Source organism: Ahaetulla prasina, chromosome 2, assembly GCF_028640845.1.
Source record: "Ahaetulla prasina isolate Xishuangbanna chromosome 2, ASM2864084v1, whole genome shotgun sequence".
Taxonomy (NCBI): domain Eukaryota; kingdom Metazoa; phylum Chordata; class Lepidosauria; order Squamata; family Colubridae; genus Ahaetulla; species Ahaetulla prasina.
The window spans coordinates 5229534-5294742 of record NC_080540.1 but is presented as its reverse complement, the minus strand read 5'-3'; the positions used below and the strand labels follow the sequence as shown (position 1 = coordinate 5294742).

The 65209-nt window shown below is 45.4% G+C and overlaps 3 protein-coding genes across 8 annotated transcripts in view; 2 read left to right on the top strand and 1 right to left on the bottom strand.

The window, feature by feature from the left end:
* Positions 1-8968: 8968 nt before the first annotated feature.
* On the top strand, positions 8969-27807 carry LOC131189516 (zinc finger protein 397-like). The gene is made up of 3 exons (XM_058165634.1): positions 8969-9580; positions 13918-13996; positions 26349-27807. Exons 1-3 carry the CDS (start codon positions 8969-8971, stop codon positions 27086-27088), a joined length of 1431 nt encoding a protein of 476 aa, XP_058021617.1. The 3' UTR covers positions 27089-27807.
* Positions 27808-33775: 5968 nt separating this feature from the next.
* LOC131192648 (zinc finger protein 594-like) lies at positions 33776-53364 on the bottom strand. 5 transcript variants are annotated; one of them, XM_058171991.1, is made up of 5 exons: positions 53230-53364; positions 48839-48920; positions 41659-42347; positions 39025-39145; positions 33776-37403 (listed from the first exon to the last, which is right to left on the bottom strand). In XM_058171991.1, exons 3-5 carry the CDS (start codon positions 42340-42342, stop codon positions 34405-34407), a joined length of 3804 nt encoding a protein of 1267 aa, XP_058027974.1. In that variant the 5' UTR covers positions 42343-42347; positions 48839-48920; positions 53230-53364; the 3' UTR covers positions 33776-34404. The 5 variants fall into 5 exon arrangements, with proteins under 5 accessions (XP_058027974.1, XP_058027975.1, XP_058027971.1 ...); XM_058171992.1 differs by having other exon boundaries at positions 48839-48915; XM_058171988.1 differs by lacking the exon at positions 53230-53364 and adding an exon at positions 52945-53223.
* Positions 53365-59517: 6153 nt separating this feature from the next.
* The window catches only part of LOC131192723 (zinc finger and SCAN domain-containing protein 22-like), an 11778-nt gene continuing 6086 nt past the window's right edge, over positions 59518-65209 (top strand). The window contains exons 1-3 of one of the 2 annotated variants that reach the window (XM_058172154.1): positions 59518-59698; positions 62215-63058; positions 65170-65209. The exon at positions 65170-65209 is cut by the window's right edge and continues 81 nt beyond it. In XM_058172154.1, the coding sequence (XP_058028137.1) occupies positions 62369-63058; positions 65170-65209 (730 nt within the window). In that variant the 5' untranslated portion in view covers positions 59518-59698; positions 62215-62368. Of the gene's footprint in view, positions 59699-62214; positions 63086-65169 lie in introns of both variants that reach the window. The other variant, XM_058172153.1, reaches the window with a different exon arrangement.

The window sequence follows — 65209 nt, the reverse complement described above, 5'->3', positions numbered from 1 at the left end:
CCCTGCTCAGGCAGGCGGATCTTATACAAACAATTTAGGGGATATATCTTTATCAGGTCATCTGTACATTTATACTACTTTGCTGGAACCTGGCTCTAAATCTTTCAAATCCATTGCAAAAGCGTGGTCCCCCCCACCACCAACAATTTAAGAGCAGAAGTCATATTAAACACAGAAATTACCTGCCAGAAAAGATCATGGCATAATAATTTAATAATTATTTATTTATTAAATAATAATACTTAATACGAACTTAAAACCTATTTATTTCGTATGGCTGGACTAGCCTGATTTTTTATCTTTAAATTTTAATTGATTTTTGATGGGTTTTTAAAATTTAAATTTTTGTAATTTTATGGGGGTATATGTTATTTTAATATTTGGGCAAATTTAAATCAGTTTTTTAAGGGTTGTTTTTACTATTATGTATGTTTGTATTTTATCTGCCTGTTCACCGCCCTGAGTCCTTCGGGAGAAGGGCGGTATACAAATTAAAATATTCTATTCTATTCTATTATAAATGTATAATTATTTATAATAATTATTATAATTATTTATTTTAATAAATAACCATCCATTAGTTGGATTTTATAGCATGCCCAAGTCACAGGTTTCCAACGATTAAGCTTACACCTCGACAATAAACTTCAGATGATCTAATCATGGTTTAAACTAATTGGTGGTAACACTGAGCCACTAATCATCACCTTTGCCGGTTCTCTTTTAGCCCACCACTTCTTCCAAACCCAGCCAGCCTGGCTGACCCGACTTTCCAGCCTAGGAAATAAGAGTTAACGAAGTATAAGGCACGTGTAAACGCAGCCAGGCCCAAATCGCACAATTGGTGGGCGCCGCCAGTCGGCATTAAACGGGCAGCGGCGGCCTACGGAACTCTTTGCCACGTGATCCTGCGAATGAGACACGGGAGGGGGGGAAAAAGTGGGGAGGAAATAGGGGAGAGATCTTTATTTTATTGATTGATTGATTTAATTAGATTTAATTAGATTTTTCCTCCTTAATCGGAGGAGGTTGGATACGAAGGGCCATAATCCAATGCATTTTAATGCATTTTACTACTATTTCTTCCTTGGAATTTCACAGAAGCATTATTTCAGTCTTGGTTGATTTATTAAATTTATATGCCGCCCGATGTTGTTCTTCTTCACCACCCGGCTCCGAATCCAATTCCACCTCAACCCAGTTTTCCACGCGTGAAAATCCCAGATCGTGGCACCGGGAGGGGGGGGTGGAGGAAGGCGGACAATCCGGAGGGGGGGACACCTTCAACGCCAAGCTCGCGGGGGGAAAAAAGGGGGAAAAGTCCTTTTTTTAAAAAAAAGATAGACTGGCCCTGTACCTACGGAAGGGATTTTATATTGCCGCGCTTCTTCTTTGCCGGGATATGGGTGTTGGGTCCATCAATGGAAAGGAACTGCAAAAGCAAGCAGGGAATAAAAAACGCATCCAAAGAAAAGGGTAGAGGTGAGTTCCGCAAGCTTTTAAACTACCCGCGCCCTCCCGAGCCCAGAGAAATTGATGCTGATGCTGATGATGAGTTAGCTGCAAACCACGTTGCTCCCCAAACTCACCTCGGATCCCGCTTGAGTGGGAAGGAAAACTGCGCCGCCGTCCTCTTTTTTCTTTTTTGCACGATGCCAGAGCTGGGTGCGAATTTAGCCCTGCCCCTCTTAAACTTTTGCAAGACCCCTCCTTATCTGGCCCCGCCCCCTTTGGGTAGGTGGGTGAAATGTAGGTCTGGTTCAAGGTGAGAGACCGATAGGAGCTTTTCGAAAGGTGAGAAAACCTAAACTTAATAAAATCCTTAAAAGGGGTTGGCCATTCACATGTTAATAGGGGAAAAGGAGGGAGAAAAGATTTGGGGAAATAGGTTTGGGAGATTGGCCTCTGCGAGGCAGGTCCTGATTGATTGATTTGGGCTCAGTTTTTTCTCTGCCAGCTCTAGACACTAGATAGGTTTGGTAGAAAGAAGGTAGCTGGGTCAAAATCCACCCAACAACTAGCTTCATGCTAGTTGTCTCAGGGTCAAGAACCCATCATCCCCAGGAATAGATGCATGTCAGGCTAAGGCTGATACCCATTCCAGAGTTTTATTTTATTTATTTATTTATTTTGTCACAACAGTATATATAAGCATAAGCATGAAAGTAACCATATAATATATAAGCATATATATATATAAGCATAAGTATGTAATAACTATATTAATTGGATATAATGAAAGAAAACAATAGGACAGGAACGGTAGGCACTTTTGTGCACTTATGCACGCCCCTTATAGTCCTCTTAGGAATGGGGTGAGGTCAATAGTAGGGAGTTTTTGATTAAAGCTTTGGGGATTTTGAGAAGAGACCACAGTCAGGTAGTGTGTTCCAAGCATTAACAACTCTGTTACAGAAGTCATATTTTCTGCAATCAAGACTGAAGCGGTTAACATTAAGTTTAAATCTGTTGCTTGCTCTTGTATTGTTGTGATTGAAGCTGAAGTAGTCTTTAACAGGAAGGACATTGTAATAGATGATTCTATGAGTTAAACACAGGTCCTGTCGAAGGCGGCGGAGTTCTAAGTTTTCTATGCCTAGGATTTCAAGTCTGGTGGCATAAGGTATTTTATTGTATTCAGAGGAGTGGAGAACTCTCCTTGTAAAATATTTCTGGACACGTTCAATTGTATTGATGTCTGAAATGTGGTATGGGTTTCACCTGCATTATAAGCAGTTAATGTCCGCTTAACCAGGATCACATTGGGGTGGCTTGCTAAAACATTACAACCTAAACCATGGTTTACGAACCAGTGACCATACCCCTTGGTGCATGGAGCAGTGTTTCTCAAGGTCAGCTGGCTAGGGAATTCTGGGAAATGAAGTCCACTCAGCTTAAATTTCTTGACCCTGAGAAATACTAGCATGGAAGTAACACAAGCCAGGTCTTTGGGTGGATTTTGAGCCAGCCACCCTCTTTGTACCAAACGTATCTAGCCATCTATTTAGAGATGGCAAAGGAAAACCGAAGCCCCAATCAATCAAATGGCTGGCTGGCTAGGGAATTCTGGGAAATGAAGTCCACTCAGCTTAAATTTCTTGACCTCGAGAAACATTGCTCCATGCATCAATGAGTATGATCACTGGCTTGTAAATCATGGTTTAGGATGTAATATATTTTAGCAAGCCACCTCAATGTTAAGCGGTCATTAACTGCTTAATAACTGCTTAATTGCATGCACAACTTCTGGAGGCAAGTCATTCCACACGGCTTAATTGCTCTCACTGTCAAGGAATTCCTCCTTCATTCTAGGTTGCTTCTCTCCTTGATTAGTTTCCATCCATTGTTTCTTGTCTTGCCTTCTGGGGCTTGGGGGAAAATAGTTTGATCTCCTCATCTTTGTGGCAGCACCTCAAATATTGGAATACCACAAGAGAAGATGACCAGCAGTGAAGGGGATGGACTCGATTATACTGATGATGGGGGCACCAATTATCATTAAAAATTATAAATTATAAAATCTGCCAACCTTCAAGATGCCTCAAACTTTTCTTTTTAGCAAGACACTTGTCTTGCAAACTGGCTGACTAACTAGGCACCACCATGTTGGTGTTGATTCTTAGCAACCACACAGGCGGCTTTCCTCCATGATCTTCTTCAACAACCTGGTCCTTCAATTCTTCCAATGGTGCCCTCATCACCACTGTAACAGAATCCCTTGTAGCTGACCCTCCTCTTCTCTTGCCTTCCACACTTCCCAGCCTTGCCTTATGGACCCCTGAACAGAGTAGGATCATCTGAGCCTTCGTCCTTTGTGCCTCAAAGGAGAAAGGAGAGAGAAGGGTATGTGTTTTTTACTCCAAAGTGGAAACAGATGATTCCTTTTACTTACAACTAGCTGGATACCTGTGCTCTGCTACGAAACTATGCGATCGGGCTTGATAAATTGATGCTTATAGCTTGAAAATTAATGAGTAGTTACGATCCGGCCTCTCCTCTCTCTCAGGCTTGCCCCACAGAAGCCTCTTCTCTCCTATCCCCTTTCTTTCCCTCAGGCTGGCACCAAAGATCCTCTCCTATCCCCTTCTCTTCCTCAGGCTTGCCCCACAGAGGCCTCTCCTATCTTATCCCCTTCTCTCCCTTTCAGGTGGGGAGTAGAATGTCTAAACTCCCAGCCCGCAGGCCAGATGAGGCTTGTGCTGGCCACGCCCAAGCGGCAGTTGGAACAGAGTTCTTTTCAGGTGGGGAGGGGGATTAGAACATCTAACTCCTTAGCATCAGATCATGTTAATAATAATATCAGAAATATTAACAATCTGATGGTCATTTTGAAAAATCCTTTCTTAACAAGCACCTAGAAGCCAAGAGGAACATACATGCCAAATTTCAAATTTGTAGGCTTTATGGTTCTGGAGATTTTGTGATCGTGCGTGAATGGTATTTCTCTTTTATATATATGTATTAATCTATGGAATGGCTTGCCTCCAAAAGTTGTGGGTGCTCCATCACTAGAAGTTTTTAAAAAGAGACTGGACAGCCATTTGCCTGAAATGGTATAGGATTTCTTGCTTGAGCAGGGGGTTGGACTAGAGGACCTCTAAGGTCCCTTCACACTCTATTATTCTGTTATACTCTGAGGTAATTCAGCAGAAGCTCCTAATCCATTTTTTTTTTATAATAGTAAAAAGATGGAAGTGCGGGGGAAGCATTTCTCTAAGCACAAATGCCTGTTTTCCTTGGTTCAGGATGCCTTACAGAAACTGGCTGAAATTCTCCTTCAAATGTTTTGTTTAATAGATTTGTGTATTAAATGTGTGCACCATTTTACTCTCAGCCACTCTGCATGATTCTCAAAGTCAAAAAACAGAAAAATAACCATAAAGCAAGGAACACAACAATAGGCAAGGAACCAACGGTGGGGAAAACTTGGCAACAATACACTATATATCCACACTACCCAGAAGGAGCTTCCACGATACTAATAAGAAAATTTTTATTTTCAGTTGCTGCAAACTCTTATTTTTGACTAGATCTTTGTAGTATGATAATGTCAAGGCTCCGACTAACAACTTCGGTTCTTTGGTTCTAAGTTGACAGATAATTGGCATTCGTATTGCTTATAGCGAAACCAACCTTCTGTATCCTGATCTCAGCCGTCGTTTTTTCCCAACCAGAAGGCAGGGCAAGGCTCCTTTCTAAAAATGGGCAGTCACATTCTCTGCACTGATATTTTTATACCCTCCCTGCTATTTCTGTATTCCCAAAGTAACTGCTATTTCCTACTCATGTTTATAAAAACAAAATCACCATTGATTTGTTTGTTTTGGATGCTTATTTTAAATGATGTGTTAAGATCCTAGAGAATAGAATACATAGAATAGAATTTTTTATTGGCCAAGTGTGATTGGACACACAAGGAATTTGTCTTGGTGCAGATGCTCTCAGTGTACATAAAAGAAAAGATACCTTCGTCAAGAATCATAAGGTACAACACTTAATGATTTTGGTGTCCTCTTTAGAATAGAATAGAATAGAATAGAATTTTTATTGGCCAAGTGTGATTGGACACACAAGGAATTTGTCTTGGTGCATATGTTCTCAGTGTACATAAAAGAAAAGATACGTTCATCAGGGTACAACATTTACAACACAATTGATGGTCAATATATCAATATCAATCATAAGGATTGCCAGCAACAAAGTTACAGTCATACAGTCATAAGTGGAAAGAGATTGGTGGTGGGAACGATGAGAAGATTAATAGTAGTGCAGATTCAGTAAATAGTTTGACAGTGTTGATGGAGTTATTTGTTTAGCAGAGTGATGGCATATGTATGCAATGCAACAGCCAAAATAGCAATTATTCTTTCTGCACGCAAAAGACTTCAATCAGGTTCATTCTGGTTCAGCAGAAACTCTTGTGTTTTTTCCCATAAAATGTGAAAAAGCATCAGTTCAAGAAAAGGTTGGCTCAGAGAGAAAGAAAGAGGGGAGAGAGAGAGAGAGAGGCCTTGCTTTCATCTTTTCAGAGCTCCAGGCAAACTCCGTAATTTCTTCTTCTTCTTCATCATCATCATCATCATAGAGGTGGAAGGGACTTTGGAAATGTTCTAGTCCAGCTCCCTGCTCAAGCAGGAGATCCTATATACCATTTCAGACAGTCTCGTTTTAAAAACCTCCAGTGATGAAACACCCAGAACTTCTGAAGGCAAGCTGTTTCAGTGGTCCATTGTCCTCACTGTTAGGAAGTTTCTCCTTAATTCCAAGTTGCTTCTCTCCTTGATTAGTTTCCATTCGTTGTTTCTTCTCCTGCCTTCAGGTGCTTTGGAGAATAAGTTGACCGCCTCTTCTTTTTGGTAGCCCCTCAAATACTGGAATACTGCTATCATGTCCTCCCTCGGCCTTCTTTTCTCTAGACTAGCCAAACCCAATCCTTGAAACCGTTCTTTGCTCTTCGTATGTTTTAGTCTCCAGGCCTTTAAATCATCTCCACCCATTGCTTCTTGTCCTGCCCTGAGGTGCTTTGGAGAGTAGCTTAACTACTTCTTCTTCTTATGTGGCAGCCCCTGAGATATTGGAAGACTGCTATGATGTCACACCTAGTCCTTCTGGTTCGGTTCTGCAACCCAACAAGAAAAACACAGACTTCAGAGGATAATTAGAACTGCAGAAAAAATAATTGCTACCAACCTGCCTTCCATTGAGGACCTGTATACTGCACGAATCAAGAAGAGGGCCGTGAAAATATTTGCAGATCCTTCGCATCCTGGACACAAACTGTTTCAACTCCTACCCTCAAAACGACGCTATAGAGCACTGCACACCAGAACAACTAGACACAAGAACAGTTTCCCCCCCCCCAGGCCATCACTCTGCTAAACAATTAATTCCCTCAACACTGTCAAACTATTTACTGAATCTGCACTACTATTAATCGTTTCATAGTTCCCACCACCAATCTCTTTCCACTTATGACTGTATGACTATAACTTGTTGCTGGCAATCTTATGATTTATATTGATATATTGATCATCATTTGTGTTGTAAATGTTGTACCTTGATGAACGTATCTTTTCTTTTATGTACACTGAGAGCATATGCACCAAGACAAATTCCTTGTGTGTCCAATCACACTTGGCCAATAAAAAATTCTATTCTATTCTATTCTATACAACCAAAGATTCCATTAGCCTTTTTTTTTTTTTGGCTACTGCCGCCTCATGTTTAGGGGCCTCTGGTGGCTCAGACTGCTAAGACAGTCTGTTATTAACACAGCTGCTTGCAATTACTGCAGGTTCAAGTCCCACCAGGCCCAAGGTTGACTCAGCCTTCCATCCTTTATAAGGTAGGTAAAATGAGGACCCAGATTGTTGGGGGCAATGTTGACTTTGTATATGATATACAAATGGATGAAGACTATTGCTTAACATAGTGTAAGCCGCCCTGAGTCTTCAGAGAAGGTCGGGATATAAATGCAAATAATAATAATAAAAAAGTGATCCTCAGCTAGGACTTCAAGGCCCCTCTCCCAGTTACTATTTTTGAGGCTAAACAATTTGTCCCTAAACAACAACCCTATAAGGTAGGTTGAGCTGAAAGAGAGTTACACACGCCTATGGATGATTCTCAAGTCATCCAGGTCTGCCCCTTGGGTCTCCCCTCCTTTTCCTTCAGCCCCTTCCCCACGACCCTTCCCTAGGCGTTGCAACTCCCAACCCCTCCAGGTTGCACCAGCCCCTGGAGGGCTTTGCAGCGCTGCGGGGACCCACCCGAAGGGTTAATCCGATAGAGTGGCCGTCTGCTAGAGCGGCCATCCCTGCTCTTGGTGGCTGTGTATGTGTGTGTGTGTAGGGGGGGGGTCCCTGGCAAGGAGCAGCCCCCCTCCCTCCCTTTTCCGCCTTCACCCTCCATTCCCGCAGCTCCTTTGCAGAGAGCGCTGCTTCTTGCAATTGCGCGGGGGGCGAAGGGAGCCCGGCGGAGGCATTGAGGGCTGCAAGACGACCCGCTGCCCAAGTGAGTGAACCCCCGAGACCCCCCCAAAAACGCAGAAACGGGGATGCAAGATTGCTGCGCGGGGCTGAGAACGCGTCGATCAAAAGCCCTTTTTTTTTTGTTGGGGGGGAGACCTTGCTGCAAAGCGTTTCCCCCCACCCCCCCACCCCATAGCAGGTGGGCCAAGCTCAGCCCCCCCGCCCCCCCGCCGGAGAAAGGCTTGCAAAAGGGCTGGCCTGGTTCCAACCGGTCATCGGGAAAGGGTTGGATCCCCGATCCCGTGGTGCTCAGCCGGCTGGGGAGGATGGGGGGGCTGGAATCCCATCCCGCTGGTGAAGCCCCCTGCTCTGGGGGAGGGTGGTGCTAAAGAGGGGAGAGTGGTGTTTTCAGCCAAATATTTTGGAGTTGCTCGGACCCGAGCAAAATTGGGGATGTTAGCAGAAGATGCTGATCTGATATAGATGGGTAACAGGAACAAGAGCTGGTAGGGACCTTGGAGGTCATCTAGCCCAACCCCCTGCTCACGCAGGAGACCTATACTAGGGATTCGAACAGCTGATCTTTCTGACAAGCTCAGTGTGTTAGCCGCTGAGCCACCTAGACAGATAGTTAACAGAACTATAGTTTGTTGACTATTGTTTCTCAACCTTGGTCACTTGAAGTCCACAGGGTCTTCAAGTGGCCAAGGTTGAGAAACAATGATTTAAACTATCATTGATTTATTCTCTTATTTTCTTCGACATCTAGAGAGAAGGCTGTACCCCACTGGCAGCATCTGTGCGAGTCTTGGGAAAGTTGGCCCTCCACCATCCCAGAAGGACTCCCTGGTGGACATCAAGGAAGAGGAACCCCAGTTTGGGCCTGAGATGGGATAAGAACCCCTCCCATGGCCTCCAGAAAAGCGATCCGGAAAGAAAAGGGGGCTCCCTCGTCCCTGCACCTCCCAGCCCAGGTTGCTCAAGGAAAGAGAGTCAAAATGGAGGAGAAGGAAAAGGCTTGTGCCAAGCTGGCCGAGCGAGTCCAGAAGGAATCCTGCGTCGTCCAGGCCGGTGGCCCCACGGAAATACCGAGACGGGGGTCCCCGCTGCAGATCAAGCAGGAACCGGATGAGGGCCTGGCCCAGCGCTGGGAAGCCCAGTGGCAGAATTTCTTGAAGATGGTGCAGGCCCCGCATCCCGGTTGGGGCTCGCCTCCGTTGCCAGAGCTGGTGGCTTTCAGCGACTCCAAACGGCTCCAACCCACTGGCGGGACGACTCCGCAAGTCTTTGGCTGGAAAGTGAAGGAGGAAGTCTGCGAGGAAGAGTTGGGGACCGCGGAGGCCCAGAGGCAGATGTTCCGGCATTTTTGCTACCAGGATGCTGAAGGACCCCGTGAAGTCTGCAGCCGTCTCCGGGAACTCTGCCACCGGTGGCTGAAGCCGGAGAGGCACACCAAGGAGCAGATCCTGGAGACCCTGGTGCTGGAGCAGTTCCTGGTCATTCTGCCTCCGGAGATCCAAGGCTGCGTCAGGGACCGGGGACCAGAGAGTTGTGCCCAGGCGGTGGCCCTTGCTGAGGGCTTTCTCCTAAGGCAGAAGGAGGCCCAATTGGTGAGCGTTGGCCCTGTCTTCTATTTCCCATCATGTCTTGGTGGATTGGCCTATAGCAGGGGTCTCCAACCTTGGCAACTTTAAGGCTTGTGGACTTCAACTCCCAGAGTTGGCTGAGGAATTCTGGGAGTTGAAGTCCACAAGTTTTAAAGTTACCAAGGTTCGAGACCCCTGGCCTATAGAGCTTATGTCGATTTCCTGTAGTTATAATGGATTGTTTAAGGAACATTGAACTGTGCCCTGAGCCAGGGGCATTGTGAGTGCCCCCCCCCCCGCAAAAGCTGAGGATAGCCCCCAGAAGCCCATCAAAAATGCTTAGCAATTTGATATATTTTTGATGTCTTTTAGTCAATCTTCACTCCTGGCGACCTCACAGACAATTCCCTGTAGTTTTCTTGGCTAGATTTTTGGAAGTGACTTTTCCTTGCCTGTTTTCTGGGCTAAGAGTGACTCCCCCCCTCCCCCGGATGTGCAGCTGGCTTCATACCCAAGACAGGATTAGAACTCAGGATCTCTTCATTTATAGCTCAGGGTACTACACCAAACTGACAGTCTAGCTGGTTGTTCTCAGCTTTGGCCAGGTGGACTTCAATGTCAGGGTTCCAAGTAACATACCCACAGCAAGCAAAACTCTGAGGCAGGTAGATTCCTCAAAGAATAACTTTATTGGATATGCCATATTGGCACCGGCTGGTAAAAACGGACTCTAAACGTTCCTGAGGTTTTCACCTAATTGAAAGTAGACGTTTTTCACTTTCTCAAAATGATTGCTCACATGATCCAATCAGGATACAGTCCAGTTGCTAGGTGACCTCAGTCCCCTTCTTCCAAGCATCTGCTGGAACGTCCTTGGTTCCCAAGGGAAAGTGTTTTGTTTTGACTACAAACCCCCAACTATCTCTACTTCCCCGTCCCTATCCCTTAGTCCCAGTTGTGGCAACCCTGAAGCCTCAAAATGGCCTCAGGTCAGCTTCAGGGTTGACAGGTGGCCCCTCCTTAACTGAAAAGGACCTCCTACAGAACGAAGAAACCACAGAGAGGTTAGTCACAATTCAACCTAATCCCCCCCCTTCTCCCCCAGGCAGCCCCTTGGGCTTCTGGGGATAGATGTCATGAAACTGTTGTGACCCAGGCCCAAGTAGGTAGTAGGAAACTAAGTCCGTGAAAAAACAAACTTTATTCGAACAGCTGAGAATTACTTCAATTCCCAGTGTCATTCAACTCAAATTAAAACAAATTCCTCCCAACACAGTCCTATCGCAAATCTTGGTCCAATTAGGCAAACTGCCAAAGGCCGGCCTTGGCAAACGTTCAGAAGACACCAATACAAAATAAATGAAAGAAGCTGAAGCTATCAACGTTGTTTTCCAACAAAGCCCAAACACCGTTGCTGGTCTGTTTTAAGCCTTATGGGAGGGGCCAATCATCTCTTGGCCCTACTCCCGAGTCGTCCTCTTTGCTTGAGCTGCTCTTGCCTTCTGGCAGCTCTTCTCATGCATGCATTAGGAACAGGCTCCTCCTGTTCCTCTGCCTCACTACTGTCAGCCTCTGGAGGCTCTGGAGTCTGCACATCAATCCCCGATGGCCCTGGCCTCACCTCAGCCTCATCGCTGCCCGACTCCGCAGGCTGCTGGCGGACCACAACAGAAACCGCTTAAGTAACCTATCGGCCTTCACATCCCAACTCTTGACCCAAGTGGCCTCAGAAAGCGGGTACCCCTTCTAGTGCACAAAGTACTGTAATCGACCCCTATGCAGTCTAGAGTCTAAATCTTTTTTTCACTTCAACTCCCAGAATTCCCCAGCCAGCCATAAGGAATTCTGGGAGTTGAAATCCACACATCTTAGAATTGCCCAGGCGGAGAAATACTGGTCTAGCAAATCGTAGGTGGGAATCTGTAAATAAATAAATACAAGATGGTGCATGTATTTAATTGAATTCGAATTGTATGCGAAATGATGTCAGATTTAGGTTTCATCCTGGCTACTCCCATTTTTCAGAGATATTAATAGAACAAATGGAGCCCTTAGCTTGGAAAAGGTGGGCAGAAAAGTTTGATCTTTTTTTAAATCTTTACGATTTTGCTTCCCGAGGAACTGTTGTGAACGGGTGCTTTTTGGATAGCTCGGACTACAACTCCCATCAATGCCCCGCTTAGCTGGGGATGGCCACTGTTGGCTGTAGCTGATGAGAATTGTAGTGCAATACATCTCAAGCAGTGGTGGTATTCAGCTAGTTCTATCTGGTTTGCACGAACTGGCGACAGTTGCGGGATGCTGCACCCACCCGCTTGGGCGTAATCACATCCTGTTTTTGACGCTCTGCGCATGTGCGCGCTGACATTTGTAAACCAGTAGCGAAGGTAAGTGAATACTACCCCTGATCTCAACGGCATTATGGTTAATAAGGAAGAGCTGATTTCATAATCTGTAATTCCCAGAAAAAGTTTTAACTTTTTGACCCAAACGCTCTCGTTATAACAGCCAATAAGAACATATTTGAACTAGGCTTTGCATGAATAGCAATACTTTAATATGAATTTCATCCATCACGCTGTTAGATTGGATTGGATTCAGGGCAGCTTTGCACATTTGAAGGTCGTGTTTTTAAATGGCTTGGGAACAGGTTATCTGAGGGACCGTCTCTTGCCGGTCACATCTACCTGACCCAACAGAATGGGGAGGCAGGGAATGTTGCAGGTCCCGTCCCCGAGAGAGATACACCTGGTGGGACCCTGAAGAAGTGCCTTCTCTGTGGTGGCTCCCTCTCTCTGGAACATCATTCCCTCAGAGATTAGAAGGGCCCCTGCTCTAGTACTCTTCCGGAAGGCACTTGTTGTGTCTGCGCCCCCCCCCCCAAGCCGGGCCCCCTGCCAGAAAGTGACTTGGAAAGGTGAGGGGGAAGGGTCATCAGGACTTACCTCTGGAGCACCGGCTTCCCTAGCTCAGCTCCAGGAGCCAGAGGCAGGCCAGGTGGAGGAGATAATGAGACCTCCGTCCCCTGAGTCTTTCTCCCCCCAGGCCACGCCTCCAGACCCGTCTGATGGCAATCAGGCCTGGCTGGACCCTAGGTTTCGTAGGCAGGAGAGGCGGGAACAACAGAAGCAGGGGTGGGGCAGGCCTAGGAAGTGCTGAGTCATGGAGCCACACCACACAGGATATAAAAGCAGCAAGGGCTGCTATACCACTTCATGGCAAGCAAATCAACTGCTTAACTAGAGCTGAAGTACTGTTTGTTCCTGGTTGACTCATTGGCATCAAGAGAGATAACAGAGACACTTGGCAGACGCGCTCTAGTTTGCTGCCAGAGCTGATAGTTGTCGGTTAATTAAGTCATCGCTCGGACTGAGGCGAGGGGGACAGAACAGCACTGAAGACCTGGTTCTGCCACCAGGCTTGGGGAACCCAGAGTGGGATGGAGCCCATTAAATGGCTCGTGTGATCTGCTGTCACCGGGGCGGGGTGGGTGGGAGATGGGGGGTGATTTTGTTATATTGTACTATATTAATTTATTTGATTCTTTTTGTTTTTATTGTTTTAAATGTGGTCCTTAATTCTGTAAGCCACCTTGAGTCACCATGGCCGAATAGGCGGCAATATGAATTCAGTAAATGAATAATTCTGAATCCCGGTGGCTTCGAGGGCATTTTTGACAACAATACATGTAGTCTTCGACTTACAACCACACTCGAATTTAGCATTTCTATTGCTGAGCAAGGCAGTGGCTTAAGTGAGTGTTGCCCCATTTTGCGACCTTTCCTGCCAGTGTCGTTAAGCGAATCACTGCTGCTGTTAAAATTAGCAAAACGGTTGTAAAAGAGATCTGGCTTCCCCACTGACTGCTTCTCAGAAGGTCGCAAAAGGGGGGGGGTCCCGTGACCCCAGGACCCTGCAACCATCATAAGTACATGCCAGTTGCCAAGTGTTTTGAGTGTTGATCACATGACCACGGGGATTGTTGCAAAAGTTGTAAGTGTGAAAAACGATCGTAAGTCACGGCAATTTCAGTGCCGTTGTAACTTCAAATGGTCACTAAACGAATGATTGTAAGTCAAGGACTACCTGTATTATAATTTATTTATTGGCCATCATTTTCTGGATGATTTTTGTTTCAAATTTCCTATCTAGAGATTTCCTTGTGGTCTCCCATTTAAACCCTAACTTGGCCTGAGTCTCCTAGTTCAGTTTAACTTGGCTAGGTGGCATCTGCCTGCTTCAATTTACTTTCCCAGTGTTAATAAAAACAGGATTGTAACGTTTTCAAATTGTCCATATTTTTGTTTCTATATCATGGGTTCCTTCGAACTGATGGGCTGATCCTTTGTTTGCTCTTTCAGGGTCAGGATTGCTTTGAGGAAATGACGGTGAATCTTCCAAGGATCCATCAAGTCTGCCTGGGGGCCTCTCGAAAGCTAGGTACTGTAAAGGATGGGTCCCCCCCCCGTCCCCCCCGGTGTCCTAATCTATTGGTAGAACTGATCCACCTTACAGGGTGATGGTTTTACCAGAAATAGGAAGTAGGAGTAAAAATAAAGGTGAGATAAAAATCAAATCAACCAACCAACCAAAGTGGGTGTTCCATCACTGGAGGTTTTTAAGAAGAGATTGGGCAGCCATTGGTCCTATTGGCCAGGGGATGTGCAGCAAATGGAACAGAAGACGAGGAGTGGAAAGGAGGCTGGTCGGATCTATTGTTTGGTTTTTGTGCCACGAAGTCACTGTGGATTCTTAGCCACCACGGAGATAAATTTTCTAAGCTTACAAATATTTATTTATTTATTTATTTAAATTTTTATACCGCCCTTCTCCCGAAGGACTCAGGGCGGTGTACAGCCAAAGTTAAAACAATTAAATATACAAAATTAAAATATCAATTAAAATACATATTCAATAATGGCCAAATTAAAACCGTCAATTGACCCAACCTAAAATACCCCATATAAAATTACAAAAAATTAAAATTTGAAAATTTAAAAATCAAGCCAGTCCCGCTTGGATAAATAAATAAGTTTTTAATTCCCGGCGAAAGGTCCGAAGGTCAGATAGTTGGCGCAAACCGGGGGGAAGTTCGTTCCAGAGGGTAGGTGCTCCAACAGAAAAGGCCCTTCCCCTGGGGGCCGCCAGCCGGCATTGCTTGGCGGACGGCACCCTGAGAAGACCCTCTCTGTGAGAGCGTACGGGTCGGTGGGAGGCATAAGGTAACAGCAGGCGGTCCCGTAAGTACCCGGGCCCTAAGCCATGGAGCGCTTTAAAGGTGGTAACCAGAACCTTGAAGCGCACCCGAAAGACCACAGGTAGCCAGTGCAGACTGCGCAGGAATGGTGTTACCCGGGAGCAACATGGAGCTCCCTCAATCACCCGCGCAGCTGCATTCTGGACTAACTGGAGTCTCCGAGTGCACTTCAGGGGTAGCCCCATGTAGAGAGCATTGCAATAATCCAGACGAGAAGTGACGAGAGCATGAGTGACCGTGCATAAGGCATCCCGTCCAGAAAGGGGCGCAACTGGCGAACCAGGCGAACCTGGTAAAAGGGTCTCCTGGAGACGGCCGCCAGATGATCTTCAAATGACAGCCGTCCATCCAGGAGAACGCCCAAGTTGCGTACCCTCTCTGTTGGGGCCAGTGACTCGCCCCCAACAGACAGCCGCGGTTGCAGCTGACTGTACCGGGGTGCTGGCATCCACAGCCACTCCGTCTTGGATGGATTGAGTCTGAGTCTGTTTCTCCCCATCCAGACCCGTACGGCCTCCAGACAACGGGACAACACTTCGACATTTGGCCAAGTTAGCCAAATAAACTAGAACAGTGATGGCTAACCTTTTTGCCATCGCGGGCCAGGAGGTGGGGGGTGGTGGTGGTCGCATGCGCACGTGCCCACACCCATAATTCTACGTGCATCGCTCCGTGTACGCGCACCTGACACACACACACACACCCCGCTCCTGGCACGTGATGGTCTGGTAGGCCCGTTTTTCTCTCTCACCTGGCTCCAGAGCCTCTCTATGAGTCTGGGGAGGGCGAAAATGGCTTTCCCCACACCCCAGAGGCCCTCCAGAGGCCGGAAACAGCCTGTTTGCCAACTTCCAGCTGGAGACAAAGTATGTTTTTTGCTGTCTCCAGCCTTGAAAGATTCCTAAAGAGATGAGAGAGAAAAACGGGCCTTCCCCACCCCTCAGGCCCTCTGGAGGCAGAAAACAGTCTGTTTCCCTACTTCCGGTGGGCCCAGAAGGCCCAAAGCTCAGCTGGCGCGAGCTCAGCTCACATGCCCGCTGATATGGCTACGTGTGCTGCATGTAGTACATGTGCCATAGGTTTGCCATCACGGAACTAGAACATCTTGCATCGTTTCTTTTTTTTTTTTAATTGAAAAAGTTTTAAAAACAAAAACATTTTCCCCTTTTTCCCCTCCCACTTCACAAACCCCCCTCCCCCCCGACTTCTCGGAACAAACACAAGGTATAGTTAAAAATAAAACAAACGTATGCTAAAAAAATTTCCTCCTAACTCAATTATACTCCTACAATTCTTTTTTTTTTTTTTTATTGAAAGAGTTTTAAAAAACAAAAACATTTTTCCCCCTTTTTCCCCTCCTCCCAAAACCCTCCCCGGCTTCCCGGGTCAATCACAAGGTATTGTTATACATAAACCAAACATAGAATAAAATTTTCCCTTCCAGTCCAAATAACCACATCCAAAGCTTTTCATCTCCCAACCCCTCCCATTACATAAAATAACTTTCTAATTATTCAAAGGCAATCTGATATTTCTTAATCTGATATCTGTTTTGTAGATAATCAATCCATTTTTCCATTCAATTAAAATATCTTTCCTGCGTATTGTCTTTTAAAACGCTGAGATTTTAGCCATCTCAGCCAAATTAATAACTTTCAATATCCATTCTTCTATTGTAGGTATCTCTTCTTTCTTCCAGTATTGTCCAATCAACAGTCTTGCTGCTGTTATTAAATTCAGAATCAATTTAGTCTCAATCCCTGTACAATCCGTTATAATTCCCAAAAGGAAAAATTGTGGCAGGAACTTTATCTTCTTCTTCAGTACATTTTGAATAATCCACCAAATTCTTATCCAAAAGACCTTAATTTTCTTGCAAGTCCACCAAATATGAAAATATGTAGCATCATCACAATCACACCTCCAACATTTCGCTTGGATATTAGGATACATACATGATAATTTTTTGGGATCTAAGTGCCATCTATAAAACATCTTATAAAAATTTTCCCTTAAATTCTGTGCTTGTGTAAACTTAACATTTCTAACCCAAATTTTCTCCCATGTTTCCAACATTATTGGTTCCTGAATATTCTGTGCCCATGGTGACGTGTGCCGCATGTAGTACACGTGCCATAGGTTTGCCATCACGGAACTAGAACATCTTGCATCGTTTCTTTTTTTTTTTAATTGAAAAAGTTTTACAAAGCTTTCCCCCCCCTTTCCCCCCTCCCCACTTCACAAACCCCCCTCCCCCCCGACTTCTCGGAACAAACACAAGGTATAGTTAAAAATAAAACAAACGTATGCTAAAAAATTTTCCTCCTAACTCAATTATACTCCTACAATTCTCATCAATTCCTAACCTCCCCCAAAACAATCGGAAATAATACATCCTAATCATTCAAAGGCAGTCTGATAACTCTTAGTCTGATATCTGCTTTGAATATGGTCAATCCATTTTTTCCATTCGTTTTAAGTATCTTTCTTGTGTATTGTCTTTCAAAAAGGCTGAGATTTTTGCCATCTCATCTTGCGTCGTTTCTTTATTGATTTATGTGGTTGCTAAGAGTCAACACCAAGTTGATGGCCCACATAAATCAATACATCCGTCAGATTATGGATGATGAAAAAATTTATGGTGTTTATGGTGTTGGGGTTTGTATAACTGGGAAAAGAATCCGGAAATTCAGTTTTGGAATAATGTCAAGGTTCCAGAAAAACCTCTTCTGCATAAAAAAAGCCATTGTTTTTCAGAGTTCTTTACTAGCATGAGGAGACTGGCACACGATGAGTGAATTCCAAAACTGAATTTCCGGATTCTTTTCCCAGTTATACAAACCCCAAGAGTCCCACCCCCCTGACCCCTTTGATGGTCACATGGTCCCACGTTCTCCCAGTTCATTCGAATATCTTCTCGCCACTCTTCCTGCAGATGTGAACACCATCCGACCTTGACCGCTTGAAGAATGTTACCATACCCCTCAGCCCCCCTTCTTCCCCTCAGAGGAAAAATGTGGCAGCGTCTGGAACCCTAAAGTCTAGTATGGTTTCCAGGCCTGACATTTATTAGCTTAGAGGCGGTACAGGTAATCGACTTATAACAGTTCATTTAGTGACCGTTCAAAGTTATAATGGCACTGAAAAAAATGACTTAGGACTGTATTGCACACTTACGATTGTTGCAGAATCCCCATGGTCACGTGATCAAAATTCAAACGCAACTTGTCTCGTATTTATGATGGCTACAATGTTCAGGGGTCATGTGATAATCTTTTGTGACCTGTTGACCAACACTGACCAAAGTCAATGGGGAAGGCAGATTCACTTCACAACCGTGTCACGTCACTAACTTACAACTGCACTTAAGCAACTCAGACAAGATAGATCATAAAACGGGGCAAAATTCACTTAACAAATGTCTCACTTAGCAATGACAATTTTGGGCTCCACTTGTTTCAACTCCTACCCTCAAAACGACGCTATAGAGCACTGCACACAGAACAACTTGACACAAGAACAGTTTTTTCCCGAAGGCCATCACTCTGCTAAACAAATAATTCCCTCAACACTGTCAGACTATTTACTGAATCTGCACTACTATTAATCGTTTCATAGTTCCCATCACCAATCTCTTTCCACTTATGACTGTATGACTATAACTTGTTGCTGGCAATCCTTATGATTTATATTGATATATTGACCATCAATTGTGTTGTAAATGTTGTACCTTGATGAAGGTATCTTTTCTTTTATGTACACTGAGAGCATATGCACCAAGACAAATTCCTTGTGTGTCCAATCACACTTGGCCAATAAAATTCTATTCTATTCTATTCTATTGAGGGCTACCTGGATCAAGGAATTGTCTTGGGCAGAAATCAAGCATCTTAGATGGCTGCCATTATGCGATTTTATACAATATTGCGGTGGGAGAGGAAAAACTTCGTTTTTAACTACCGTATATACTCGAATATAAGCCGATCCGAGTATAAGCCGAGGTCCCCAATTTTACCCCAAAAACTGGGGTAAACTGGGGACTCGAGTATAAGCCGAGGGTGGGAAATGAGGCACCTACCGGTTGGGGAAACCCTCCCTCCCCCAGCTGAGAAGGCTGGCGGCCCCCCCGCCCCGCCCTCTCACTGCACCGGCAGGGCTTCCGTCCGGTAAAATGTGAAAAAAAGAAAAAAAAAAACTCGAGTATAAGCCGTATAGACCCGAGTATAAGCCGAGGGGCTTAAAAAAAAACAAAACTCGAGTATAAGCCGTATAGACCCGAGTATAAGCCGAGGGGACATTTTTCAGCACAAAAAACGTGCTGAAAAACTCGGCTTATACTCGAGTATATACGGTACTTATGACCATAACTGAGCCTGCCATTTCTGTCATGACAGCCGTTAAGCAACGCACCATGTGACTCCCTCCGATTTTACAACCTTTTTTTTTTGAGGCAGTTATTATTATTATTATTATTATTATTATTATTATTATTATTATTATTATTATTATTATTATTATTTATTCAATTTTTATACCGCCCTTCTCCCGAAGGACTCAGGTGTGCAATAAGATAAAAACAAACAGTACAAAATATACAATTTAAAATACTAATTAAAAAACTTATTATAAATGGCCACATATAACTAAAACCCCATTAAAATTAATAATAAATTTAAAACCCATAAAAATAAAATTTAGATAAAATTTAGGCCAGCCCCGCGCGAATAAATAGATGAGTTTTCAATTCGCGGCGGAAGGTCCGAAGGTCAGGTATTTGACGTAAACCCGGGGGAAGTTCGTTCCAGAGGGTGGGAGCCCCCACAGAGAAAGATCTTCCCCTGGGGGCCGCCAGCCGACATTGCTTGGCGGACGGCACCCTGAGAAGGCCCTCTCTGTGAGAGCGCACGGGTCGGTGGGAGGCATAAAGTAACAGCAGGCGGTCCCGTAAGTACCCAGGCCCTAAGCCATGGAGCGCTTTAAAGGTTGTTAAGTGAATCCTGCGGTCATTAAACAAATCCATCGTTTGCTATGGGATGATTTGTGCTGGAAGCCACATGTGTTGTAAATCGCAGCCACGTGAACCCAGGGCTCCGTAAATGGCCATAAATGCAGACCGGTTGTCAAGCACCCAATATGGGGTCATGTGACCATGAGGGAGGGACATGAGAACTTTCAATCCATTATCCATGTCAACCTTTTTTTGGAAGGTTGTCGCAACTTCGGTCATTAAGTGAGCGGTCAGACGTTGAGGACTGCTAGTTACTTGAGAAGAATATACATTTTATTAGTTTAATTGTAGAATATAAATTCTCTATTCATACAATTAAATAAATTTCAATGAATTGTAAGTTGTATACTATAAATAATAAGAATGATTGCAAACGAAAGGGATACGGCTAAAGCAAGCCTGGCATTTCACTCAGAAGCACACAAGATCTTGGGGAATTTGTCTGTTTCCCCTGAATGAATTCAAAATTGTTTTCAGGCCTTTGAGGGTTAGATCAGGGGTCTCCAACCTTGGCAACTTTATGACTTACGGACTTCAACCCACCCAGAATTGTTCAGCCAGCGCATGGTGGCTGAGGAATTCTGGGAGTTGAAGTCCACAAGTCATAAAGTTGCCAAGGTTGGAGACCCCTGGGTTAGATGGTGTGCAAATGCCATGACAGGTTATAGGGTTTTGTTGCCAAACTGACTGATGAAGAATTTCATAGAACGGGGTTCGGTGCAGGGAAAAAAGACGATAATATAAGGTAACTTTTATTGTCATTTTTTTTACTGTGAGCGCACTGTCCCACATTATTTATTTTATTTATTTATTTATTTATTTTATTCAATTTTTATACCGCCCTTCTCCCGAAGGACTCAGGGCGGTGTACAGCCATGTAAAAGTCACAATATAAACATTAAAAGAAATTAAAACAAGCATATTATAAGGTGGCCGAATTTAAAACATTTAAAACATTAAAATATAAATAAACCCACTAAAATTTTAAGCCAGTCCCGCTTGAATAAATAGGTGCGTTTTCAGCTCACGGTGAAAGGTCCGAAGATCAGGCACTTGACGTAACCCAGGGGGAAGCTCGTTCCAGAGCGTAGGAGCTCCCACAGAGAAGGCCCTACCTCTGGGGGCCGCCAGCCGACATTGTTTGGCAGACGGCACCCTGAGAAGACCCTCTCTGTGTGAGCGTACGGGTCGGTGGGAGGCAAAAGGTAACAGCAGGCGGTCCCGTAAGTACCCGGGTCCTAAGCCATGGAGCGCTTTAAAGGTGGTGACCAGAATCTTAAAGCGCACCCGGAAAACCACAGGAAGCCAGTGCAGACTGCGCAGGATTGGTGTTACATGGGAGCAACGAGTTGTTCCCACTATTACCCGCGCAGCTGCATTCTGGATTTATTTATTTATTTATTGTTCACACTTTTATACCGCCCTATCTCCCTAGGGACTCAGGGCGGTTTACAGCCATATAAAAACATATATATATATACAGAGTAAAACATTAATTTAAAAAACTTATTACATAAGGCCGAATATTTAAAATAGAGATATAAATAAAACCCCATTAAAACCAGATTTAAAATTTAAACATTTAAAAATTTAAAAATTCTAGTCCAGTCCTGCGCAGATAAATAGATGTGTCTTAAGCTCGCGGCGGAAGGTTCGAAGGTCAGGAAGTTGGCAAAGTCCTGGGGGAAGCTCATTCCAGAGGGTGGGAGCCCCCACAGAAAAGGCCCTTCCCCTGGATGTCGCCAGTCGGCACTGCCTGGCCGATGGCACCCTGAGGAGTCCCTCTCTGTGAGAGCGCACGGGTCGGTGAGAGGCATTCGGTGGCAGCAGACAGTCCCGTAAGTAGCCCGGCCCTATGCCATGGAGCGCTTTGAAGATCATTACCAAAACCTTGAAGCGCACCCAGAAGGCCACAGGCAGCCAGTGCAGTCTGCGCAGGAGAGGTGTTACGTGGGAGCCACGAGGGGCTCCCTCTATCACCCGCGCAGCCGCATTCTGAACTACCTGGAGTCTCCGGGTGCTCCTCAAGGGGAGCCCCATGTAGAGAGCATTGCAGTAATCCAGACGAGATGTCACGAGAGCATGAGTGACCATGCATAGGGCATCCCGATCTAGAAAGGGGCGCAACTGGCGAACCAGGCGAACCTGGTAAAAAGCTCTCCTGGAGACGGCCGTCAAATGGTCTTCGAAAGACAGCCGTCCATCCAGGAGGACGCCCAAGTTGCGCACCCTCTCCATTGGGGCCAATGACTCGCCCCCAACAGTCAGCCGCGGCTGCAGCTGACTGTACCGGGATGCCGGCATCCACAGCCACTCCGTCTTGGAGGGATTGAGCTTGAGCCTGTTTCTCCCCATCCAGACCCGTACGGCTTCCAGACACCGGGACAACACTTCGATAGCTTCGTTGGGGTGGTCCGGTGTGGAAAAGTACAGCTGAGTGTCATCAGCGTACAGCTGGTACCTCACACTGAAACCACTGATGATCTCACCCAGCGGCTTCATGTAGATGTTGAACAAGAGGGGCGAGAGAATCGACCCCTGAGGCACCCCACAAGTGAGGCGTCTCGGGGCCGACCTCTGCCCCCCCGTCAACACCGTCTGCGACCGATCAGAGAGATAGGAGAACCACCGATGAACGGTGCCTCCCACTCCCAATCCCTCCAACATTAAAAATGAAATTCTGTTGCCTGCTCTCAAGAAAGCGTATATCTACCCCAACACGTAAATAACACATATACACATGTTGTATACATGCATAAATATTTACCTATACCATACATTTTTTTTTTGCCTTTTAATGAATCCCTTCCATTGAAATGAATCCCTTCCATTGGGGTGGATTCAGGGCAACTGAATGGAGCTGAGTGTTTACTGGCCGGATGCTCTTCCTGTCGCCAGTGTGGAGTTTGTAGCAGATATATTCTCATTGTGCCCCAGAGACAGAAATATCTACCTCTACTTAGGATCGAACTCACAGCCTCCTGATTGTGAGGCAAGAGCTCCACCTCTAGGCCACCGCACCACCACCTGTACCATACATATAAATACATACAAATGTTAATCACTGTCCACTTTGAACATGTAGCGGAAAGAGGAAACTTGAGAGTTCACGAGATTAATGCTATATGGAACAAAATTGTGATTGAATCTAGACGTTCTGCTTCGGATACCATAAAGCCTTTTCCCCAGAAGGTAACAAGGAAAACAGGTCTTGAAGAGGATTTGTAGCGACCCAGATAGTCCTGCGAACCCTGGCCAAGAATTGCTTCAGTGCCATGTCCTGGATAGAAGGAAGTGAACTGCCAATGATCTTTTCTGTCCTCCTCACCACTCTCTGCATTGCCTTCCAAAGCAGTAATGCTTCCAAAGCAGCCAGCAGTGCAATATGACGGGATGGTCTCAATTGTTCCACTGTTGAAAGTGATGAGGACAGCGGGAGGAAGATATACTTTTCTCGGGCGACATCGAAAATGCAGGCCGCTGTTGTGCCCGCTTCACCAGGGTCTCGCTGTTGAGCGACCAAGCCAACCTACTTGTTAGCTTCAAGAACTCAGAACTCCCAGAATTCCCCAGCCAGCTTTGCTTTGGGATGGGCACCCTTTGAATGGTGCGGGAATACGAACAGATTTCCAGAGGAAAAACTGCAGACTACAGTAACAGTAACAGAGTTGGAAGGGACCTTGGAGGTCATCTAGTCCAACCCCCTGCTCACGCAGGAGACCTGTACTAGGGATTCGAACCGTCCGAACTGCCGATCATTCTGATCGACACGCTCAGTGTCTTAGCCACTGAGCCACCTAGTCAGGCTCATCTACCTCCAAGTGCTTCAACGACCCTCTAAAACAGGGGTCTCCAACCTTGGCAGCTTTAAGCCTGGCGGACTTCAACTCCCAGAATTCTGGAAGTTGAAGTCCGCTAGGCTTAAAGCTGCCAAGGTTGGAGACCCCTGGTGTAGATGACATCTTTTCTTCTGGGGTTGTTGGATCTTTTGATCTGCTTAGGATGTTTTGAAGGGTCTTAATTGGGCTTGTGCTGATTCCATGTGGTTGTAGCAACCCGTTGGTGGTTTCTGAGATATTGATACAATCATATCAAATAATTCATCCAATGTACAATTATATACAATTAGTCGGGCTTGCCCAGTCACCACCCCCCTTTTTAACTCTCTTCCCTCTTCTACCTTCTTCTGCTTTCTTTCCAAACCTTCCTCTCCTTCTCTTATCTACATCCTCTCCTCCCTCCACCCTCCACTCCTTCTCCCTCTTCTACCCCTCTTCCTTCCTCTTCTCCTCTTTCCTACCTCCTACTCTCTCTTTTCTCCCTCCCCACCGTTCTAAATGGTAACTGGGCAGACCCGACCCTACATTAATTCTTCAATAATCCCTGTACATTAACCAGGGGGAGGGGAGCTGGGGGGGGTTTGAGGGTAGAGATGGAGTGATGGTTAATGTACAGGTTTCTGAGATATTCTTGATGCACGGCAGTGTAATTCTGAGTGTAGCCCTGAGTCTTCGGAGAAGGGCGGGATATAAATGTAAATAAAAAAAAAATTCTTTTTAGGGTAATGCAGCCTTTGCAAGAAAAAATAGCAAGATCAGAGAGCGCCAAGGACTGCTTGGTTTAACATAATTCTGGCTTTTGGCATAGGTTGGAAACCTGTTGCTTTGCCAGAGTAAACATGCAGCTCTCCGACTCAGAGGTAATAAAGACACAGATGAGGTGAAAACTAAAGGGTTTTATTGAAAAAGCCTGGAGGAGTGGCAGAAACTTAATTAAAGGACGATTCACAGAAAGGATAGTCTTTCCCACTTTTTCAGATGCTGGAAACGCCATCTTCTCCAGCCCAGGAAATGTGAACAGACACTCTTAAGAAAGTTTTGTAGACTGCCATTTTACGATTTTTTTTATTTGGCATTTCTATGACTTGCCTTCATTAGTTATCAGCACTCAGAAGCATCTCTCTGCCTGAGGCCAGCTTTGTACATTTCTACCTTCCTTTGGCAGGGTTGCCATAAGTTTCATAAATCAATAGAATAGAATAGAATAGAATAGAATAGAATAGAATAGAATAGAATAGAATAGAATAGAATAGAATAGAATAGAATAGAATAGAATATTTATTGGCCAAGTGTGATTGGACGCACAAGGAATTTATCTTGGTGCCTATGCTCTCAGTGTACATAAAAAAAAAGATACGTTCATCAAGGTACAACATTTACAACACAATTGATGGTCAATATATCAATATAAATCATAAGGATTACCAGCAACAAAGTTACAGTCATACAGTCATAAGTGGAAAGAGATGGGTGATGGGAACGATGAGAAGATTAATAGTAGTGCAGATTTAGTAAATAGTTTGACAGTGTTGAGGGAATTATTTGTTTAGCAGAGTGATGGCCTTCGGGAAAAAACTGTTCTTGTGTCTAGTTGTTCTGTTGTGCTGTGCAGTGCAATACATTCATTCATTCGTTTTATCGTTTGTTTTACGGCTTTAAACCATTCAAAAGTATCTGGGCTAGTTTAGCTCAAGTTTAAACTTACAGACGCAATAAAATAAAATAAAAAATGATTTTTTTAAAAAAATCTGTGACAGTAAATGAAAATTGGCACGTGGATAGCAGTGTTCCAATATCTCAGGGGTTGCCACAGAGAAGAGGGAGTCAAACTATTCTCCAAAGCACCTGAAGGTAGAACAAGAAGCAATGGGTGGAAACTAATCAAGGAGAGAAGGAACCTAGAACGAAGGAGACATTTCCTGACAGAACAGTTCATCAATGGAACAACTTGCCTCCAGAAATTGTGAATATTCCAACGCTGGAAGTTTTTCAGAAGAGATTGGACAACCTTTTGTCTGAAACAGCATAGAGTTTCCCGCTTGAGCAGCAAGTTAGACTAAAATAGGGATGTCCAACCTCTGGGCCATGGGCCATTACCGGGCCGTGGCCTATTTGTGGGTTGAAGATTAGGAACTAAGTTTGTAAGCCCTTCCTAATGCAGTGCCTATATTTCCCATCCTCCTCAGCAAACATGGGCAGTGAGGTGGAGGTGAAGGTAAACATCTTATTTGAACAGCATCGAGTTAGGGAAGGCTGCTGATAAAAGTAGAGGCAGGCAGTTGTGACTATAACGGAGGCTGCCCATTACAGCCATATATGATCATAAAATGGGTTATCATGACCAACTTGATTTTACATACTTTTTTTGTGGTTGTTAAACAAATCACCCCGGTCATTAAGTGAAGCCAGTCATGAGGTAAGCTCTATGGTTGTTCAACAAATCCTTTGCTCACTATGGGGTGTTTTTGTCCCAAACTGGAAGCAAACAGCAGTTTTTGGCAGAAGCGTTGTAAATTGCAGTCATGCGACTATGGGACTCCGCAAACAAGTCGTAAATGTGGGCTGGTTGCTGAGCTCCCCAATGTGGTCATATGGGTGAGGGGAGCAGCCATCAGAAGCTTGGAACAGGTTAAGTCTACCTGTAAACCTTATGCATATATTCACCATGTCCTTCTACTCTTCCTCCAGCAGGGGGCAGGCTGTTGAATGAACAGGAGCGGCCACCTCTCTGGGCCCAAGATTACCGAGAGTCCGCCAGCAGGACGTCGCTCCCAAAGAACCAGGACGGCCTCTTGCCACGGGCTGGATTGGGCAATATTTCGGAGAACGAGCTGATGAGGCCCGAAAGGTCTTCAGGCTCCCTTCCGACCAAGAGAGGCTCTGAAGTGATCCCGTGCAGAGTGGGCTACAAAGATCTCAGCGGGATCCTTTTCCAGGAGAGGATCCAAGACAGCCCCCGGCAGAAGCGCTGCGTCGTGCTCCGCCGGAGGATCCACACGGAGGAGCGTCTCTACAAGTGCCAGGATTGCTGGAAGAGCTTTGACCACCGTTCCCACTTCATCCGCCACAAGAAGATCCATACGGGTGAGAAGCCCTTCCAGTGTGCCGACTGCGGGAAGAGCTTCAACCGGAACTCCAATCTCACCACCCACATGCGGACTCACACGGGCGAGAAGCCTTACAAGTGTTTGGACTGTGGCAAGAGCTTCCGGTGGAGCTCGGATTTCATTGTCCACGAGCGAACTCACACCGGGGAGAAGCCCTACAGCTGCGCGGACTGCGGGAAGGCCTTCCGCCGCAGCTCCAACCTCACGGCCCACGAGCGGACGCATCGGGGCGAGAAGCCCTACAAGTGCTTGGACTGTGGGAAAAGCTTCACCCGAGGGCTCTACCTGATTGCACACAAAAAGACGCACTCGGGGGAGTGAGCGGGTGCGAGCGAGAGTCAGTTAGCGGCGCCTCCTCCTTGGACTTTCCCTGGGGGAGGAGAGTTCATCAAACATTTCATCTGAATTGCATTCATGGCAGTTTTCAGCTCATCTTGGGAGGGCGGCGGTGGGGAACAAAATGATCACTCCCGGGTTTGGGTTCAGGGCCCTGTCAGATGACCTGGTGATAGATGAGATCTATGGTAGTCTCACCCCAGTGCCAGGTTGGCCCACTGAAGTTAAAAAAAAAAAAAGTTGCCAGAATCCATTTCGGCAGACGGTTCTTCTGGCAAATCCTTTGCCCCAAGTCCAATCGATCAGTTTGGAGAATAGGGCAACTCGACCTACGATAACCACGCTTGGGTTGGCAGCTTCTCTCAAGGACGTGACTCGCTACAGTGTGAGCTATTTGAATTGCCCGAAACCAAAATCGGGAGAGAGCTGAAGGCGAGCAAGGCCTTGTTAGGAAGACCTGTTATTCTTGGCTGGATGGTTTCTCCATCTTGAAGCTGAGGGAGAAAATCTTTAATTTGGAGCAGCGGAGAGACCTGCTTAATCCCCTTAAGAGCAGGGATCTCCTAACTTGGCAACTTTTAAGACTTGGGGATTTCAACTCCCAGAATTCCAGCATGGCCGGCTGAGGAATTCTGGGAGTTGAAGTCCACCAGGCTTAAAAGTGGCCATGTTTGGAAACCTCCGATTTAGAGCAACCATTGCTTTTTCTGTGGGGCAGCTGCAGACCATAATGCCCAGCACCAGCTGCCTTTAGGGGAGTGGCAGACCGGGGCTGCTTGTACTTCAGAGAGAAACCTTTTGGGATTTAGATCCAGAGAGCACTGCTCGGCTTTCGTCTTTTGATCCGCTTGTCATGTACCAGCTAGGAAGTAGAACGTCACAGTTGGGTCATTTTGGTTCTCCTCAAGTGATCTTCTCTTGGCTGCAGCCCACCACTCTGCATTATGGGCATAGTAGTACTGATTGACCATATATGGCAGTGTTTCTCAACCTTGGAGCCTTTAAGATGTGTGGACTTCAACTCCCAGAATTCCCCCAAGGTCGAGAAACGTTGCCATATGGTTCACTCTGAAGAATACACTCTATTTCAAGATAAAATAAATATATGTGAAGGGCTTCGATTGCTCAAAAGTGCTATACAAAGGCCAAGTATTTATTATAATTATTATTTTTTATGATTACCTGTCTCTTTTGAGAAGCTGGGTGGGGTGGGGGTCGGATTTAAGATATTCAGCGTGCCAAGCAAATTTTCCTTTTGCTCCGATAGCTATTGTCCCGTTCCACACGAATGAGGCTTTTTAGCTTTGGGGAAGTGCCGAAAGAGGCTTTTGCTTCAAAAAGGGGAGGGGAAAAAAAAAAACCAGGGAAAAGGAGCATCCGTTCCTAAGTCTTCATGGAGAAGGAGGAGGAAGAGAGATGATATGTCTAGCAAATGCAGAATAAATCCAATAAGCAAATACGAAAAAGTCTGTCTAGTTCAGGAGTCTGCAAACTTGGTTCTTTTAAGACTGGTGGACTTCAACTCCCAGAGTTCCTCAGCCAGCTGGCTGAGGAACTCTGGGAGTTGAAGTCCACCAGTCTTAAAAGAACCAAGTTTGCAGACCCCTGGTCTAGTTTAATCTCGGGGGGTAGAAAATCTGAATGCCCAAATCCATATTAGGGCACTACAGAATTACAACCACAATTGAGGCCAACATTCATGTTGCCAAGCGAGACAGTCCTTAAGTGAGTTTTGCCCCCATTTTACTACTTCTCTTGGCCCGGCTGTTAAGCGAAGCATTGCAGTTGTTAAGTTAGGAATGTGGTTGCTAAGTGAATTTGGATTCCCCATTGATTTTGCTTGATCAGAAGTCGCAAAAAGGGGATCCCGGGACACTGCGACCATCATAAATACGGGACAGCTGACAGGCCTCTGAATCATGTGATGCTGCAACGGTCATTAAGTGTGAAAAAGGGTCCTAAAGTTCCTTTTTTCCAGTGCCGTTGTAACTTTGAACGGTCACTAAGCGAATTGTTGCAAGTCGAGGATTACCTCTGCTTCTTACCAGTTCGAATCACAAATAGGCAACGTTTTTCAAAATGGTTTGCTCAGGCAGATCAACAAAACAGGCCACAACCGAAGTGGGAAGAAAGTCACTGTCTACCACTTGGCACATACTGGTACCCCTCGATTTAAGACTATGTAAGTTGCGACCGTTATAAGTCAGGTCACCCATACGGCCGATCCAATTTTTATGGGGTTTTTTTGCCGCAGCTGTCAGAACTCTGGAACAAGGTGTAAGAACCTCAAGAGAGGTCCATTATACAGGTAGTCCTCGACCGACGACCACAAGGGCCGGGATAGCTCAGGCAATAGAGAAGCCTGTTATTAGAACACAAAAGCCTGCAATTACTGCAGGTTCAAGCCCGGCCCAAGGTTGACTCAGCCTTCCACCCTTTATAAGGTAGGTAAAATGAGGACCCAGATTGTTGGGGGGGCAATAAGTTGACTTTGTAAATATACAAATAGAATGAGACTATTGCCTTATACATTGTAAGCCGCCCTGAGTCTTCGGAGAAGGGCGGGGTATAAATGTAAACAAAAAAAAAAAAAAATTGACCCCAAAATTTCAGGAGTTAAGTGACACATTTGTTCAGTGAGTTTTGCCCTGTTTTATGACTTTTCTTGCCACGGTGGTTTAGTGAATTGTGGTTAAGTGACTACCTATACGCAACCCTGGTTTTCATGCTTGAATCAGAGGAAACTGGTGCAACCCCCAACCTACCCCCCCAAAATTTGGCACAGATAGTCCTCTACTTACAACCATTTGTTTAGCTACTGTTCAAAATTGCAGCAGCACTGAAAAAATACCTCACGCTTATGACCCATCAGCATCTCTACAATCATACAATCAGGATTTCGGCACTTGGCAAGTGACACGTAGTTATGACAGTTGCAAGACCCCAGAGTCGTGATTACCAAGTTTTGAACTTCCCAGCAGATTTCCGACAAGCAAAGTCAGTAAGAGGGAAGCCGATTCATTTTAACGACTGCGATTCACCATGCTTCGTTTAAAAACAAAGGCCATAAGGTCGTAAAATCGAACACAACTCAACCGCCTCGTTGAGCAATGGAAATTCTGGTCCCAGTTGTGGTCCTAAGTCGAGGACTACCCGTACTGTCGCTGTTACTGTTTGTGCAACATTCCTCATTGTAGAATTGACCAAAGGAATGAGCAACCATTTGTGGCTGTCAATCATACGAGGTGATAACCCGGCCATAGTGGGTCGGGCGGCCATTTTCCTGCACTGCTTGTAGCCCTCTAATTGGAAGAATCTGATTGGCTCCTGTAGGGGACAGAACATTCAATTAGAACAGTGCTTTTCAAACTTTTGGCAACTCCTTGACTTCAACTCCCAGAATCCTCTAGCCGCCATGCTGGCTGAGGAATGCTGGGAATTGAAGTCCACATGTCTTAAAGTGACCAAGTTTGAAACACGCTGAACTAGTAAGACTCTATGCCCAAGTTCTACCCTAAGAAAATTTCAAGTACCATATTTTTCACGAGTAAAAGACGCACCTTTTCCCCCCAAAAAAGATGAAAATCTGGGTGGGTCTTATACTCCGAATGTATCCCTGCCCAGCCTCTCAAACTGAGGTTTCAGAGGCTAAAAAAAGCCTCCAAACAGAGCTTCAGAAAAAAAGCCTCAGAAAAAAAAGTCTCTGTTTGGATGCTTTTTTTCTGAAGCTTCGTTTCTGAGGCTTTTTTTACCTGAAGCTCTGTTTCAAAGGCTTTCAGAGGCAGAAAAAAAGTTTTTTCTGAAACAAGTTTCAGAGGTTAGAAAAAAAAACAAGGCCCAGAGCTCACAACACATGAACCTGTTGCTAAAATTCACCTCTGGGAACAGCTGATTGGAGGTATTCCGGGAGGCCGATCCACCCGCCAATCAGCTTTTTTCTTTTTTTCCTCTTCAAAAATTTAAGGTGCGTCTTATATTCTGAAAAATACAGTATGTGTCAAAAAGAATCCTGAACTGGCATGAACAGGGAGAAGAAAAGAGGTAAACTCTGAATGTAGCGTATATATTTTTTTTTGCAGCTATTCGCCTCTGCACAACTTTTTCCCTCTCTGATGTGAGTCCGAGAGGTTAGGAAACACAAGCTGTCGCCTCTGAACTGGTTCCCAGGACATTGTTCTCAACCTTCTTGAGATTCGCTTGAAGCCCAGAGATACTAGTCCTCATGGAAGTTAGAAATGGTTGGTTCAACATTTTCATGAGATTTTGGCAGGGGGGTGTCTAGTCTCTGAGTTTACTGTTTAGCTCCCGGACATTTTGTTACCAAACTAGATAACATTTTCAGTGGCGGCGGGGGTGGTGTTGGGTGAAATACCTTGTTCATTTATATAGATCAGTGATGGCTAACCTTTTCCGGACCGAGTGGCCAAAGGGCACATGCAAATGCGTGCACGCCCAAACCCCCAAAATGCAATGCATGCGCAGCCCCCCGCATGCACGTGACCCCCCCACATGCCCTATGTATGTGCCCCACCCCTGCACACCCGAGCCATGCACCCTGTGCATGCGCACCCTGTGCATGCTCCCACATGCACCCCGCCCCGTGCATGCATGCATGGCCCCCAAGTGGGCACCCAACCTCTGCGTGTCAGAGACCCAAAGACCAGCTGGCGGCATGTACGGCTGAGCTGGGGCAATGTCTTGTGTGCCCACAGAGAGATTCGCCATCACGGATATAGGCTGTGAATCAGGGGTGAAATGCTCCTGGTTCTGACTGGATCTCGCAATCCGGTAGCGATCCGGTAGTGATCGCTGAACCACCGGCAACACCCGCCGCTCAGGTGTCATTACTTCCTGGTTTTAACCAGGAAGTAATGTGTTTTTTACCTTCTGCGCATGCGCAGGTTTTGGACATGCGCAGGGCGTGTGCATTTCCGAGCCGGTAAGGAAGGTATGTAGATTTCACCCCTGTAGTGGATGGTTAGTTGATCTTGTAACTTGTCGTGTCCCACTCCTCTGCTGACGCCGGGTCAGGGAAATCCGAATCAGGCGTGCCTCTGCAGCTCTGCCAAAGACCTAGCAAAGTTCTCAAGGCGGGCAGGAGACCAGGAAGTGACTTCAGCAATCCAAGGTAGACTTTGCTTGACTCAAAGAATGCCAGAAAGCAGATCCTTTATATAGGCCATGGGGTGTGGCTCCATGACTCAGCACTTATCCAGGCCTGCCCCTCCCTTCCTTTTGCTGACGCCGCCTATCAATTCTCCTGAAGCGAGGATCTCTCCAGTCTGAGCTGTTGGTAATTGACCTTCCTCAGGCTCACATGCTGTGGGGGAGGGGTCTAATTGCTCCGTTTGCCTGGGCATGGAGCCAGGGCTGGGGGCTGGAGGCGCTTCTTCTTCCTCGGCCTGTCTGGGCATGGAGCCAGGGCTGGGGCCGGGAGGCATGCTAGGACATTCCTCAGCGTTCGGAAGCAGATAAGACGGGCCCGGCTGCGGGGAAAGCGGACGAGGCACAACATAACTGGTCAAGTCACTTTACCTCAAAACCCCACAGATGATGTTACCTAGTTTGGTAACAAAACGTCCGGGAACTAAACAGCAAGCTCGGAAAACTGACCCTGGCCAAAACCTCACGACAATGTTGAACCCCTGCATTGCGAGGCACTCCTGCTTGTCTCTCCAGCCAACGCGGTTCATCTATATGAAATGTATTCTTCCTGCTTCTTTCGCTCCCTTGTTTTCAGCCCCTCCTCCTCCTCTTTGACTATGGAATCCCCGTTAACAGGCTTTATAATAAAACGTGCTTTCCTCCCTATAGCATTGTGACGGTTGCGTATATATTCTCTCTCTCTTTTTTTTTTAAATCATCCTTCAAGATCAGTGGTCGGTCTCATTTTATTCTGCTTGCATATACAAGTTGAGGTAGTCCTCAACTTACAACCACAATTGAGGCCAAAATTCCTGTTGCTAGGCAAGACATTCGTTAAGTAAGTTTTACCTCAGTTGACAACCCTTCTTGCCAGAGTTCTTAAGCGAATCACTGCAGCTGTTAAGTTAGTAACACGGTTGTTAAGTGAACCTGGCTTCTCCATTGACTATGCGTGTCAGAAGGTTGCAAAAGGTGATTGCACAACCCCAGGACACTGCGACCGTCATAAATATGAACCGGTTGCCAAGCGTCTGAATTTTGATCACGTGACCATGGGGGATGCTGCAACGGTCGTGTGAAGAACGGTCATAAGTCACTTTTTTCAGTGCCTTTTTAAACTCTGGTCACTAAACAAATGGTTGTAATTCGAGGACTAACCTGTACTCCATCCAGCCCATCAACAACTGGCAGAATTCAACACCATAGGACAGAGGTGTCCAAACTTGGCCCCCTGAAGAGTGGTGGACTTCAACTCCCAGAATTCCCCAGCCAGCATGAGCTATAAATATGAGCAAATTGCTGGCTAGGGAATTCTGGGAGTTGAAGTCCACCACTCTTCAGGGGGCCAAGTTTGGACATCCCTGCCATAGGACAGCCAAATAAAACAACCAACTCCCTCCCTTCCCAATTATAGCAGTTTAGCGTGACCGCTGCTTCTGAACATTTTGTGGGAGCCCAGCTAATTGTGGTTTGTTCAACAGACAAACTTAGCTCACTGCTAAGGAGGAACAGCACAAGCCCCACTGGTTCATTCTGCACGTTGCGTTTATTAGTAAGTTCCCTTCCATAAAACTGAACAAACAACAGATTGTGATCAGGACGATAAAAGTCGAACGATGCAAAAAGAATTCCCAACCATTGTATTACTCACACTCTGAGGACTTTCACACAAGAAATCAATACTGCAGTGTTTTCGGTGACATGGCACAAACATATTTCCTTGGTTTTTTTTTACATTTTTTTTTAATGTCAGTATACTTAAAACCCTGAGTCTGTTCCCTCTTGCCCCACCCAACTCAACTCAACTATCTGCATCTCCCAATATACAAGAGCCAACTGATACGACGTTGTGTTCAATAACAAAAGTCTGATGTCGGATGGGCATCCATGTTGGAATTTTTAAACTAAAATATTAAGGGGCCAGGGAGCACAAACCAACACGGCCCCAGACAGGCAAGACTCCATTTGGGTTGGCTGGTATTCTGCCCCCTTTGGTGGGATCATGGCTTTCATTATTTTACGGCTCAGAGAAGATTCCGGAAGGTGTTCTTCTGTTAAAACTGACAGGGCTGGCGATCTTTCCTCAGATTTGCTGCTGAAATATGCAGCACAATTTCTCGACGCCGGCTTCTGTTATCGATTGGCCCGTTTTGAGATCATGTCATCACCACTTCCGGAGCATTCAAAGATGGAACGGAGATCTCCTCTTGGAGTTCTAAGGGACCGCCACACACGCCGGGCTCCGACGCGATGCATTGGGGCGATTCCGGAGTGGCGAGGAATTCTTTGTCCAACACTTGCACGGTGAACTCTGCCAGCCCCGTGTGGGACTTCTCGTGCCTCGTGAGACTGTCTTTGTATACAAAGCTTTTCTCACAGTGCGAGCAGTGGAACGACTTTTCTTCTTGGTGAGCGAACCAGTGTCTTTTCAAGCTGGCGGACTGCATGAAATACTTCCCGCATTCAGTGCAGGCGTAACGCTTCTCCTTGAGGTGGAGCCGTTTGTGTTTCTGCAGCAGCTTCAATCTGGAGAATTTTTTCCCGCACTGGAGACAAGGGTAGGTACTTCCACCTTTGTTGGGTAGCTTTTGAAGCAGGGAATTCGGTTCTTCTTCTTCCTTACAAGCCTTTGGGTGTTCTTGGAGGGCTGGATTCCATGGGAAATTCTCTTCGCCCTGGCTGGATTCATCCAGTTTTTCTCCTGCGTGGATACTCTGATGACTTATAAGAGATGATAAAGAGGGGAAGGATTCTCCACACTCTGCGCACGGGTGAGTTTCCTCTTTGACCGCATTGTCTTTGGATGGGAAAGAGACCGCCGGCTGCTGTTTATGGATCTTCTCCTGATGTGCTTTGAGAGCTGAATCCCACCGGAAACACTCTCCGCAATCAGGGCACCGACAGGGCCTCTCCTGGGAATGGATGCGCTGATGTCTTAAGAGGCGGGATGGCCAATTAAAAATTTTCCCACACTCGGTACAGGGATACGATTTCCCCGGGGTGACAGGTCTCGTTTGGAAAAAAAGCCCAAGTTTTTCTCTCTCGTGGATCTTTCTATGTCGCAGAAGAGCTGAAAGCCCCACAAAACTCTCTTCGCACTTGGAACATTTGAAAGCTTTCTCTTCAGCGGGGACCTGCTGGGGTTTGGCATTGCCTTGTCCCTGAGATACGGGTCGCAACGCGGGGACTGGTTTCTTTTCCTTGGTCTTATGTAAATGCTTGCGATGCACCGACAGCGATGACTGCCAGAAGAAACCTTTCCCACAAGTGGTGCACTTATACTTCCTCTCCCCAGTGTGAGTGCTCTGATGGCTTGAGAGACGGGAAGGTACCCTGAATTCTTTCCCGCACTCCAAACACCCGTAAGGTTTTTTCTCCCTGTCTGCCTGTCTTGGGAGGAGAGGAGCCGCCTTCGTGTCTGCGTGGACCTTCTTTTGGTGCAGGCTAAACGAGGAAGCCCACCTGAAGCTCTCGCCACATTTCGTACATTTGTACGGTTTCTCTCCAGTGTGGATGCGTCGATGCCGAATCAATAGATACGAATAGACAAAGCATTTCCCACAATCGGAACAAACACAGGATTTGTCCCCCGGCGTGGATTTTTGGGGCAAAGGGCCTCCTGCTTTCCTGGTGTTGTGGATCTTTCGGTGTCTCAGAAGAGAGCGAGGGCACATGAAACTCTTCTCACAGTTGGTGCACGAGTACGGTTTTTCTCCAGTGTGGATGCGCCGGTGGTTTATTAGGCTCGAGGAACGGTCGAAGCTTTTACCGCACTCAAAACATTTGTAGGATCTGCCTTGCCCCAGGGGTAATTTTTGGAGAAGGGGGACCAATCGCTTCCCCCCGTGGACCTTCTTCCGATGCAAATTGAGAGATGAAGGCCACATGAAAGACTCCCCACATTCCGTACATCTGTGGGGCTTCTCACCAGTGTGGACCCGCCAATGTCGCATGAGGTCTGATTGTTGTCTGAACGTCTTCCCGCACTCCAAACATTGATTAGGTTTCTCCTCCGAAACAGACACCTCTGGCACTGGAGGTTTCGGTTTTGGCTTCGGCTTCGGTTTCTTATGGGCCTTCAGGTGTCTTTCGAAAGGTCCCTGCCACATGAAACTCTCTTCACATTTTGGGCACTTGTAGGGTTTCTCACCCGTATGGACCCGTTGGTGCCTTCTTAGGTGGGACAGCCGATCAAAAAATTTCCCGCATTCCGAACAGGTTTTGTCTTTTGTCTCGGGTGGCTTTTGCGAAGAGCTTTTTAGTTTCTCTCCCTGGTGGAGTTTTTTATGTTTTTCCAAGGATTTGAGCGCCGGGAAACTCTTCTCACACTCGGGGCATTTATAGTGTTTCTTTGCAACAGGGAAAGGCTGAAATTTCATGAGATGGGACCCTTGTTTGAAGCTTTTCCTTTCATACGAAAGTGGGATCGATTTGTTCCTCAAATGGATCTTTTTGTGCCTATGATACGATGAACACCAGATGAAACTTTTCTCGCACTCCAGACATTTGTAGGTTTTCTGTGTGGCAAGGGCCGTGGGATGCTTCCCCAACTCCAGAGTTTGGCTTTTTCCAGACGTCTCTCCACTCCCTGTCCTGCCGCTGGGATTCTGCTCCTGGTGAATTCTTTTATGTACATTTAGGTCCAGTTCACTGTCAAATTGTTTCCCACACTCGCTGCAAGAGTTCTGTGCAATTTTGTCGGAGGGAGGAAGAGGTATATTCTCGCCTGGCTGGGCGTGAGAGGCATTAGGATACCCTCGATCAGTATTGTGGGTTCTCTGATGTCTTTTCAGGGCTGTCGTATCGTAGAAACTTTTGTCGCACTGAAAACATCTGTACGATTTTTCCCCCGTGTGGATCCTTTTGTGCCGGTTAAGGGCTGCGTTTCGTGTGAAGCTTTTCCCGCACACCAAGCATTGTTTTCTTCTTTTCTCCTTCTGCGTGTCTGAACAGAAGACAATGATTTCTGCTTTTCTACCGGCCTGCTCGTAATTGATGATGAACGGATTCCCCTCCATGCGGTAGACTCCCTGCTGTCCTACAAGGGTCTCTTCTGGATCATAACATGGTAAAGCAACGCTATTCGCTCTCTCCGGAGGCACCCCGTGCATCCTTTCCTGCAGCTGATTTTCACTCTCATGCAGCCTCCAGATATCTGCAGAAATGACAAACACACCTCCAGTGAGAGAGAATTCGAGGCCCGCGAGAATACATTTAACAGAACTAATCAGCATCATGACACCTGACTGCGAAGCAACTATTCCCCGGATGGCCCAAAGTTGCTTTTTCAAGCGACAACTGGACTTTCCAATCTGGGTTTTTCAGATTCATCCATTTCCTGGATGTTCTGCCCAGAATTATAAAACAGCATTTACTAGTTGATATCAAAGAGGGAAAAAAAGGTATTATAACTGAATAACAGATTTGGAAGGGATCTTGGTGGTCTTCTAGTCCAGCCCCCTACTCAATCAAGAAACAGTATACCATTTTAGACAATCTCTTCTTAAAAACCTCCAGTGTTGAAGCACCCACAACTTCTGAAGGCAAACCATTCCACCGATTAATGGTTCTCACTATTAGGAATTTTCTCCTAAGCCTTAGGTTGCTTCTCTCCTTGATTAGTTTCCGTGCATTGCTTCTTATCCTGCCCTCAGGTGTTTTGGAGGGTAGTTTGACTCCCTCTTTGTGGCAGCCCCTGAGATATTGGAACACTGCTATCATGTCTCCCCTAGCCCTTCTTTTTATTAAACTAGACATACCCAGTTCCTGCAACCATTCCTCGTGTTTTCTCTTACTCTTTATGCTCTTCTCTGTACTCTTATAGATAGTCCTCTGTACTCTTATAGACTAGTTGCTCTAAACTTATAACAAGCCATCAATTTTTAAAGCCTATCCTGGCTGGGTAATTCTGGGAGCTGAAGTCCATGTATCTTAAAGTGGCCGGGGTTCAGAAAGCACTGCTTCATGACAAGGAAAGAGGCCCAGGGTGAACACATTTTTTTTTTTTGCGTTGGAGCAGAAGGACAAAGGGGAAGACGCATCTTAAAAGATGCTTTGGCTGAGAAATGTTGTGGTCCTCCAGCAGCCCACGGAGCTAGCAGCAGTTGGACAGTAAGGAGGCTGGGGAGGCCAATGGGCCAGTCCTGGAGTCAGGAGAAGGCCCGGATGAGGGCTCTGTGTCTGAGGCAGAGATGGGGCCAGGGCCATCTGGGAGCGATGCGTGGACTCAGGAGCCTCCAGAGGCGGACAGCAGAGAGGCAGAGGAACAGGAGGAGCCTGTTCGTACTGCACGCGTGAGAAGAGCTGCCAGAAGGCAAGAGCAGCTGAAGCGAAAAGGACGACTCGGGAGTAAGGCCAGGAGATGATTGACCCCTCCCATAAGGCTTAAAAGACCAGCAACGGCATTTGGGCTCTTTGTAGGAAAGCAACGTTGCTACATCTGTTTTGAGTCAGCATCTCCGGTTTCTGAACTTCGTGGGACTTTGCCAAAAAAAAGCCTTTGGAAGGGTGCCAAAGAGGACAAAGGTTTGTGATAAGGCCGAAGGACTTTTTCTGAAGGACTTTGTTTTGGACTTAATTTGGACTAATGATTGATAATTGATGTCTTGTTATAATAATTGATGTCTTGTTATAATAAAATAGGTTTGTTTAAGACGAAGTGTGTCTTTTATGCCTGAGTCTAAGTCACACCACCAACTGGATTGGACAGCCCCCCTCCTTCCCTCCCCCCCCCCCGCAAAGGCTTTAAATTAAAATTAAAACACCTCAAATCTTACCTGCATCAGCATCTTCTTCCATCTTCAGCTCCCTGGGAAATTGTAGTTTCTGCCCACCATCAGAAGGCCCTCTCTCCAGGGGCTGCGTATTTTCGGACCTAGGACCAAGCTCCTGTCCCCCCTACAGGAATAACCAACCGGATGTGAGAGATTGCAAGAGAAAAGCAGCGATAACAGCAGTAGCACGTAAGACTTATATACCGCCTCACAGCGTTTTACAGCTCTCTCTAAGCGGCTAATAAAGTCGGCCTATTGCCCTCGACAATCTGGGGTCTCATTTTACGGACTTCGGAAGGATGGAAGGCTGAGTCAAGCTTGAGCCGGTGAGGATCAAACTCCAGGCTGTGGGCACAGTCAGCCTGCAATACTGCAATTTAGCCACTAGGTCACCAGGAGAGACGACTCTGGGTAGAATTTGCTTAATGAGCTTAATAGGGGCCAGGATTTCGGTCACTAAGTAAAGCATCACTAGCATGGCAAATGTCCCACGATGGCACTGCTTAGTGATGGCAGCTTTGGTAATCCTGTTTATGGTTGATAGGCCAGGACAGTACTGTTGTTAGGGGAGGACTCCATATTTTACCCAACCTGTCCTGCTCCCCTTCGGTTTAATACTCCTCGCTCCCTTATCTCCCCTCCTTCCTCAGCCTTTTGGCCACCCTGCACTCTGCCACCACCCATCACTGACCGTCATCATCATCTTCCTCCCACTGGTGACAAGATGCGCTCGGCTGAGGCAGCTGCCAATTGCTGATGTGTGGGACTTACATACATCCCGTGTGTTTTCCCGAAAATAAGACTCTGTCTTACATTTTTTTGGACCCTGAAATAAGCGCTTGCTTATTGCCGTGCGCTCAAAAGCCCGATTGGGCTTGTTATCAGGAGATGCCTTATTTTTATTTATTTATTTTATTTATTTTATTTACATTTATATCCCGCCCTTCTCCGAAGACTCAGGGCGGCTTACAGTGTATAAGGCAATAGTCTCATTCTATTTGTATATTTACAAAGTCAACTTATTGCCCCCCCCCAACAATCTGGGTCCTCATTTTACCTACCTTATAAAGGATGGAAGGCTGAGTCAACCTCGGGCCGGGCTTGAACCTGCAGTAATTGCAGGCTGCTGTGTTCTAATAACAGGCTTCTTAACAGCCTGAGCTATCACGGCCCTTTTTGGGGGAAACAGGGTAGTCCTCGACTTATGGCCACAGTTTTTTTTGTTGCTAAGCGAGACAATTTGTTCGGTGGTTTTTGCCCTGCTCTACCACCTTTCTTCCCACCAGTTAAGTGAACAACCCTGCAGTTGTTAAGTTAGCAAGATGGTCATGACGGGAATGTGGCTTCCCTGTTGACTTTGCTTGTCAGGTCACAAAAGGGGATGACGTAACCCCAGGGAGGTACAAAAGTCATAAAGATGAACCAGTTGTCGAGCATTTGAATGTAAATTACATGTACAGATAGTCCCTAACTAACAACAGTTCGGTTAGTGATGGCCCGAAATTACAACCACCCTGAAAAAAGTAACTTCGTAAGTTTGTCACACTTACGGCCGCTGCAGCATCCCCATGGTCACGTGATTTCCATTCGGAGGCTTGACAACTGACTCACGTTTATGACGATTGCAGTGTCTGCCGGGGGGGTGGGGGTGGGTGGGTCACATGATCCCCCTTTGCGACTTTCTGACAAGCAAAGTCGACGGCGAAACCAGATTTGTTTAAAAACTGCATTATTAATTTAACAACTGCCGTGATTCATTTTCACAAACGTGGCGAGAAAAGTCATAAAATTAGCAAAACTCACTTAATTCTCACTTAGCAACATAAAATTTTGGGCTCAACTGTGGTTGTCCGTTGAGGACTATTGTAGCTACGGGTGAGAAAGAGATGGTTTTGAATTCCGATGATTCGCTAGATTTCACATTTTTTGTCAGTATGTTCCAAACTGATGCTCCAAAATGGGGCTGTTTCATTCTGAGTTTGTTGTGGTCCGCCAGCAGCCTGCGGAGTCGGGCAGCGATGAGGCTGAGGTGAGACCAGGGCCATCGGGGAGTGAGGTGCGGACTCCAGAGCCTCCAGAGCCTGACAGCAGTGAGGCAGAGGAACAGGAGGAGCCTGTTCCTAATGCACATGAGAAGAGCTGCCAGAAGGCAAGAGCAGCTCAAGCAAAGAGGACGACTCGGGAGTAGGGCCAAGAGATGATTGGCCCCTCCCATAAGGCTTAAAACAGACCAGCAATGGTGTTTGAGCTTTGCCGGAAAACAACGTTGGTAGCTTCGTCTTCTGCTTCGTCTATGTCTTGCATTTATTTTTGTGACTTCTGAACGTTTGTCAAGAAAGGCCTTTGGCAGTTTGCCTAATTGGACCAAAGTTTGCAAGAGGACTGAGGAATTTGTGTTGGGAGGAATTTGTTTAAATTTAGTTGAACTACCCTGGGAATGAAGTAATTCTCAGCTGTTCGAAAAAAGTTTTTTTTTTTTTTTCATGGACTGAGTTTCCTACTACCTACTTGGGCCTGGGTCACAACAGAGTTCAGGACTTCTTTGTGTTTTGCTCGGTGCTCCATTTTGCTGTTTCCTTTCCAATTACAGCCGACGTCTAAGAAAAATAAATAAAAGAAAGAACTCCGTACACATACCTCCTGTTCCGTTATCGCTGGCACCCACTGCGTGAGCAAGAAATCCTCGGCCAGAGATATGACTTGAGCGCTGCCCTCCGCGTTGTGTCTCTTGACCCAGCTCTGCATCTCCGGCGGAAGGATGGCCAAAAACTGCTCCAGAATCAGCATTTCCAGAATCTGTTCCTTTGAATGTCGCTCCACTTTCAGCCACTGACGGCAAAGGCTCTGCAACTGGTCGTATACCTGCCTCGGCCCTTCGGCTTCTTGGTAGCAGAAACGTCGGAAGTGCTGCCGTTGCTTCTCCCGGCTCACCGCGTCGGCCTGCAAGATGGCCGCCTTCATTTTCCCGTAATCATCTCGGTCTCCCGCCTCCAGGCTGCTGTAGGCTTGCTCGGCATCTCCTCCCAAGGTGGGCCGGAGACGGGCCACCCATTCTTCCTTGGGCCACTGGAAAGCTTTGGCGACTTGCTCGAAGGAGGCTAGGAAGATGTGAGCGTCCTCCCACGGGGAAGGCTCCGGAAGGATCTGGGGGACTTCCACTGTAGTCAGGAACTCCCGCCACTGAGTCTCCCACAGTTCTCCCAAATCCTCTTGATTTTCCACCTTCACTTCCTGCTGGGTAGTTGTGCTTCTGGAGAAGAGCACTGGTGTTAGTGGGGGCTGGCTCTCTCCTCCGGGATCCTGCTCTTGTCCCAGCATCATGATGCCTATGAACGCAAACACAGGTTGTCAATTCCATCCCTTGAAGCACAGGTAGTCCAAAATTTACGACCACAATTGAGCCCAACATTTAAGTTGCTAAGCGAGACATCTGTCAAGAACCATGGCGGTGCAGTGGTTAGGACGTGTTGTGTCTTGTCCGCTCTCACCGCAGCCGGGGTTTGCTTATCTGCTCCCGAACACGGAGGAATGTATGCCTCCCGGCCCCAGTTCTGGCTCCATGCCCAGACAAGCTGCAGAGGAGGGGGCACCTCCCGGCCCCAGCCCTGGCTCCATGCCCAGACAGGCTGAAGAGGAAGAAATACCTCCAGCCCCCAGCTCTGGCTCCATGCCCAGGCAAACGGAGCAGCTAGACCCCTCCCCCTCCTCCACAGCATGTGAGCCTGAGGAAGGTTTATTTGCAACAGCTGCTGATTGGAGTGACCCTCGCATCAGAAGACTGGATAGGCGGAGGCAACAGAAGGAAGGGAGGGGCAGGCCTTAATGAGTGCTGAGTCATGGAGCCACACCCCATGGCCTATATAAAGGATCTGCTTTCTGGCAGTCTCTGAGTCAGGCAAAGTCGAACTTATCTTGCTGAAGTCACTTACTGGTCTCCTGCCTGCTCTGAGGACTTTGCTAGGACTTTGGGCAGAGCTGCAGAGGCAAGCCTGATTCGGATTTCCCTGACCCAGCCGTCAGCGGAGGAGTGGGACACAACAGGACGCAGCACTTGCAGGCTACTTCCGGGGACTGCCGGCTGCTGGCAGTTTGGCAGTTGGAATCTCACCAAGGGCTCAAAATTGACTCGGCCTTCCATCCTTCCAAGGTTGGTAAAAATGAGGACCCAGCTTGTCAGGGGAGGGGGGGGCAATAGGCTGGCTAAGTTTATTTGCTTAGAGAGGGCTGTAAAAGAACTGCGAAGCTGTATATAAGCCTTAAGTGCTATTGTTATTTGGGCACTTGGCAACCGGCTCGCATTTACAAAGGTTGCAGCATCCCACAGTCATGTGATCACCATTTGGGACTTACCATGTTTCCCTGAAAATAAGACCTGTCCCAAAAATAAGCCCTAGCTGGATTTTTACACGCGCGCCCAATGGTATGATTCAAATAATTTAACCACTGGTTTGCCCAGAGTCATGTTGGCTGTCATGGGAGGCGTGGCCCATCACCGTCCTCCAGCTCCGCCGCACATGCAGGACGAGAGCCTACCACAACGGCCAACCTGACCCTGGGCGAACAAGTTGTTAAATTTCCACCCTTTGCCAAAAGGCTGTTTCCGAGGGTGCTCGTCTGCAAGTTTGTCTCACGGCTGTTTTAGCCTTCTGGACGGCTCCTTTAGGAGGCGAGGTTTCCGAGGAACGAGGGGGGGGTTACCATAGAGACAAGGAATTGATGCTCCCGAGAGCTTGCGCGGGAAGTTGGAAGAATTGGGAGGAAGTGGAGGGATTCCCCTCCCCCTTCCCGTGGAGCTGCGTGCAGGGGATGGTGGTCAGTCTGTGGGCAAAAGTGAGAAGGGCGAGGAATTAAGTTGGCAGCATGATCGAAGCTGGGCTCAATGTAGGGGAGACTGGAGGGTTAGTTTGGCCAGGCAAATTATTAAAAAAAACATCCCGCTATCGAAGCATGAAGGAAGAAGGAGCAGGGAGAAGAAAGAGGGAAAGAGGCCTTCTCCTTCCCTCGCGCTGGCCACTCTGCTCCCCGTTTCTCCATTGCAGTGTAGCGCCCAGGATCCGCTTTGATAGCGGGAGTGGGTAATTTAACAACCAGTTCGTCCGAACCGCTGCGAATCAGCTGAATCCCACCACTATGTGCCCAATATAAGCCCTACCCACAAAATAAGCCCTCGTTAAGAACCTGCCCACTCCGTTGCACTTGGATGCACGAGGTGGGGCGAGGCGCTTGGGTAAAAATCAAGCTAGGGTGGGAATGGAGCTACCCCATGTGCCCTGCACCCACTTACCTCAGCACAGTTACAGCCAAGCCTCCCACATCTTGACACTCGCCTCACCTTGCTGGCCCACTTCTTCTGCGGCTGCTTGTGCGCTTTGCCCTTTCCTGATGGCCTCTTGACGGCGAAACAGAGGCTGGGGGGGTGCCGCACATGTCAATCCGGAGCTCGTTTCTCAGCTGCAGAGGCCTTTCCTAAAGGTCTCTGACAGTGAAATGGAGGCCAGGGGGTGCTACGCGCAAGCAATGGCAAGTAGCCGCATAAGAAGTGGGCCAGCAACGGCCACACGGGCTCCTGCTGGGCGGAGCTGTCGGTGCCATCACCGCAAGGTGAGACAGTGGAAGACATCCCCCGAAAATAAGATCTAATGCCCCTTTTGGAGCCAAATATATATATTTGTTTTCTGAGGTTTTCACGGGTGTTTGTATATAGGTCTTTGGTTGTTCGGGTTTTCTCCCGTGTAAAATTGGAAGTGTCTTGGCGACGTTTCAACGAAGTCTTATTCGTCATCTTCAGGCTTCAGCTTGCTTCTGGGAGCAATGTGATCGCAGCTGTTTCTTCCTTTAACTGCTAGTGGGGTTTTAGCAGTTAAAGGAAGAAACAGCTGCGATCACACATTGCTCCCAGAAGCACAAGCTGAAGCCTGAAGATGACGAATGAGACTTCGAAACATCGCCAAGACACTTCCAATTTTACACGGAGAAAACCCGAATAACCAAAGACCTATATATATATATATATATATATATATATATTTGTTTTCTGAGGTTTTCATATATATATATATATATATATTCATATATATGTATATGAATGACTGGGTCTTATTTTCAGGGAAACACAGTAGTTTGGATATATATGTATATGGCAAGAAAACTGAATTGAATTGAGGACACAGGGAACAAACTGTTCCAGAATCTGGTAGTCCTGCTAGAAATACTTTGAAATCTCCTCCCAGAGGGGAGCAACAGAAACAGATAGGAAAGTTGGTATGTGGGGGGCTTTGAGCTCTTAGCACACAGCGCTTATAAGCAGTATCCTGAATAACAGGAAGCGAGCTTCCTATAATCTTCTCCGCTGTCCTTACCACTCTCTGCATGGACTTTCTATCTGAGGCACTGCAGCCACCAAACCAAACAGTGATGCAGTTTGTTAAAACACTCTCAATCGTGCCTCTGTAAAAAGTGGCCAGGACAGAGATGTGCTGTCATCCAATGCAGGAAACACAGACACTTGTTTGCATTTAGTACTGTTCGAGTTACGACGGCACTGGAAAAAAAAAACATTTTTCACACTTACGACCGTTGCAGCATCCCCATGGTCATGTAATCAAAATTCAGATGCTTGGCAACTGTCTCATATTTATGACGGTTGCAGTGTGCCACCGAGTCATGTGATCTCCTTTTGCGACCTTCTGACCAGCAAATTCAATGAAGAAGTCAGGTTCACTGAACCACCGTGTTACTAATTTAACAGCTGCCACGATTCACTTAACAGCTCTGGTAAGAAAGACCGTAAAACGGGACAAAACTCACTTACCAAATGCCTCACTTGGTGACAGAAATGTTGGGCTCAATTGTGGTCGTAAGTCAAGGACTACCTGTACAGTCATACATCAATTTGATGCATAAAAATGATTCAATCTCCATCAGTTCCAGCCAGTGAACCTTGTAACCTGAGACAATTTTTTTGTTGTTGTTTACATTTATATCCCGCCCTTCTCCGAAGACTCAGGGCGGCTTACAGTGTGTAAGGCAATAGTCTCATTCTATTTGTATATTTACAAAGTCAACTTATTGCACCCCCCCAACAATCTGGGTCCTCAAAATGAATCAAAATGTCCCGATCTGCAATATGGTGTGAGAACACTAATAGCGCTAGACAGATTGCCTGATTGCTGAGGTTGCTCGGTGAAGCCGCCCTGAGTCTTCGGAGAAGGGCGGGGTATAAATGTAAATAAATAAATAAATAAATAATAAATAAAAAGGCTGAGGTCCTCTGAGGTGATTTGTCGCCCTGGTTGGGTCTGTTAGCTGAGCCCGACCTTTTAACTGCCTTGTCGATAACTTTTTGAATTGCCTTATGGCGACGTTCTTCAGCCCTGGATTGAGGCTTTGAAGTCAAGGGGTTTTGGGTAGGGGCCCCAAGTGAGGAGGGGGGAATAACGGCTGCTGAAGAGCCTTCCCCTGGATCACTAAAATGGCAGCTTCGCTCCTTGCCCTTGGAGCCTTTAGGCTTCTTGGAGCGGTTGGCGTCCGCCATTTTGTTTAATAGCCCGCCTAAATTGAGAGAGGCCAATATTTAATTGATGCGGGGAGGAACAAAGTGTAATATATACTCACGACCTTAGTTGGAGTTGAAGCGATGAATCCTCCAGCCGGGGCTAAACAACTTCCTCCTGCCTGGGAACGAAGTTGGGGCAGATCGCTAGCCACGCAGGCTGAGGGCGCGATATAAGGCAGGCTTTGTTTCAATAAGGGACTAGGTAACCCATAAGCCTCATACCACCCCCATGGGGCCTCCAATACCGAATTTCATTAGTACAGTGATCAAATTTCAATGCTAAAATTTTCTTCCTGGAATAACGGGCACTAGAAATATTTATCGCGGTATTATCATTTTTTCTTACATTTCACTGTTAACTCAGTAAAAATACATATACAGTATATATTGTATATTGTATTGTATATACAATAGAAAATCACAAATATATCTATACTTGATATCTATTCAAAGTTACGACGGACCTTCCCGGCGTTACTTATGACCTGGTTTTGAGGTTACAAGGGCCACACACAAACTCATGTGACTGCAGTTTTGGCATTTGGCAACTGGCTCCCCTTCGCAACTGTTTGCCATGTCTGGGGGTCTCCTGACCGCAATTTGTGATTTATGACTGTAGCGACTTTTGACTTTAATCTTGGGCTCAATTAAAGTCATAAATCAAGGACTCCCTGAAAGGGAGTCTGGGAGCAGATAGGTCCTGTATCTCCCTGTCTTTTTTTTTGGCTCGATATTGGCCTTTTGACAGGGTTTTAAGGATGGGTGGGAGAACCTTTCAAAGTTTTATTTACTTATATTTTTATTATTTCTTATTTTTTAAGAATAACTCAGGGTGATGAACGTATCCAGCACAATTTCCTCCTCCTATTTTGTCCACAACCACAACCCTGCGAGGTGGGTTAGGCTGAGAGTGATTAGCCGAAAGTCACCCAGCTGGCTTTCCAATCAACCCCAATAGTCCAAAATTAGCGCCTAATACTAAAAACAAAACAACAAACAAAATAAGCAGCATTTTTCATAGTATCTACAATTTGACCTGCAAGTTGCTGCCAGTATGTGAATGTAATATTCTAGAAATAGAAAATAGCTATATTTAAATAATGCTTAAAGAAAAAATGGAATTTATTTGTATCCCTGTATTATTTTTACAATTAACTCAAGGCGATGAACATATCCAACACCCCTTCCTCCATCTTCAGGTAGTCCTCGACTTACGACCACAACAGAGCCCAAAATTTATGTTGTTGAGTAAGAATTTGTTGAGTTTTGCCCCGTGTTATGACATTTCTTGCCGTCGTTAAGTGAATCATTGCAGTTGATAATTTAGTCATATGATTGTTAAGTGACTCTTGCTTCCCTGTTGACTATTTTGGCAGTAGGTACCCAAAGGTGATCACACGACCCGGGACATTGCAACCGTCATAAATATGAATTGCCAGTTGCCAAGCATCTAAATTTTGATCACATAACTATGGAGATGCTTCAAAGGTTGTAACTCTGAAAAACGATCGTCAGTCACTTTTTTCAGTGTCATCGTAACTTTGAATGGTCACTAAGCGAACTATACTAAGTTGAGGACCTGTATTTTCTCCACAACCACCACTGTGTGAGGTGAGAAGGCCAGCTTCTATCTGTTTGATGGTTTCTTCCAACTTTAACTACTGCATTTTATATTACACTAGCTGGATACCCATGCTCTGCTACAAAACTATGTGATAGGGCTTGATAAATCGACACTTACAGCTTGAAAACTAATGAGTAGTTACGACTGGCCTCTCCCCTCCCCTTCTCTCCCTCAAGCTGGCCCCACAGAGGCCTCTCCTATCCCTATCCTCTTCTCTCCCTTTCAGGTGAGGAGTAGAATGTCTAAACTCCCAGCTCGCAGGCTGGATGAGTGGCCAAGTGGCAGTTGGAACAGAGTTTTTTTCAGATGGGGAGGGGGAGTAGAACCTAATTTCTTAGCATCAGAGTGTGTGAAGAAGAAGAAGAAGAAGAAGAAGAAGAAGAAGAAGAAGAAGAAGAAGAAGAAGAAGAAGAAGAAGAAGAAGAAGAAGAAATACTAATGATCTGATGGTCATTTTGAAAAATCCTTTCTAAGCAAGCCCCTAGAAGCCAAGAGGAACATATGTGCGAAATTTCAAGTTTGTAGGCTTTATGGTTCTGGAGATTTTTTGATGATGCATGAGTAGTATTTCGCTTTTATATATATATAGATTTGACCTTGCCAAACTTTTGGGAAAGGTTATTTTTTTTCCCCCTTACCTTTATTCTCACTCTTGCTTACACCTTGGCTCCGTTTATAGCTTAAACTTGTAGCTTTGAGAAGATGCAGCTCACAACTGCCCTACACAAGACAAGTGGAATGTTAAAAAATATTGCATGGTTTTCCTAAAGAAAAGAAACAAAGGAACGGAGAAGGTATAAAAGAGATAAGCAAGCACTCCTCCCCATAAAATAATAAACTGCCTGTTTATAATCAGAATAAGATAATAATTTTTTACTGGAAGGTAGACTATAAAAAACAGGCATGCGGTGGCTCAGTGGCTACGACACTGAGCTTGTCAGTCGAAAGGTCAGCAGCTCAGCGGTTCGAATCCCTGGTGCTGCCGTGTAATGGGGTGAGCTCCCGTTACTTGTCCCAGCTTCTGCCCATCTCGCAGTTTGAAAGCACATAAAAAATGCAAGTAGAAAAATAGGGACCACCTTCGGTGGGAAGGTAACAGCGTTCCGTGCACCTTTGGCATTTAGTCATGCCGGCCACATGACCACGGAGACGTCTTCGGACAGCGCTGGCTCTTCGGCTTTGAAACGGAAATGAGCACCACCCCCTAGAATCGGGGACAACTAGCACATATGTGCGAGGGGAACCTTTACCTTTTTAGGCTATAAAAAAGTGGTCCGGGTGCATTAATTGAAGAGACTGCGTTGCGACATTCTGAGCAGAACCAACTGAAAATTAGAAATAATGTTCCCTCAAATCTTCCAAATAAACTGTAAGGAAGATCTCAGCCTAAGTGACTGGCTTCCGAGTCCCAATTATTAGTCTGTGCAGGGTAGACAGACAATCCTCGACTTATGACCACAATTGAGGCCAACATTTCTGTTGCTAAGCGAAACATTTGTTCAGGGAGTTTTGCCCCTTTTTACGACCTTTCTTGCCACAGTTTGTTAAGTGAATCGCTGCGGTTGTTAAATTAGGAACACGGCTATTAAGCGAATCTGGCTTCCCCACAGAGTTACATGACTCCTGGGACATCGCGACCGTCATAAATATGAACCAGTTGCCCAGCGTCTGAATTTTGATTAAGTGTAACTCTGCAACAGCCGTAAGTGGGAAAAATCGGTCATAAGTCACTTTTCTCAGTGCCGTTCTCACTTTGGTCACTAAACAAATGGTTGTAAGTTGAGGACTACCTGTACATTAACCAGATTCCAATTTTGCCTTAGAGGGGGGCCATACCTGTGAACCTGCACACTCTTGATATTATCAGCCCTCCCAACTAAGATGAATTAATTCTATTTTTTGGGAAGCTACATTAACAGAATCTTGCAAGTTTGCTAGTATAAACTTCCTGCCGCCGTTAGGATGGATCCTTCGTTCCTTCCTCTGACTTTTGAGCCACTAAGGACTCCTGCCTCTCGTCTCTGATTGTTTCCTAGGCAACATCTCTTCCACCCATTTCCTCAAAGTCACCCAGTCATACATTCTGTATTTAATACAGAAACAGTACTTTGCAGTCAAATGAGAATGCACAAAATCTACCGTTTTTTTCAGACTATAAGATGCACCTGACTATAAGATAAACCTAAATTTAGAAGAAGGAAACAACAACAAAAAAAGTGTTTGGCGTCTGCGTGCCCCATTATCAGCCCTTTTCCAGCCTGTTTTCAGGGCTTTTTTTGGCCTGGTTTTTTTGGCCTTTTTTCCACCTGTTTTTGAAGATTTTTTCCACTTGTTTTTGATGATTTTTTCAGCCTTTTTTTTAAAAATGGCCTGAAAAAAGCCTTGAATATGGTCCGAGAAAAGCCTCAAAAACAGGCTGAAAAAAGTCCCAAAAACAGCCCCCCAAAACCTCAAAAGTGGCCCCCAAAAAAAAGCCTCAAAAAAGGTGTGAAAAAGGGCAAAAAAAAAGCCTCAAAAAAAGGCTGAAAAAAGCCTCAAAAAAGGCCTGAAAAAGGGCAAAAAAAAGCCTCAAAAACAGGCTGAAAAATAGACGAAAAAAGGGCTGAAAAAACCCCTGAAAACGAGCTGAAGCAAGCTCTGAAAACGGGCTGAAAATGGGGCGTGCAGAGGCCAAAAAACAGCCAGCGAGTGGGCAGGGCTTCGGCAATATTCGGTCTATAAGACGCACAGACATTTTCACCCCCTTTCCGGAGAGAAAAAAGTGTGTCTTATAGTCAGAAAAATATGGTAACTTGACTAAGACAAGGATATTAGTAATTGTGACTCTTGCCAAGTTAAGCCAGGCTTTTGATAGATCACACACAAAATATGTGTTTAGTTTTGATCTCAGATATTTAGGTAAACAAGGGAAATCTAAGGAGCCATCTTGAAAGTCTTTGAATAAAGGCTTTCTGAAAGGGAGGTGCTGGGTGACAGGAAATGAGATCTGGTTAAATAAAAAAGGCACCTAAACACAGGAGATTTTTTTTCGGAGATGGGACAACTGTTTGTCTGAAATGGTATAGGTTTCCTGCCTGAGCAGGGGGTTGGACTAGAACATCTTCAAGGTCCCTTCCAAACTCTATTGTTTTGTTATTCTGAATGGAAAAATCTCACAAAAATGAAGGCCTAAGCAAATTGAAAAAAATTCAGAGACATTAAAAAAACCTCAACATAGCCTTGTTTCTATAATTAGAAAGATGGCAAGTTCCCCACATACTCAAATTCTCTGGAAATCGAGAATATGCCAACAAAAAACTTGCCATTTTACCTGTCCCTTTTAAAATGCTAAATCTTGCCAATAAATCAGCATTCATTTATCAGGAATACTGTAGCCTTGATTCGCATGTTTCTTTACTTAAAAACCTCCAGTGATGAAGTACCTACAATTTCTGAAGGCAAACCCTCCACCGGTTAATTGTCCCCACTGTTAAGGAAGTTTCTCCTTAATTCCAGATTGCTTCTCTACTTGATTAGTTTCCACCCATTGCTTCTTGTCCTGCCCTCAGGTGCTTTGGAGAATAGCTTGACTCCCTCTTCTTTGTGGCAGCCCCTGAGATATTGGAACACTGCTATCATGTCACCCCTAGTCCTTCTTTTCATTAAACTAGACATACCCAGTTCCTGCAACCGTTCTTCATACGTTTTAGCCTCCAGTCCCCTAATCATCTTTGTTGCTCTTCTCTGCACTCTTTCTAGAGTCTCCACATCATTTTTATAATATGGTGGCCAAAACTGGATGCAGTATTCTGAGTGTGGTCTTACTAAGGCTTTACAAGCCTTTTCTTATATATATATTATGAAGGCGAATATACGTGTCCCAGGAATAACGTTTGCAGGTCGGTCGGTCTCCACAACCAGAGATTTAGTCTTTCGAGCTTTAGGGACTCTTGCTGGAGCCCATCCTCAGGGAACTTCTCTCTACCAGAGCATGTATAAACATTTTTATTTATTTATTCGTATTTCCCACTTCTGAACCACCCATTGTCCTCTGAGAGGGGCTCTTCTCTTTCCTTCCACCTTTCCAATAGAATAGAAAAGAATCAGAGTTGGAAGGGACCTTAGAGGTTTTCTAGTCCAGGGGTCTCCAACCTTGGCGACTTTAAGCCTGGTGGGCTTCAACTACCAGAATTCCCCAGCCAGCCAGCTGGTTGGGGAATTCTGGGAGTTGAAGTCCACCAGGCTTAAAGTTTATTTTATTTTATTTTATTTAAATTTTTATACCGCCCTTCTCCCGAAGGACTCAGTTGCCAAGGTTGGAGACCCCTGTTCTAGTCCAACCCCCTGCTTAGGTAAGTTTTGCTTCCTCAATGCCATTTCAGACAAATGGTTGTCCAATCTCTTCTGAAAAACTTCCAGTGTTGGAGCATCCACATCTTCTGGAGGCAAGTCGTTCAGCCGATTAATTGTTCTAAAAGGCCAAGAATTTCCTCCTTATTTCTAGGTTGCTTCTCTCCCTTGATGGGTTTCCATCCTTTGCTTCTTTGTCCTGTCCTCGGGGGCTTTGGAAGAATAGCTCGACTCCCTCTTCTTCAATATTAAAGAGATTTATTAAGGAAGGCGGATCTAATTAAATCTGAATGGATTCCCCCGACGCCCTCTTCTCCCCTCCCCCTCCCGCCGCTACTTTGTTTTACATCTCCTGCCAAGTCTCTCCAGGCAAGTGAAAAGTTCATACTTAATAACAGAATGTTATTTTTTTTACCTCGTTAATTGCTATATCGCCGGGGAACAGCAGGCGTCGAGTCCCCGTGGAAAGGGAGGTTTCCTGCGGGCCCTTCCCTAGCTAAGGGAGAAAGGATCCTGGGGATCTTTTGCGATCCAGCCGCTTGATCGCTCTGCATAAAAATCCCCCAAGGAAGAGAAGGGAGGGGATGGGGGGGGTGAGAGAGAGAGAGAGGAGGGAAGCCCCCACCCTTTTTAAATCTGCAGTCCACGCCTGTTTGCTGCACACGCCTCTTTTCTCACGGAAAGACTTCGGGCCACTCACCCTTTTTTTTTTTTTTTTTTTTGCACCGCCGCTTCCCCGCTCCGGAGCACGAGGGAGCCCGGCGGGGCTTTCAACCCACCGCGGGGAAAATGCCCCGTTGAAGAACCCAAGGCCGGAAGTCCAGCATTTGCCCCCCCTCCCCGCTCCTCACCCTCCACTCTATGGTCTCTGGCGGGAGCCTCTCTAGGATGCTGCAGCTCTGTCGATTGAAGGCCTCGTGTTTTTCACTCCTTTCTCTCCCTCCCGGCGGAAAAAGGGATTCCTATCATTTCCACGATGGGAAAACGCCCCCGTTGAAGAGCCCAGAGCCGGAAATCCAGCATTGGAAAATGGATTGGCCCTCCCCCCTCCCCGCTCCTCACTCTCAACTCTATCATCTCTGGCGGGAGCCCCTCTAGAATGCTACATCGGCGGCCGCGTTTTTCCATCCCCCCCCGCCCCGCGGGAAAAAAGGGATTTTAAACCTGCCTGACGTTAACTAACTGCTATTTTGTTTTTTGTTTTGAACAAAACACCACTTTGGTTGTCGGTTGGTTGTTTTTTTTGAACAAAACAGAATTTGCTTAACAAAACAAAACACCGGTTCGTCGGTGGGTTGTGGTGTTTTTCACTGGGTGCGCCAATTGTGAGGTGTTCCCATAAAACAGCCGTGTGCATTTTTTTAAAAAAAAGTTTGTTTTTTACAAACATATCAAATCAACAGTGTGCCTACCTGAGCGTCATACATTCTAATACAAATAAAACTAGTAAAATTAATCATTGTTATTACATTCAGTCACCTTTGTTGTTGTTGTTACTTGCGAAGTCGTGTCCGACCCATCGTGACCCCAAGGACAACGTTCCTCCAGGCCTTCCTGTCCTCTACCATCCTCTGGAGTCCATTTAAGCTCACTCCGACTGCTTCAGTGACTCCATCCAGCCACCTCGTTCACTGTTGTCCCCTTCTTTTGCCCTCAATCTTTCCCAGCATTAGGCTCTTCTCCAGTGAGTCCTTCCTTCTCATTAGGTGGCCAAAGTATTTCAGTTTCAACTTCAGGATCTGGCCTTCTAAAGAGCAGTCAGGGTTGATCTCCTCTAGGACTGACCGGTTTGTTCGCCTTGCAGTCCAAGGGACTCGCAGGAGTCTTCTCCAGCACCAGAGCTCAAAGGCCTCAATTCTTTATATATTTCTAATAATGATACACAATTATAATAAGTTGCAATCTGTCGTTATTCAATTATTCCATGTTTTCTGTTATTACTTTATTTTATTATATGAAAGTGTCTACGCTAACATTCCCCTGTAGGAATTTAGCACCCACCCCCCTCCTAGAAGAATGAAATATTTTAGAAAATATTTAAAAAGGCAGAATATATTTCCCTGGATGAGAAATGGAGAAACATGTTTTAAAGACAAAGCAGCTCCCTGCAACTTCCTGCCAACCCCCACTTTTGTCAATGGGTCAGAGGTAGAAACTCATTCTCCCCACCTTTGTCAATGGGCAATTAAGGCTTCAGCCAAGCTCACTCAATCCCCCCACCTTTGTCAATGACCGTCATTTGCAACACAATAAAACAGAAACTCACCACATGGCAAGGCACAGGCAAGCTTGAGGGACAACCTACAATGTTAGCTAAGACCCCTAGACCACCTGGGAGTTTGACAACCAATCAGGATATTCTTCCTGTGTCCCAGAAAGTTCAAAGCTCAGAAAAAGCATAAAACCAGGGAGCACACAGGATCTCAGCCCTTTTCTGTTCAGGATCTCAAGCCATGTGATCCTGGCCACCATTAAACCATCTTTCCAAGCAGCCTCCATGTTTCCAGTGTCTTTGTCCCCACTTGGAACTGAACCCAGATGGATATTTCTTCCAACACCCCCTTCTCTTATTTCTATCACTTATTGTAACTTTTAATCATGTCACCTTTTACTGCAAAACATTTTCTTTCTATCCTACCTAACTTCTAGTCATGTCACCTACTGGGAAAAAAAGAAAAAAAGCGAGAGAGAAAAGGAAAAGCAAATCAGAACAAAAACAAAAGAAATCATCTATCCATCGTCTCTTCCCCGCTTCAATAATTTAGTTGCTATGCTTTTTTTTAATTTGCCTCCCACCTTCCTCTGGGATCTTTTATTTTATTTATTTATTTATTTATTTATTTATTTATTTTGTCAAAACAGTATATATAAGCATAAGCATGAAAATAACTATATAATATATAACCATATATATAAGCATAAGTATGTAATATGTATATTAATTGGATATAATGAAAGGAAACAATAGGACAGGAACGGTAGGCACTTTTGTGCTCTTATGCACGCCCCTTACAGACCTCTTAGGAATGGGGTGAGGTCAATAGTAGACAGTTTTTGGTTAAAGCTTTGGGGATTTTGAGAAGAGACCACAGACTCAGGTAGTGTGTTCCAAGCATTAACAACTCTGTTACAGAAGTCATATTTTCTCCAATCAAGATTGAAGCGGTTAACATTAAGTTTAAATCTATTGTTTGCTCTTGTATTGTTGTGATGGAAGCTGAAGTAGTCTTCAATGGGAAGGACATTTCAATAGATGATTCTATGAGTTTTTATATGAGTTTATATGAGTCTTTATCTGTATCTTTAACTGTTTCTTGACTATTCAGCCTAAGTCAGGGGTCTCCAACCTTGGCAACTGAAGACTTGTGGACGTCAACTCCCAGGATTGGAGTTGGCTGAGGAATTCTGGGAGTTGAAGTCCATAAGTCTTAAAGTTGCCAAGGTTGGAGACCCCCTGATCTAGGTATTTCTCCCACCTCTACCCTCTTCCACTGCCTAGTTTCCAAATTTTCTGCCCAGATCCCAGCCATGTGCATTTTGGATGACTGCAAGCCAGCTTATGTTACAGGTTTACCACAGTCTATTTAGTTCAAAGTTATGACAGAATTGAAAAAAGGGATTTCTGACCCTAACCCTAACTGTTGGAGCATCCCCATGGTCACATGATCAAAATTCAAAGTCTCCTATTTATACTGACTCGTATTTAAGATGAATGCAGTGTCCCGGATTCACGTGATCACCGTTCATGACCTTCCGACCAGCAAAAACAATGGAAAAGCCAGATTCATTTAACAACCCTGTTACTAGCTAACCCCTGCAAGGATTTGCTTAGCAATTGTGGGAAGAAAAGTTGTAAAATGGGGCAAAACTCACTTAACAACTTCCTTGCTTAGCAACAGAAATTTTGTCCTCAGTTGCGGTTGTAAGTCGAGGACTACCTGTACTATTACAGCATGTAGCCTTAATTTTGCAGAAGTAGGGGAATGTCGTGTCCCACTCCTCCGCTGACGGCCGGGTCAGGGAAATCCGAATCAGGCTTGCCTCTGCAGCTCTGCCCAAAGTCCTAGCAAAGTCCTCAGAGCAGGCAGGAGACCAGTAAGTGACTTCAGCAAGATAAGTTCGACTTTTGCCTGACTCAGAGACTGCCAGAAAGCAGATCCTTTATATAGGCCATGGGGTGTGGCTCCATGACTCAGCACTCATTAAGGCCTGCCCCTCCCTTCCTTCTGTTGCCTCCGCCTATCCAATCTTCTGATGCGAGGGTCACTCCAATCAGCTGTTGGTAATAAACCCTCCTCAGGCTCACATGCTGTGGAGGAGGGGGAGGGGTCTAGCTGCTCCGTTTGCCTGGGCATGGAGTCAGGGCTGGGGCAGGGAGATTCTCCTTCTTCTGCAGTTTGTGTGGGCATGGAGCCAGGACTGGGGCCGGGAGGCATACATTCCTCCGTGTTCGGGAGCAGATAAGAAGGCCCCGGCTGCTCTGAGGGCGGGCAAGACACAACAGGGAAAATATATCTTGAGATTATCATTATCATCATTAGAACAATTAATCAGTGGAACAACTTTCCTCTAGAAGTTGTAAATGCTCCAACACTGGAAGTTTTTAAGATTAGATAACCATTTGTCTGAAGTGGTGTAGGGTTTCCTACCTAAGCAGAGAGTTGGACTAGAAGATCTCCAAGATCCCTTCCAACTCTGTTATTCTGTTCTATTTCTATTCTATTCTATATCATCATCATCATCATTTTAGCCATTGTCTATCCACTGCAGGATGAAGGCCTCTTCCAGATGTTTCCAACCTATACGGTCCTGAGCTGTCTTTTGCCAAGTGGGCCTGCAATACTTGCTGATGTCGTCAATCCATCTTGTTTTAGGTTTCTTTCGTGGACGCTTTTGATCAAGTGGGATCCCTTCTATGACTGCCTTGGTCCACCTGCCATCAGTTCTTCTTGCTATGTAGCCAGCCAATTTCCATTTCAATTCTTTGACTCTCTTGATGGCATAATGTATTTTCGTTTGTTCTCTTACCCACGTTTGGGTCTTTTTATCTTTGTCTTGTGATGCCGAGCGTGTATCTTTCCATGGCTCTTTGCACCACTCTTAGCTTTCGTATCGATTATCAGGTTAGTGTCCATATTTTACCAGCATATGTTAGAGCGGGTAGCACACATTGATGGAAAACTTTTCAGGCATCGGGGGAGGTTGTTCTTGAAAATTATGCTTAGTTTGCCGAATGCCTGCAACCACGTTGAACATGTCATTCCATTTCCTTCATTGTATCACCTTCCATTGAGATCCATTGACTAAGGTATATGTAGTGGCCTACTACCAGTATGTCTAGTTCTTCTCCAGATATATCATTTTTTTCTTTCTTTGTTGATTTTATTAAGAAAAGACTAGAATAACAAAGTTGGAAGGGACCTTGGAGATCTTCTTGTAATCCAACCCCCTGCTTGGGCAGGAAACCCTACATGACTTCAGACAAATGGTTATTCTAAATCTCTTCTTCTGAATTCTTTTACTGTTACCTCCAAGGTCCCTTCCAACTCTGTTTATTCTATGATCTAAAAAGGAGCCCTGTAAAGCGTTCACGGCAGTGGTGAAATCCAATTTTTTTTACTACCCGTTCTGTGGGCGTGGCTTAGTGAGCATGGTATTTATTTATTTATTTATTTATTTATTTGATTTTTATACCGCCCTTCTCCCGAAGGACTCAGGGCGGTGTACAGGCAAGATAAAACAATACAATATACAGATTAAAATACCATTTGGTATGGCTTGGGGGTGTGGCAGGGGAAGGATACTGCAAAATCTCCATTCCCTCCCCTCTCCTGGGGAAGGTTACTGCAAAATCTCCATTCCCTCCCCAGCCCTGGGGAAGGTTACTGCAACATCTCCATTCCCTCCCCACTCCCGGGGGGAAGGATATTGCAAAATCTCCATTCCCACCCCATTCCTGGGGGAAGGATATAGCAAAATCCCCATTCCCTCCCCACTCCTTGGGGAAGGATATTGCAAAATCCCCATTCCCACCCCACTCTGGGGCCAGCCAGAGGTGGCATTTGGCGGTTCTCTGAACTGCTCAAAATTTCCCCTACTGGTTCTCTAGAACCTGCTGGATTTCACCCCTGGTTCAAGGGTCCCTTGGATGAGAATAGAATAGAATGGAATAGAATAGAATAGAATAGAATAGAATAGAATTTTTTATTGGCCAAGTGTGATTGGACACACAAGGAATTTGTCTCGGTGCATATGCTCTCAGTGTACATAAAAGAAAAGATACCTTCATCAAGGTACAACATTTACAACACAAATGATGGTCAATATATCAATATAAATCATAAGGATTGCCAGCAACAGAGTTACAGTCATACAGTCATAAGTGGAAAGAGATTGGTGATGGGAACTATGAGAATATTAATAGTAGTGCAGATTCAGTAAATAGTTTGACAGTGTTGATGGAATTATTTGTTTAGCAGAGTGATGGCCTTCGGGAAAAAAACTGTTCTTGTGTCTAGTTGTTCTGGTGTGCAGTGCTCTATAGCGTCGTTTTGAGGGTAGGAGTTGAAACAGTTTATGTCCTGGATGCGAGGGGTCTGTAAATATTTTCACGACCCTCTTCTTGATTCGTGCAGTATACAGGTCCTCAATGGAAGGCAGGTTGGTAGAAATTATTTTTTCTGCAGTACTAATGATGAGCACAAATACACCTATTTCCTTACAAGCAAGGAGCACAAGGGGCCTCTCCGACCCCTCCCCCAAAACCTTTCCAAAAAAAGGAAAAAGAAAGAGAGAGAGAGAGAGAGAGAGAGAGAGAGAGAGAGAGAGAGATGACCAGAGAGCTTCAACCAGCAGAGGGCTAGACGGGACGCGTCTTCCTTTGCAAAAAGATTACAAACGGAGGTGAACGATGCAGTCTTCTTCCTAGACTGGCTCCTCTCCCGGAAATGGGCTTTTTGAACAAAAAGAAAAAAAAAAAGAGCAGGGAGGCTGGGAAGCACAGCAGGGTTTCTCCATTTTTAAAAAATTTTTAAACCACATTTGCAAACAGCCGGAAGCAAGAAAAAAAGCCGAAGCAACGCGTGGGAGTCAGAATTCAAGGACTGCAGCAGGCTCGGGTGCCTTTGTCGTGCAAGGCGGGTTGGAAAACGTTGGAAAAAGGAGACAAGGTAAACTTGATGGATCGTGACATCACATTGTTATTCCGTATACGTTGTTTTGTACGTTGTAATGCAGGGCCTCTGTTACGCGTGTAAATACGTCGTTACAGTAACGTTATGCATTAAATATACACGTTGTTTTATCATCCCTGTGCATCTATAGCCCATTTCTTCAGAAGCTCAAGGTGGCTATAGAAACACCACCCCCATTTTATCGCCCAACCACAACCTTGTTGGGTAGGGCAGAGAATAGAATAGAATTCTTTATTGGCCAAGTGTGATTGGACACACAAGGAATTTGTCTTGGTGCATATCCTCTCAGTGTTCATAAAAGAAAAGATCATCAAGAATTTATATGCTCTCAGTGTACAAGAATTTTTTTTTTTAGAATAGAACAGAATTTATTTATTTTTTATTGGCCAAGTGTGATTGGACACACAAGGAATTTGTCTTGGGTGTATATGCTCTCAGGGTACATAAGGAGAATAAAATACATTCATCAATAGAATAGAATTTTTTATTTTTTTTTATTGGCCAAGTGTGATTGGACGCACAAGAAATTTGTCTTGGGTGTATATGCTCTCAGTGTACATAAGGAGAATAAAATACATTCATCAATAGAATAGAATTTTTTATTTTTTTTTATTGGCCAAGTGTGATTGGACGCACAAGGAATTTGTCTTGGTGCATATCCTCTCAGTGTACATAAAAGAAAAGATCATCAAGAATTCATATGCTCTCAATGTACAAATACATTCATCAATAGAATGGAATTTTTTTTTTTTAGAATAGAACAGAATTTATTTATTTTTTATTGGCCAAGTGTGATTGGACACACAAGGAATTTGTCTTGGGTGTATATGCTCTCAGGGTACATAAGGAGAATAAAATACATTCATCCATAAAACAGAATTATTTTTTTTTGAACAGAATAGAATTTTTATGTTTTATTGGCTAAGTGTGATTGGACAACAAGGAATTTGTCTTGGGTGTATATGCTCTCAGGGTACATAAGGAGAATAAAATACATTCATCAATAGAATAGAATTTTTTATTTTTTTTTATTGGCCAAGTGTGATTGGACGCACAAGGAATTTGTCTTGGGTATATATGCTCTCAGGGTACATAAGGAGAATAAAATACATTCATCCATAAAACAGAATTATTATTTTTTTTGAACAGAATAGAATTTTTATGTTTTATTGGCTAAGTGTGATTGGACAACAAGGAATTTGTCTTGGGTGTATAGGCTCTCAGTGTACATAAGGAGAATAAAATACATTCAACAAGAATAAAAAGATAAAACACTTAGTGATAGTCAAGGTTAATAATAAGCTATCAAATTGTACTAGGAAACAAATAAAAACAATATCAATTGAAAGATATAAGAAGCCTGGTTATAGTAATAAGTGGAAAGATATAGCTACTAGTAAGGAAGAGAAGAATAATAGTAATACAGTCTTAGTAAATAATTTGACAGTGTTGAGGGAATTATTTGTTTAGCAGAGTTCGGGGAAAAACTGTTCTTGTGCCTTGTTGTTCCAGTGCAGTGCTCTGTAGTGTCATTTTGAAGGTAAGAGTTGAAACAGTTTATGCCCAGGATGTGAGGGGTCTGTAAATATTTTCACAGCCCTCTTTTTGACTCATGCAGTATACAGGGCCTCAGTGGAAGGCAGGTTGGTATATATATTTTACAAAGTTGACTTTGTAAATATATACAAATAGAATGAGACTATTGCCCTATACATTGTAAGCCGCCCTGAGTCTTCGGAGAAGGGCGGGGTATAAATGTAAACAAAAAAAAAAAAATTGTTTTTTCTGCAGTTCTAATTATCCTCTTTGTCTGTCTTGTTGGATTGCAGAGCCAAACCAGGCAGTTATGGAGGTGGAGAAGACAGACTCAATAATTCCTCTGTAGAACTGGATTAGCAGCTCTTTGGGCAGTTTGAGCTTTCTGAGTTGGCAGAGAAAGAACATTCTTTGTTGTCCTTTTTTGATGACGTTTTTGATGTTAGGTGTCCATTTTAAGATTTTAAAAATTTAAAAATTTAAGAGAGTATCCTCCTTCAGTTGTATTATCCGAAGAACATTGATCCCTTTCTTTCTCCTCAAAGAGGATATTTGGTAGCTCAGGGTCGAAATGAGGGGTCCTTGATGCTGTCTGAGCTTGGTTTCTTTTCATGCAGGCATTTCATTACCTAACTAGGTAACATCGACAGTGCTAAGGGATGGCTTGGTTTATCACTTGATTTATTTGATTTATTTGCCAACAACTCCGGGAGGCTTACAGCGTTAAAATCATAAAAGATAACAATTTCTAAAACAATAAAAGTGAAATCCCAATCAAAGCTATAATTATAGCTCAATTTATATAGTAGTAAATTATATATCTTGATATAGTAAATTATTATAGTAATATTTCTTGCTTTGGATGTTGTTCAATAATGTGAGATTAAAAACCCCAACAACCTCAAGCCGCCCAGCATTCCCTGTGGCTGATTTGCAAATCCCTTTTGTGTCTTTAGCTTTTCTTCTTTGACCAACAACGATTCAGAGATCGTAACCGGAGGAATCGCCCTTGATGCCAGCCAGCACGGTTGCAACGGTTTGCATCCCGGGGCAGGTTCTGGATCATCGGGCTGGGTGGTGCTTTTGTTTGGAGACCCTCTGAGAAGGACAATGGAAGAGCAGGACCTCAGGGATCACCCGCAGAAGAAAGATCCTTGCGGAGGGGAATCCCCGCCCCGAAGGACGGGCCGAGAGATCAAGCAGGAACCGGATGAGGGATCCCTTCAACAGTGGGAAGCTCAGTGGCGGGAGTTCCTGAAGACGGTGGAGACCCCGTGTTCGGGGAGCTCTAAACCACCCGTGAATCCGTGGGAGAATAGTTTGGCCTTCCTGGACTCCTTCGAGCAGGTGGCCCGAGCCTGTCAATGGCCCCAGAAGGAATGGGTGGCCCGGCTCCATCCGGCCTTGAGCGGAGAGGCCAAGCAGGCCTTTCTGAACCTGGAAGGGTGCAGCAAGGGGGATTATGGGAAAGTGAAGGCAGCCATTTTGAAAAGGGATGCCCGGCGACGGGAGGAACAGCGCCAGCATTTCCGGCGCTTCCGTTACCAGGAAGCTGAAGGGCCCCGAGGGGCTTACAGCCGACTCCAGGAACATTGCCAGCGGTGGCTGAAGGCCGACATGTGCACCAAAGAGCAGATCGTGGAGCTGCTGATCCTGGAGCAGTTCCTGGCCATCCTACCGCCAGAGATGCAGCGCTGGGTCCGGGCGTGCGGCCCAGAGAGCTGCTCCCAGGCAGTGGTCTTGGTCGAAGACTTCCTTGGGAAGAAGGAAGAGCTCAACATGTGGGAACATCATGCAGGGGTATATCATTGGGTCCTTTCTTATGAGGTGTGAGGAGCATTGATGACAAGGTTGCACCAGGACAGAGTCCTTGCCCAACTCATTTTTTATTACCCAGTCTTGATCTGTTTAGCATCCATGCGATTACAGGTAGTGCGTGCATACCAATGAAAAATGAGGACCAATAAGGGAAAATATTTGTAGCTCAGGGTTGACCTGTGGAGTCCTTGGTCCTCCCTGCCCTTGGTGGTTTTTTTTTGCAGGCGTTTCGTTACCCAACTAGGTAATGTCATCAGGGCTAATGATGTTATCCAGTGCTGATGATGTTTCCTGGTTTCAGTAAGGAAACGTCTACAAGAAAACAACCAAGCTCAGAGAGCACCGAGGACCGTTCATAATTAGGACCTCTGTTGCTAATGATGGGGTCACACGGTGCGACATTGCATGACCACGCCGACCATGATAGCAATCGTGACTGTCCAGTGGCCATCATTAGGTGAATACCACACAGTCATAGTGTCCCACGGTCACATGATTGCCATTTGCGACCAATGGAATGGAATGGAAGAGGAAGAGGAGAAGAGAGAATCAGAATTAGAATTAGAATTACACTAAACAGAGTTGGAAGGGACCTTGGCGGTCTTCTAGTCCAGCCCTCTGCTCAGGCAGGAAATCCTATACCATTTCAGGCAAATGGTTGTCCAATCTCTTCTTTAAAACTTCCAGTATTGGAGCATTCACAACTTCTGGAGGCAAGCGGTTCCACTGATAAATTGTTCCTACTGTCAGGAAATTTCTCCTTAACTTTAGGTTGCTTTTCTCCTTAATTGGTTTCCCCCCATTGCTTCTTGTCCTGCCTTCAGATGCTCTGGAGAAGAAGTTGAGCCCCTCTTCTTTGTGGCAGCCCCTGAGATATTGGAACACTGCTATCATGTCCTTCATGTCCTCCTTGATCTTTCTTTTCATAAGACTAGACATACCCAGTTCCAGCAACCGTTCTTCCTGTGTTTTAGCCTCCAGTCCCCTAATCATCTTGGTTGCCCTTTTCTGTACTCTTTCTAGAGTCTCCACATCTGTTTTACATCGTGGCGACCAAAACTGGAGGCAGTATTCCAAGTGTGGCCTTACCAAGACCTTATAAAGTGATATTAGCACTTCACGTGCTCTTGATTCTACATCCCTCTGTTAATGCAGCCTAGGACAGTGTTGGCTTTTTTGAGAAGTGCTCGCTTCCTTCTTGACTTCATTTGTCCGAAGTTAGCAAAGAAGGTTGTAAGTGAGATCATGTGACTGCAGGACGCTGCAGTGTCAAAATTGTGATCCAATCGCAATCACGTGACTTACTTACGGGACCGCCTACTGCCACCGATTGCCTCCCACCGACTCGTACGCTCTCACAGAGAGGGACTCCTTAGGGTGCCGTCCGCCAGGTAGTGCCGACTGGCGACACCCAGAGGAAGGGCTTTCTCTGTGGGGGCTCCCACCCTCTGGAACGAGCTTCCCCCAGGGCTGCGCCAACTTCCCGACCTCCGAACCTTCCGCCGCGAGCTTAAGACATATCTATTTATTTGCGCAGGGCTAGCCTAGGGTTTTTAGTTTTAAATTTAGTTTTAATGGGGTTTTATACTATTTTAGTGATATTTTAATTTCGGCCTAATTAATAAGTTTTTTAATTGTTGTTTTTATTTGTATTATTCTTATGTTTTTATTTGGCTGTACACCGCCCTGAGTCCTTCGGGAGATAGGGCGGTATAAAAATTCAAATAAATAAATAAATAAATAAATAAATAAATAAGGGGACACTGCGATGGCCACAACTGTGAGGTTGCAAAATGCCCCTTATTTGGCACTGTTGTATTTCTAAACAGTCGCTCAATGAGGGGATGTTCAGTGGGACCGCCTGTGGTCTCTTTTGGCATCTCTCTAGTACCCTCAACTTTGAGCTTCTATACGTGCACCCCAGTAGTCTGACGTGGTGGCCTCAAAGAGCTTTAGAGGCCACACTTAAAAATTTGGAGGGCCCTTGTATCCCTGATGGTGTAGATTGTGTTTGTGTTTGCTGCCTGTTTTCAACCCTTTTTGTCGAGTGTCCATGGGGCTGATAGAGGGCTATGCCATCCTTTCCTTTACAGGTATTATCGGAGGAGGCAGCAACAATCTCCAGAATGAGCC

Excerpts from the sequence above, each read along its gene's own strand:
- LOC131192648 (XM_058171991.1), bottom strand. The coding sequence starts at position 42,342 with ATGATGCTGGGACAAGAGCAGGATCCCGGAGGAGAGAGCCAGCCCCCA. Across the intron at positions 39,146-41,658 it reads CAGCGATAACGGAACAGGAG|GGGGGACAGGAGCTTGGTCC; the intron begins GTATGTGTACGG and ends TTATTCCTGTAG. Across the intron at positions 37,404-39,024 it reads GGAAGAAGATGCTGATGCAG|ATATCTGGAGGCTGCATGAG; the intron begins GTAAGATTTGAG and ends TCATTTCTGCAG.
- LOC131189516 (XM_058165634.1), top strand. The coding sequence starts at position 8,969 with ATGGAGGAGAAGGAAAAGGCTTGTGCCAAGCTGGCCGAGCGAGTCCAG. Across the intron at positions 9,581-13,917 it reads GGCAGAAGGAGGCCCAATTG|GGTCAGGATTGCTTTGAGGA; the intron begins GTGAGCGTTGGC and ends TTGCTCTTTCAG. Across the intron at positions 13,997-26,348 it reads GGGGGCCTCTCGAAAGCTAG|CAGGGGGCAGGCTGTTGAAT; the intron begins GTACTGTAAAGG and ends CTCTTCCTCCAG.